The sequence below is a fragment of the Malus domestica genome, chromosome 08 (assembly GCF_042453785.1).
Source record: "Malus domestica chromosome 08, GDT2T_hap1".
NCBI lineage: Eukaryota > Viridiplantae > Streptophyta > Magnoliopsida > Rosales > Rosaceae > Malus > Malus domestica.
In genome coordinates this window covers 31,087,300-31,147,005 of record NC_091668.1, presented here as the reverse complement: position 1 = coordinate 31,147,005, position 59,706 = coordinate 31,087,300, and the positions used below count along the sequence as shown (strand labels likewise).

At 39.5% G+C, this 59,706-nt stretch overlaps 4 protein-coding genes across 16 annotated transcripts; 1 reads left to right on the top strand and 3 right to left on the bottom strand.

The window, feature by feature from the left end:
* Positions 1 to 10,790: 10,790 nt before the first annotated feature.
* LOC103442015 (glutathione S-transferase zeta class-like) lies at positions 10,791 to 16,648 on the top strand. Of its 11 annotated transcripts, none has more exons than XM_008380753.4 (11): positions 10,791 to 10,928; positions 11,029 to 11,149; positions 11,253 to 11,303; positions 11,405 to 11,490; positions 11,622 to 11,693; positions 12,330 to 12,383; positions 12,480 to 12,555; positions 14,056 to 14,117; positions 15,193 to 15,252; positions 16,042 to 16,161; positions 16,364 to 16,648. In XM_008380753.4, exons 2-10 carry the CDS (start codon positions 11,029 to 11,031, stop codon positions 16,138 to 16,140), a joined length of 681 nt encoding a protein of 226 aa, XP_008378975.3. In that variant the 5' UTR covers positions 10,791 to 10,928; the 3' UTR covers positions 16,141 to 16,161; positions 16,364 to 16,648. The 11 variants fall into 11 exon arrangements, with proteins under 11 accessions (XP_008378975.3, XP_008378977.3, XP_008378978.3 ...); XM_008380755.4 differs by having other exon boundaries at positions 16,308 to 16,648; XM_008380758.4 differs by having other exon boundaries at positions 10,815 to 10,928; positions 11,041 to 11,149.
* Positions 16,649 to 17,589: 941 nt separating this feature from the next.
* LOC103442013 (uncharacterized) lies at positions 17,590 to 19,872 on the bottom strand. 2 transcript variants are annotated; one of them, XM_008380749.4, is made up of 3 exons: positions 18,652 to 19,872; positions 17,974 to 18,529; positions 17,590 to 17,877 (listed from the first exon to the last, which is right to left on the bottom strand). In XM_008380749.4, exons 1-3 carry the CDS (start codon positions 18,711 to 18,713, stop codon positions 17,800 to 17,802), a joined length of 696 nt encoding a protein of 231 aa, XP_008378971.3. In that variant the 5' UTR covers positions 18,714 to 19,872; the 3' UTR covers positions 17,590 to 17,799. The 2 variants fall into 2 exon arrangements, with proteins under 2 accessions (XP_008378971.3, XP_008378970.3); XM_008380748.4 differs by having other exon boundaries at positions 17,590 to 17,846.
* Positions 19,631 to 22,058, bottom strand: LOC103442014 (cinnamoyl-CoA reductase 1). 2 transcript variants are annotated; one of them, XM_029107479.2, is made up of 4 exons: positions 21,892 to 22,058; positions 21,067 to 21,727; positions 20,530 to 20,879; positions 19,631 to 19,935 (listed from the first exon to the last, which is right to left on the bottom strand). In XM_029107479.2, exons 2-4 carry the CDS (start codon positions 21,544 to 21,546, stop codon positions 19,764 to 19,766), a joined length of 1,002 nt encoding a protein of 333 aa, XP_028963312.2. In that variant the 5' UTR covers positions 21,547 to 21,727; positions 21,892 to 22,058; the 3' UTR covers positions 19,631 to 19,763. The 2 variants fall into 2 exon arrangements, with proteins under 2 accessions (XP_028963312.2, XP_028963313.2); XM_029107480.2 differs by lacking the exon at positions 21,892 to 22,058 and having other exon boundaries at positions 19,631 to 19,940; positions 21,067 to 21,819.
* A 147-nt stretch (positions 22,059 to 22,205) lies between these two features.
* LOC103411096 (small GTPase LIP1-like) lies at positions 22,206 to 34,528 on the bottom strand. Its single transcript, XM_029107478.2, has 7 exons — positions 33,947 to 34,528; positions 33,009 to 33,100; positions 32,775 to 32,916; positions 32,074 to 32,375; positions 23,189 to 23,242; positions 22,980 to 23,110; positions 22,206 to 22,602 (listed from the first exon to the last, which is right to left on the bottom strand). Exons 1-7 carry the CDS (start codon positions 34,047 to 34,049, stop codon positions 22,407 to 22,409), a joined length of 1,020 nt encoding a protein of 339 aa, XP_028963311.2. The 5' UTR covers positions 34,050 to 34,528; the 3' UTR covers positions 22,206 to 22,406.
* Positions 34,529 to 59,706: the final 25,178 nt, after the last annotated feature.

The window sequence follows — 59,706 nt, the reverse complement described above, 5'->3', positions numbered from 1 at the left end:
CATTTCCCGTTCCACAATGGAAATGGGAAAATATTACTATGGATTTTGTGTACAAGCTCATTCGTACACAGAATGGTTATGACGACATTTGGGTGGTAGTTGATCGGCTTAAAAAGTCAGCACATTTTATTCCAGTGAGGGAGAAGTATTCGTTAAACCGATTAGCTAAGTTATTTATATCACAAATTGTGAAGTATCATGGTGTGCCAGTTAATATTATCTCGGATTGGGATCCCATATTTACTTCCAAGTTCTGGATAGCATTCCAGGAAGCTCTTGGTACAAGATTGCTTTATAGTACGGCATATCATCCTCTGACAGATGGACAATCTGAGATGACCATTCAAACATTAGAGGATATGTTGAGATCTTCTGTGCTGCAGTTTGGAGATAGTTAGCATGATTGTTTGGATTTGATGGAGTTCGCCTACAACAACAGTTATCATTCGAGTATTGGTACGGCACCATTTCAGGTACTTTATGGGAAATCTTGTCGTACGCCTCTATGTTGGTCAGAGGTTGGCGAAAGAGTTTTAGTAAGCCCTGAGATTGTGGATGTGACTACTCAAAATTTTCAGGTAATTAAGTCTAACTTGAAAGCGGCCCAAGATCAACAAAAGAGCTTAGCAAACAATCATGCCACTGATCGGAAGTATGATGTAGGTGATTGGGTATTTCTGAAGCTATCACCTTGGTGTTGTACGATTTGGAAAGAAAGGAAAGTTGAGTCCTAGGTTCATTGGACCGTATATGATTACCGAGCGAGTCGGTGAGGTTGCTTACAGGCTTAAGTTGCGTCCAGAGTTATCCAAAGTGCACGATGTATTTCATGTTTCGATGCTTCGACATTATGTTTCAGATCCTTCACATGTGATTCCTCCTCAACCTTTGGAAATTAATCCGGATTTGACTTATGATGAGGAACCAGTGACTCTGTTAGATTGGAAGGACAAGGAACTGAGGAATAAGATCGTGCGCTTAGTGAAAGTACTATGGAGAAATCATTCAGTGGAAGAAGCTACTTGGGAGACAGAGGATCGGATGAGAGAGATGTATCCACACTTGTTTTATGATTACTAGTGGATGTATTTGTTATGTATAATTTCGAGGACGAAAATTTTTAAGGTGAGGAGATTGTCACAGCCCGTCTCAAATATATATTTATCGACGGCGTGAATTGACGAAAATACCTTTGGACGTTAGTTGTGTAATTTGGTTTAAGTGTGGTTTTGGGTCAATATTCTTAAATCCTAATTGTTTAGAACCAATTAGGATTAAGTTATGGTATTTTTGGTGGTTGACCAATCGTAGGCCACACACAGACACTCTCTCTCTTCTCTCTCTCGTACCCTCTCATCTTTCTCGGACTCTCACTCTCACTCTCTCCTTTGAAATCGTACGGACAATCACCCAAAACCCTTGAAACTTCACGGATCGTGGTCAAAGTTGGCACCATTGTGTTCGAAGCTTAGACGAGTAGATTGGTACCCATTTCAGGTAAGGATACCTTCGAAAACCCTAGTTTTTCATAACCCTCGATTTGTGCACTGCTCATGCACACGTAATTATGGATGTTTTTGGGAATTTGAAGCTTGTAGGAAGCTTAGTGGGGTCCTAAGGAAGCTCGGAGTGCTTCGTTTGAAGGTTTTGGACGTCGGGATCGTGTGGACGAAGTTTGGCCGGTTTTTCTTGGAATTTTCCGGTAAGATCCAGTGACTTTTAGAACTTTAAAGTAGTATGATTGTGTTCTACTAGTTAAGAGCTTCATTTTGGTATAAATTGCGTGAAAAATAATGCAAAAATGAGCGAGAAATAGGCAGTTACAGGTCTGCCCAGAATCCGATGCTGGTGGCACTATTCCGGCGTCTGGAGGTTGAAGGTGATGCGCGTGCGGCCATGCCCTCCCCGGCGCGTGAGCCACAGAAAAATTATTCTAAAAATATCACAATGTTCGTGAGGTTGTGTAGGTCACATTGGTATATTCAAATACCAAAATTGAGCTTTGTATGAGAAGTTATTAGCTAGTGTTGTAAATGTGCTTTAAAATAACGTTTTTTATAGTTAATTCGCATATAGGTGAGACTTATCTCGAGGACGAACGTATCCACGGGCGACTCGGGGGTTACTACCCGTCGACATACCAGTGAGTGGGCTTTTGTTTTCTGTATATATTTATATACTTGATATATTACTTGATATATTTCCCAGAAATGCATTTTTAAGGAATGTATGCTTTGAATTAATATGCCAAATGCTTTTATATTCTGAATATGCATTTCGTGGCTGCCTATATATATAAATGTGGTGCTGTGGAGGCACTGGTAAGTTCAGGTAAGTAATGTTGAGCTCATAAAACTGTACCTAGGGTGATTGTGATTTAGCTAGAGATATGAAGTACATGCCTGTTTATTTACGTCACCTCCTGCACTATATGCTCATATTAGATCCAATTTAAGTGCACAGTCTTGTCGTACAGACTTTATTTATGGTTCCGACTCATAGGTGACTAGCGATTCATCGCCCGACTATTATGAGAGAATAGAATTGAGCATAACTATATTACACCCAATCTTGTCGTACAAACCCCTTTTTAGTCGTTCGACTTATGTGCAGTATATTGCTTGCTGTATAGGACATTATTGTGACTCCGGCTAGATTGACTTTTGAGCTATGAATTCAGCCGTACAGACTACCACAGGGGTTTCGGCTAACATATCATATTTCTATGAAATCATTCTTACCTGAATTGTTTACTTTGTTATATTTTGGCATGACATACACATGAATATGATTATGTGAAGCATGAATTGAATTGTTATGATTTCAGATATATATATATATATATATATATATATATATATATATATATATATATATACTTATATCTTGATTTTGGGAAAATTATACATGTTTTACAGCGAGGGGTTAGTATATTGATAAATGAAATGATTTTGTAAAGCATTTGTTTTTGCCCACTCACGTTTTCTGTTTTGCGCCCCTCCATGTTTTAAGTTAGCTTACTGTTGGTGGCTCGAGGACGTCGACTATTCTGACTTGTCTAAATAATAGTAGGACATTCCTGGTACTGTATAACTAGTACTTGTCCTACTGGACTACACCTAGACTTTTATGCTTTGAATAAGAGTGTTTACTGTTGTAACTAACTCTTATCACTTTCTGTTTAGTAGTGCACTCTAGTAATTTGGTTTTTGATTATTCGTATATTTCTTATCTTTTTCGCTTCCGCACTATGCACATGGCTACGTCACTCTCACGTGACGACCAACATGCCTTGATCTCGGTCGGGGTGTGTCAAGGGGTGTCGGAGGAGGCGCGGGGCTGTGGTTTTTGTTGTGAATCAAGGAAAGTGAGGGCGGATGGAGAGGGAAGAACGGTGATGATGGATGGTTTGTTAGGGTGGGTCCCACTCCTCTTTATTTAAATTTTTTGGGCATAAAATTATTTTTTTAAATTGATTTGTTTTATAATTTTTTTTTTATCTACATGGTCTTCCACGTCAGAAAAATATGGACCTTACATTTATCACGTCATTACTTAACAGTCAATTTGATAGATTAAATAATAATGGTCTGACATTACAACGAATTCATAAATTAAGGTATGACATTGCAATGTTTAAAACATGAGCTATAAAATTATGATGCGATCCATAATTAAAGTAATTTTGTATAATTTACAAGGTTCTAAAAAACGCTAGGCTCTAGTCGATCGGTGGGCTGGCGCCTAGCGCCTAGGCGGATTTAGGTAAATTTTTTGTATATCTTGTAAATAAGTGCAAAATTATACTTGTATGAAATCCATGGATAAGATAATAAAAAAATGATAAAATGCAAAAAGAGTATCCAACAATTGCAAAATTTAAAAACACATTAAGCATATATGCAATATAACCATAGTGAGAAGTATTGTAGGATAACAAATGTACAACAAGTTCACAATTGTAAACCACTTAGATTTTTTATTTTATTTTTTAATTTCATTAAAAAAAATTAAAAAAAAACCGCCTAACCCCGCCTAGAGCCCATCCGATTTTTCCAACCAATTTGCAAGAAAACGCATCGGCTCACCACCGCCTAAGTCGTTTTTTAGAACATTGATAATTTACCCTAACATCAGTGGCATCCCTCGTCCAAGCTTCTTTTTTTTTTTGCTGATATGAATCGCGAGTAGACCCCAATAATTCAATTACTTTGTGCCAGTGGATTATATAGGGAAAAAAACACTTTTTATAATGAGTTTTTTTTTTATTATTATTATTAGCATCCCCTACATATTGTTGAAAAAACCTCATTTGCTTAAAACACCCCACACCAACTTTTTAAATTAAAAGTAATCTAAATACCCCCCCCCACTTGCTTACCAAAACAACCCTTATACATCACTCTACACACACCTTAGGCCATCTCCAACCGAAGGTTTCATAAAGCTAGAGGCCGAAAATAGCCCGAAAACCGTCTCCAATGGATAGGCCAGAAGGCTCATGGAATCTGAGAGGGCCTCACAGAATCTGAAAGGGCCAAAGGGCTGGCTGCATGCAACCAGCCAGCTCGGGGCTAGCTAGAAAAAACACCAATCCTGTCGGTTATAACCGACAGACATACATGTATTCCTGTTGGTTATAAATGTATTCATGTTGGTTATAACCGACAGGAATGCTTAAACTAAAATTTGAATGAAACGGTTAGCTGGCGCCAGTTACCATTGGATTCAATTTTGTTTTTTAGGTTTTTTGGGCCTTTTTTTTTTAATTCTTAAAAATTCTAATTTTTTTTCCTATAAATATCAAAACCATTCATTCACCAGTCCTTTAAATTTAATTTGTAGTTTTTAAATTTAATTCGTCATTTTAAATATAAGTTGTAGTTTTTAAATTTAAGTTGTTGTTGGATTTGAATTTAAGATGTTGTAGTTTTTAAATTTAAATAATAAATTATGTTTGGACCTTTGGCCCTCGGTTGGAGAAGGTTTTTTGTGACAGGGCTAAAACGAGCTCTCTAACCCTTTGTCCCTCAATTGGAGACGGAGGCAAATATGACCCTGTACTGTTCATTAAAATATTAATATCTTGGAGGGCCAGAGGGCTAAAATGAGCTATCTAGCCAGCCATCAATTGGAGATGGCCTTCCACGCCAAACCAATCTCAAGTTTTCCTGTGGTCCGAAAAAATTCCAAACCTTTGTCTTTACCACAAAAACACCGTGCATAATTCTGCATGCCACTTCATATGTTGTCTAGTTGTGTAGAATTTTTCAAAAATTTTAACACTATGTTTGGACAAGAGAAATAAACTTGAAATTTTGACAAAAGTCAGAATTTATAAATTGATATAAACCAATTCCCTTATTTAGATTCATAAACATAGAAACTTAGAACTTGTGCGTGGAAAAAAAAAACTTGAAATTTGGGACCTCCAATTCCAAGTTTAAATTCCATGTAAATAGGTGTCATTTCTCAATTTCTAGGAGCAAAAGTTTTAAAATAACAAATTCCGTATCCAATTCCATTGTTCTTTTAGATTAACCAAACAAGAAACTTAACAAATTTTACAAAATAAATTTCTGTCATTTCAATTTCCCTCATTTTATAATTCCTTAGTAAAATTAAATTTCTTCATCCAAACAAAATGTAAGTAAAGTTTGAAATTGCGTTTGCTTCAAGGTTGAAAATTTGTCCTACATCAAGATTCATTTTATGTTTTTTTGGAGTTCTTGTGGAATTTTTGTATCGGCTCTTCAAAAGGAACCCTAAAAAATTAGTTATCTTTATTTTGTCATTCGATTTCATGGTCTGAGTAAAGGTTACCCGGGAAATAATCATAATTCATGATGTTTGGGATAAAACTTGAACTTTGGGTTAAGAAGAGGTTAGCCCAAAAGAAAGCCCAAAAGGAGGTTCAGAAGAAGGAAAAGTCCAAGGCCCAGTCGAAGCCCAAAAGCAAGAAGGGGTTTGTTTCCTGACCAAGTGCAGATCATTCAAACCACCTGCTCACCTACCTAGAGGTCAAGTGGTGTAGACCAGCCAGCTAATCAGCTCAAAAGTACTTTACAATGGCAGTACAAGTAAAAAGTTGACGAGTCACTGCCTTTCAGATGCATTCGGGCAAAATCAACAATGCAGGCAGCCAAGCCAAATCGTCTATAAAAGGAGGAAGAAAAATCAGAGACAAGGACACTCAACAAACAAACAAATACAAGCACAAACTTTGCTCAAACTAGATTTGCCTTCACGAAGCTGTAGTCAACCCCTAGTCTTCATTCTTTTCGGGATCAACCTTCATTGGAGATCCTTTGTAAAAGCTCTGCTACCTTGTTTAAATCTTGATGTAGTATCGATCACCTCATATAAACTCATCTTCCAATCTCCCCTTCTAGTATTCGAACACTCTGTAAATCACAAAGAGAAGAAGTTGCAAGACGATCAGCCTTGCATGACAAGGTGAAACCTTGCCCGACCTCTTTTGTTGTTGTCTTTTATTCATATATCTAGTAATGTGATGTATGTTTCCATCTGCATCCAAGTTAGTGCTAGCCAGTTTATGATTAAAAGACTTCGAAGTTCTAACCATTCGAGCAGACAAGATTGATCAATTAAAAGTCCTTGGTCTCAAGGCATAAAAAGAACTTTATGTGAACTTAACCCATCCACGACAATCATTGATAACCAGAAGTCCGAAGTTACTTGGGGTGCAAGTAATTGGCTTATTCTTTAGTTTTACTTTTGATATATCATAATTCCCACAGAACGCTTGAGTATAGAATCAACTCTGATAGGAAGCCTCAAGGCCTATACCTAAGGCCTAACAAAGGCACCTATTTGGATTCATTCTGCTCTGCGGGCTTGGGCAATTAAAGTATAACGGGGGTGATACTTATGCAACAATGAAACAACCAAGATGTGTTCAAGTATTTGGTTAGTTTTGACGGGAAGTCTCAAGACCTACACCTAAGGCCCCACAAAGGCACCTTTCATAACTAACTGGGTCTCTCAGGCATATATATATATATATATATATATATACACAATAAAACTTAACATCGGTTTTACATCTGTCATGCTAAAGATGGCAGTGGCACGCCTGGATACTTAAAGTTAATTTTGATTGTGAGTCTCAATGCCTACACCTAAGGCCCCACAAAGGCACTTTTCAGAATTAACTCTGTCCTTCTCATACAGCCTGCCAATAAGCAGAAGCCCGACATACGATATCAATCGGCGCCAACCTCTCGGGGAGTTGTGTGCTCGTTGTTCAGGGAACATCCTCACTGGATATTCCTCAAGACGAACACATGATAGGGCAACAATTTAACGATTACAAAGCAGATGAGTCTGCTGGTTGAATGTGCCCTTCCAGCTTCTCATTTCTGCAATCTTATATGCTTGAATGAAATTCCACCCTAGTACTCATCATAAGAAACAAAATAGAAACGTTCTAAATATTTTTTTACAAAACAAAAGAAAACACTACTACTACTACACCATCTAAAAAACATTTGACTATTTAGATTACCTTTGGTATGCTGCATAATATTTCACATTTGAGGAAAAATATAATGATCGTGAAAATGTGATAAAATGGTTTTTATCATAATTGGTCTTTGAAATTTATCCACCTCATTCTTGATATTGAAAATTGATTAATGTAATCTATTTGCAAATCAATGTAGTCATTCTATCATAATTTATAAAAAAAATCCGTTATGTGCTAATGTAGCACATAATTAGGTCCTATAAATAAGAATAAAAATATTTAAATAAAAAAAATAAATTACACAAAACTACCTTAACTATGAGTACAATCTCATATCTTATATTTAAAAATTATAATAGCCTTATCTTACGAAATTGTTGAATGTTAGACATCCGTTAAAACATCTGTTAGCTGCTGACGTGGCAGGCAGATAACCACTCTCTTGCCCAACTGATCGGTAAGTGCAACAGCGGGGAGAACCCGACGACGTCTTACTCTTCGATGTGAGGAAGCCATCCAGCTCGGAGTAGGAGTAGCCCTTCTGGACAGAGAGCAACCGCTCTCTCCTGCTGGAAATTGGATTTGAAAGAACCCAATGTTGCTGCCATTTTTGTACGAAGAGGGAAAGTGGAAAACAGAAGGAATGAAAAATCTTTGGAAGAAGAAATAAAAGTTATATAAAATAAGAAAAGTTAATTCAGGTTTTTGGCAGAATTTGAATAATGGCCTTCGCATCGGTTTTTTTTTTTTTTTTCGTCTGGAATATCTGAAAGTGGAGATTTCCGCCATTGTTGTCGAGGCAGTCGAGCTGCAGAGTTCCCAGTTCATCATTATATATATTTTTTAAGTTTTTAATTATATAAAAATAAAAGATTTTTTATTATTTATAAGTTAAAAGTTGTGAGACCTAATTATGTGTCACATCAGCATATAAAAGAAATATTTACAAAATTCTTACGGAAGTACTAAATTGATTTGCAAGGCATATTTTTAGAGACTACATTGATCAATTTTTAATTTTATTGAATCATCTTGATATGGTAGGTCAATTTCAAGAACTTTGTGATAAGGTAAAAACTAAAATTTTTAAATCAAACCTTCAAACTAAATAATACGGTTGTAGATAATTGGATTATTAATTAAGTATTGATTAATGTGTTTATTTTTTTTATGATGGCACATAATTTGATTTATAAATTTAGTTTAAAAATTAGTCTCCCTAGCATTATTCATTGAACAATATGTGGAGTGTCAATAAAATAATCATTTTTAATTGCGTAGAATGTTCAAACTTGAAACCCTGTCGTGACTCGCGTTTTTATAAATAGGAGCGTGCTATCCACACATTCAAGGTATATGTAAGAAGTAAAAATGAGTGTGCGAGTAGCCCGTCCATAAATAAACAGAAAAAGAATTGCGCAAACGGCAAGAAACCAATGTAAGTCAAACAAAGTAGAATTATTTGTCAAAACCAAGGTATGAAATGCCGATATTATCGGCGATATTTCGCCGATAATATCAGTTTTTTGAGTTATCGATATTTTAATACTTATCAACTGAGTTTTCGTCAAAATATCACGATATTATCGATAATATCGACAATATTGTGATATTACCGATAATATCGCGATATTTTGGAGATGTGCGAATCGGAGAAGAACGCCGGAGCTTCTACAGCTCCGGGCGACTGTAAAAGAGCACCCTAGACTCCGATCTAGGTATCAAAATGAAATACAAGACGAGAGGAATGTTTTTATAACTTCCGTTTGCCGTGAAACAGTCGGAGGTGTTCGGAAAGTTCGTCGACACCCACGGCCTCGCCGGAGATGGGTGTTCCTATTCCCGAGCCGATTTCGTCCCAAAAACCTTGCAAAAACACGAGATAGAACTTAAATTTCACATCTAAGCTTCAATCTAGAACATAATGAGGTAAACCCGAAGCTTACCTAACCGGAGAAATTCAAGAAACTCGCCGGAGGGCTCCTGCGTCGCCGAGTTGCAGAGACGAGAAGGAAAGGGAGAAAGACGAGGTTGCTGATGACGATGGGTGTCTTCCTCAAGCAGGTGCGATGGTGTGCGTGTGTGTATGTGGGTCTCGGTGCAAAGAGAAAGGAAAGAGATGCGAGTTTCGAGAGAGAGACGGCGCCGACGAGAGCTATTTGTTTTTTTTTTTTTTTTTTATCTTAAAGGGAGAGAGGTCTGAGATAAATGGGAAGAGAGGGCTGAGTGAAATGAAAGGAGGTCCTTGAATTATTGAGAGATATCTCTGCAAGAGGCTTAGGATTTCTAAAAGGTAATCATAAATGGGAAAAATGGGGCACAACTTAGCCTTTATTTTGGAATCCTAAGAAGTTCACCACATGGATGCATGACATGTGTGCATGCCATGTCTGTTGAATGGGAAAAGTCTGACACGGAAAGAAAAAGAGCTGTTTGGGGCTCTGGGCTTGAGGCAAGACAGAAAGTGCTAAGGTTTTTTTTTTTGAAATGAACATAAGCTGCTAAATTCACATATATTATAGTTGTTGCTAAAGATTGACACTAGTGTGGACTTGGACGTATTGGTCAACATGTCCTCACAATCCCCAAGTTCTCCAGTTTGAACCCTTGCACCCATCAAAATTTTCTTTCTTTTTGATGCGCTTTTCCCATGGCTCTAGGTCTTGATTTCGAATCCAGGTGAGCCCTTTCTTTTTTTTTTTTTTTTTTTTTGTTTTATTATTTGTTTATTTTAATTTATTTGTTTATTTTATGTTTTTCCTTTCTTTTAGTTTCTTTGTCTTAGGCGTTCGTTTTTATTAAAGTAGGATGTAAAATCAATTATCTCAAAATTATGTGTTTTTAAATTTTGGACTTCTTTGTTGGATACTTTTTTTGCATTTTATCATTCTTTTATTATGAAAATATGCTAAAATATCACTTATGTTTTTGTGAAAATATGCTAAAATATTTATATATATGGTTTTGTTTTGAATTTTTTTTGTACTAATTCATTATATATAAATGATTATGATGTGTTTAAACTTTTTTCATTAATTACTATATATTTTCTATACTCACAATGTTTGCGAGCTCGTTATATAATCAACTTAAATCAGTTAAATCCATCATGCAATGCATTTTCTTCCAATTTTTTGTGATAAACTAATAGATAATTGATTAAATAAACATCTTACAAAGTTTCAATAAAAATTTCCAAGTTTTTCTTACAATTTCCGTGGTTTCCATATTATTTTTATCAATATCGATAATATCCTGATATTTCTATCGATATTTCCATATTTTTGAACTACCGAAATTTCCGATATTATCGATATTTTATACCTTAGTCAAAACTCAAAACTCAGTAATCGAATAATCTGTCTGTCAAACATCAAAAGTTGAAAACTGAGGGCTGGCCGAGGCTGATGCTGCTCTGCTGCGTTTAAGTAATTAAACGGTGACTGAATTTCTTTTCTGTGTTCGATTAATATTCGGTTGATTGATTTGTTTGATTTGATAGATAACAATAACCCTAACAAACGATAACAAATGATAAGATGGAAGCACAGGAGGTGGAGGCGCAGGCGGCGACTGGAAGTGGCCAACAACAACTCAAGCTTTATTCCTACTGGATGAGCTCTTGCTCCTTCCGTGTCCGCATTGCTCTCAACTTGAAAGGTCAATTTTCCTTTCTTTTTTTCTTTCTAAAAAAGTAAATATTCGTTCATTTGTTGGTTCATTCATGTAATAATTTAATATGTATTGAATTAAAAATAATTAGGGCTGAAATACGAGTACAAAGCTCTGGCAAAGGGAGAGCAATTCAGTCCCGGTTAGTTTAGTCTAGTCCCTCCCTCCATTGACAATTGACAAACAACTAACTCATTTATTGTAATTTTGTTTATATTTGTTTTTGTAATTTGGATAAAGCAGAGTTCAGAAAGCTGAATCCGATGGGGTATGTGCCTGTGCTTGTGGATGGGGACACCGTTGTTGCTGACTCATTTGCCATCATATTGGTAATTGGTACCCTCTTCTTTCTACTTTCTCCTCTATCTTCTTATTACACTTGTTGATTGCTTCTCCTCCATCCAAATACCTAATAATTAATATTCCATTGCATTGCATTAATCTTCTTCTTTATGTCTAGTATTTAGAAGAAAAGTACCCGCAGCATCCATTGTTACCACCAGATCTTCAGAAAAAGGCTATCAATTACCAGGTCAGGTCTAACTGCTTCTTTCTCTCTTCTCTTTTTAATTATTCATTCCTTTTCTCAACTATTAGTATTACTGATGCAACAGAGAAAGAAACCAAAAATGCAACAGAGAAAGAAACCAAAGTTACCAAACAAAAAAAGATGTATGCGTATAGTCCTTGAAAACTCCCCTCCCGTTATATTGTGTTTTCCCATTTAGAACTAATTGAGCGGATCATGCACTCAATGCCTTCAAAATTGGTGAAGTGACTCAATTTCTTGGTGCAATACAAGTAATTGTGCTGCAAAACATGAGCAACTTACCCAGAACTCAATTGATGTGTATGTTATGGCCTACACACATGATGTGGATCAGTTGCTTTATCGTGATTATGAGGAATGGAAAATTAGTTTCACCTGTATTGGTGCTTACTATATTGTGTTTAAAACGCTGAGTGATGCTAATTCAACCAAGGAAAAAAGTATGATATAGTATTAGTAGTTTAAGTTTCCAAGTGTAACTGTGGAACATGTTCTGATCCGTTCTGACCAAAAACAAAAAAGAAAAGTATTTGTAAATTTATCTAAAATATGTAAGATTTTAAATGTATGTTCAAAATTCTTATGCTATTAGCTTGTCCCTCCTCATCTGATATGCAGGCTGCAAATATTGTTTCCTCAAGCATACAACCTCTACAGAATATTACTGTACTGGTAATTAGCTGGATATAATATTGACTTTACTTCTCATGATACTATTATATAACCTAAATGATATGGATCTTGTTTTGCTGCTTTTCCAATTTACAGAAGTACATTGAAGAAAAGGTTAGGCCCGTTGAGAAACTTGAATGGGTTCAATTTCATATTGGAAAAGGCTTTTTAGGTAAGATTTACAAAGCTAATGATCCATCCCTCCCCTGAAAAAGAGAATCTCAAGAAAGCATTAAAAGTTAAATAAGGATTTTTCGCAGATGATGCCACACTTTTAAAAATAACGACACCTTTTTCATTTTAAAGTTTTTATACTCTACAACAACAACAAACAACAACAAAGCTTTATCCCACTAAGTGAAGTTGGCTGCGTGAATCCTAGAACGCTACTGTGCTCAGTTTTGCGCGAAGTCTTCCATTAGCTCTTAGTACTTCATGTCTTTTCTTAGAGTTTCTTTCTAGGTCTTCCTCTATCCCTTTTGCCCTGACCATGTCTCATAATTGCATCTTCTAACTGGAGCATATGTAGGTCTTGGGTTCATACATCTAAACCACCTTAACCAATTTTCTCTCATCTTATCTTCAATTGCAACCCCTCCTACTTTACCTTGGATATCCTCATTCTTAATCATGTCATTTCTTGTGTTGCCACACATCCAACGAAGCATTCTTATCTCCTTTACACTCATTTTTTGCACGTTTGCTTGACCGTCCTGCTCTTATTGCCGTCTTATAAAACTTTTCCTTAAGCTTTAGTGGCATAAGATGGTCACACTATTTCACTTCATCCATCCAATTCTCCGTTCTTTTTCAAGATAGATCCAAGATAATGAAAGCGTTCACTCTTTGGTACTTCCTAATCTTCAATCCTCACTCCTATCTCATTTGGACCCCCATTCCCACTAAACTTGCACTCTATATGCTTTGTCTTTTGACCTACTTAGTCGAAGACCTTTAGATTCTAACACTTCCCGCAAACATTAAGCTTCGCATATACTCCCTCTTGCATTTCATCTATCAACACTATATTTTCCGTAAAAAACATACACCGATAGATATCATCTTAAATATGTCTCGTTAACTCATCCATCACCAATGCAAATAGGTAAGGATTTAAAGCTGAGCCTTGCTGTAATCCTATGGTTATGGGAAAGCTTTCAATTTGTCTTTCATGAGTTCTTACTGGAGTCTTTGCTCCTTCACACATATCCTTTATTGCTTGGATATACGCTACTCGTACTCCTTTCTTCTCTAGAATCCTCCAAATAATTTCTCTTGGGACCCTATCAGACACTTTTTCCATATCTATAAAGACCATGCGCAAATCCTTTTGCATATCTCTATGTCGTTCAAACGATCTCCGTAAGCGATAAATTGCCTCTGTAGTCGAGCGCCCTGACATAAACCCAAATTTATTGTCTAAGACCCGTGTCTCTTGCCTCAGTCTATGCTCTTACTCTCGCCCAAAGTTTCTATACCCTAGAAAAGATATAATGATATTTCCACCTCAAACTTGCGTCTCTATCCCTCAACTCATCCCAAATGTGTGATTTGTCAAACCACAATTTTATTTTCTGTGGAAAATCCTACAATATATGAAACTCCTGTCTACAGTTGTTCTTTTCTATGGATGGTTTTAGGCTTAATTATCTGCTATTTTCATGTCTTTCAGCACTTGAAGAACTGCTGAACAACCATGCAGGAAAATATGCAACTGGAGATGAAGTTTACATGGTCTGTTTGCTCATTTTGTCCTCTTTTTTTATTCTCCCTTTTCAGAAAAAAAAAAAGAAAAAAAGACTCGCAATCCTTTTCTATGTTGGAAAATAAGAACACTTTTAGAAACTTTTTGAAATAATATGACCCAAAAACTAGAGTCAATAACCAGAAAAGAAGCCATTTATGAGGCAGGTTTAAGGTTACTGGATTTCTTGATTATGGTATGTTATGGATTGACGGAAATTTGGGGATATAGAAAGTTTTAAGGGAAATGAATGCTTTGGGTTTCTATAATTTTAGAGAAATAAAGAATAATAGGAGGTTAGGTTCGAATCTCGTGGATGGTAAATTCGATACCAAATTAGATTGCCCATTGTGTAGCTTAGCCGAACTCCCCCTCCCCTTAGTGTAAAAATATCAATATACTAAAAAAAAAAAAGAAAAAGAATAATAGGAGTGAAGAGAGAAGAAAGGACATACCGAGGCACCAATAGATATACATATTTATAGGCTTCTAATAGGACTAGAGGTGGCAAATTAACCTATTGGGTTGTTAATGGGGTATCCGTGAAGACCCATTTAATTTGATATCACCATAATATAAGGATGAGATTGGTAGTGATGATGATGACGTAAGGTAAAATCAAACTAAATGAGTCATAATGGGTACCCATTAACAATCCAATGGGTTGATTTGCCAACTCTAAATAGGACTGCCAAACACTCCTAGAAGTACGAAGAGTCTCATTAAGTATGAGATTATATGGAAATTGATGGATTTTACAAAAAAGTTGGTGGAGTTAAGAAGTTTAGTTGTATATATGATGTAGACTATTGAAGAGTCAGTAGTTTTGTGGTATTCAATTATAATTTCTAGAATTTTTAGAGATTCCATACAAGTCTTGTGGTATTCAATCAAGATTTTTGGAAAATCTGTGGAAGTTTTGTGATTTAGATTTTCATAAAGTCCTTACATGAACCCTAAAATTTGAGTAGCATGTTTGCACGGCATTGTCACTTCATAATGTTCCACAGAATAGGTGTTAGTGTGAAATTTCTTTATCTCTGACATTTTGACAAATATTTGCAGGCAGATTTGTTTCTGGCACCACAGCTTTATGCAGCCATTACAAGGTTCCAGCTAGACATGGTACTTATCATTCGATTCTTGTGCAAGTTACAACTTTAGCAAATGAACATTTATTCACTTGATTGTGTAATGTTAAATTTATCTGATTTGTATCATAACAATTTTTTATTTTTTTTCCTTTCGCGTGATGATGGAAACTAATCCAATTTTGTGGTGTTGTAATGCTTCCATCACATGATCAAGTTGTTGTCCTTTTTAGGTCAGAAATCAAGTTCCTATCTGATTCAACTTTCAGGAGCAACCTGTCTCTTTTATTCTAGCTATATTTTTTATCATAAGAATCAGTCACTGCTCGTTTTTGATCTGCACATCTGTTCTTGTGATATGAATGGTAGCTTTTCACATTGATGTGGAAATTATATTGGTCATTAATTAGGGGTTTATATCATGGTAGGTTTACCATAAATAAGGTACTTACAGGGACTTGGTTAAGAAAAGATATATGCAGACAGTGCACCAAAATCTCTTTCCTTCATAATAAAACTTTCTTTTCCCTCGAAATGTAAACTTAGAATAACCACATCTCTTCCTGATATGGGACTTTGTATCATTTCCTAGTTATTTTGGAGGTGGGGTGGTGCGAAGAACTCAATTGTACTAGTTCAAGGCCTAGGTTGACATTTGAAGTCTATTCAATGTGTTCAGTGTGTAGTGAACCTCTGTTCATCTCTTACTGAGCTTGTTAGAGCTAAGGGTTTTCAGTTTTTTAAGGATTTATGGTCTAACTTTCAAGTGGCTTTCTCCATCTGTATCTTCTGATTAATCTCTTTTCACTCAATGTTTGTGCAGACTCAGTTTCCCCTTTTGGCCAGGTTTCATGAGGCATACAATAAGATACCAGCATTCCTAGATGCTTTACCAGAAAAGCAGCCGGATGCTCCTTCATAGTTAAACAATTGGGTTGAAGAGGTATGAATTAACGTTTCATAAGTTACTCTCTTGGTTAAAGTAAAAGCATAATCTAATGTTCTGGTTGAATCTGGCATTTGACAAATATGTGAGGCACCATACGAAAGAAATGCCTATTGTTGCTTTTGTGTTGATTGGTGCTTCAGGGACCCTATTTGAATTCGTCAGTTCCATTCTTCTGAAACTCCCTTTTTTAATTCAGATGAAGCGTATCCATCCCAAAGTGCAAAATCAAGGGTCGACAATTATGGTATGAGTTGAAGCATTTGAAATGTTGTAAAGCCCTCAGGTGTTGGTCTGTCCAAATAAGGGTTATCCCATGATGGAATAATGATGAATCTGTAGAATGTTGTGGTTGAATTGTTGAGTGATGTATGTAATGGTTTGGAATGTCTGTCAAAATAGTCATTTGAAGTACACATCCTGTGTACTTGGAGGATACAGCTTCCTGTATTGTCGATACAATGACTTATCAGTTGTCTAGCAATCGGTTTATTACACACACACACACACACACACACACACACACACATATGTTGGCTATACGATTTTGTGTGTGTATTCTTAACAAGAGAAGAATTCCCAACTACACGAATCCAACCCAGGATGAAATGGAGTTTTTCCAATTTGTCCCTTCACTCAGGGTGTTCTGGAGTGTGGTGAGAACTCATTGGTACTTGAATTATATTTCAGTTTGTGTCGTAGTGTGCCATGGGGGGGATACTGTTGCCAATGCCGTTGTTCAGTATTGTGTAGTGATAGAGCTCTGGACAACGATTGAGTGGTGTTCTCTAATCTCTAACAAGATGAAAATTATCTCAAGTTTAATAGAGGAGAAAAATGAGTGATGGAAATACCTTCAGAAAGTAGGCAGGCCGCACGTTAGATCAATCTTCATAAAAGTTAAGCTAAGCTAAAATTCAAATTATTAGTTAATGAAAGCAATGTGGAACACGCGTAACTGAAGCTCTAGAGTGTAGGAACGTTGATGACGGGGGAGAAGGGAATGAGTGAATGAGGTGGGCAGACGGAAGCCATGGCACATTGGAGAGGGTCGAAGTGGTGATGGAAGACTAAGTTACCAAAACACGAAAGACGGTGATCACTGGATTTCTTTGAACGGCCAGGATTAAAAGTCCGGTATAGATCGGTACATAAGAAATCTGGTGGATGGGGAGGGGTTGCGGTGCTGCAACTATCACTTCCGGCAAGAAGAGAGAAGATGGGTTGGGTAGGAGTAGAGAGAGTATGCAAGGCATCAGTGTGATACAAGCAGAGAAACCTTGGACGCCTAAACATTAATCCTCTCTTAAGAGTTAAGAAACAAGGGAGAAAAAGAAGAGAGGTCGACTGTTTTCTCTCTTTCCTTTTCCCCCTTCAAATGAAACTTTAATTGAGAGAGAGAGAGAGAGAGAGAGAGAGAGAGAATGGATCAGAGAATTGGCATCGTCATAATTATTAACTAGGATAATTAGGGTATGCCAAAAAATAAAGGATAACTAGGGGAGATTAAGTTTCTCCTCCACTTTGTAGTTTGTACAATGTAGGTAGTAGTGATCTCAGGATGTTTGGGCATCAGTAGGAGGAGAGGCTTGTGCCAGTTTCTTTAGATTTTCAATGATCATAACGAGTCTGTTGTTATGTCGATTGACAAAGCACCTCGGCATCCATCCGGCAGGATCTAACTGCATTTTCATTCAACAATGACAAGAAAACCTGTTACAGTTATATGACTAACAATTGATCAAGGTTTTCACAACATTCATTCATACTCTGCAAACCGCAAATTCAAAAGGAAAATAGGGAGGCAACCTGAACAACATAGGTAACCATGCAGGAGTGACCTTGAAGCTTATCAACAACCCATCCTGATTGCAGCAGCAGGCCCCTGATGGCGTTATTTTGCTTTGGTTCCAATCCGGCAGCTATCTCCTTTGGAAGTGAAGCAACTGCTACCACCAGTGTGCCATCTTCCATGGTTTCACGTCGCTCGTAGACTACGAATTCTCTGTTTCGAAAGAGGGGCTTTGAATGATCTCCAAACCTGAGACGGATGATGCTGAGGTTATCTCCAAGATCTTTTATGTACCTTGCTTCTACAAGATGAGGATCCCATTGCTTGGCAGCATCAATGGCGTTTGCAACGGTAATGAATTGCTGGGGTGACAGAGAAGTGAGGAGGCAGCGGCTGCGGAAGGTGTGAAAGGATCCAGACCTGCGTTTGGAGATCTCAACTCCGTTGCCAAGAGTAAGGAGGGGTTTCCAGCCGTCGTTGGGTCTGTTGGAGTCGGAAGCAGACAGTAATTCTTGAATGCAGCTTTCGCTTGCAAACTGCACATACCTTTTAAGCGAGTCCTCACTTATGGACCTATCAATTACAAAAATGGAAATGGATCGAGTGAGATAGGTATCATGTGAGTGAGTAGGAACTAGCTAGAAACATAGTCATGGGATATTATAAAACAGTAAGTAATAATGTAGTCGCCACACCAGGAACGGCTGGTGGTGGTGGTGCTGCTGCTGCTGCAAGGTGCTGGACTAGTAGTGGTCATCGATCTCGTGTCTTTGGTGGTTGTGGACGGGGGCTTTTTTTCTCACATTAATTCAAGCTTAAACAGCTTAACTTAAAGGAGAAACATGGAATGGAATGAAATGCAGTGGAAGAAAGTTGGCAAGTGGGCCTTTTGGTTAGGGGCACATGCAAATGCCAGAGGAGAGGAACCAACCGAGACCTCCACCATGACATGATTGAACTGCACCTGCACCTGCACGTCTCTATCTCTCCCCTAAAAAATCAGAAAAAGAAATAGAAAAATACAAGAATATATAGCAGATGGATTGATTCCTTTGTTATGAAAAAAGGAGTCACTGTCAGAACAACAAGGATAGAGGGGTAGTGGGTGAAGGGTAGTGGGTGAAGGGTAGGGAGGATGATGCACATGGAGTGTTGGGTGGTCACTTTTATCAAACAATAATAATACATAAAAATGCATAATTCATTGCAAGAGGAGACAGGTAGGCTTAACACTAAACTAAAGGCCAGAGCGCCAGGCAATCCAAATCAAATACAAATATACAACACAATACAATACAATGCAATACAATCTGCTTTGCCTGGTTACAGGCGACAAAGACTGATACCCACCTAAACAACCTCTCTTATTATTCATTAGTACGGCATTAGAACGGATCCCAATCCACTTGACGTGCGGCAACATCGTCCTTCTACTTGGGGCTCGACGGACGTTAGCTGTGGGACGGTAGCTGTTGTACTCTCATTGTCCTGCTATTTATTCATTCTCATTCATCTGCAATTGTATTGTATTTGTAGGTGGCCATTGGCCAATGCCATGCTCTCTACATCATCAGTGTTGTTTTAGCAATCAAATTGCCAATGGGCAATGGCTACTCATCTCATTCACTAAACAAAAACAAACCATAATCATATTTACAACCAACTCAACTGACCTGACCCTCATCAATACTTTTAAATATATTAATAATCACAATTATCAAACAAAACATAAACCAATCATAAAAAGTCATAACTAGAGGGAAATAGTACTAAATTATTATTATTATTATTATGTTCGCTGCCATCTCTATTTTGAGTTTGATGGTGATATTTCCGGTTTCAAAAAGCCTTTCGCTTTGAGGCTCTCCACTGTGTCCTGCACAGCATCTTCAACTGGTTTGAACACCAACCCCAGCTCAATTAATCGCTTTGCAGCATCCTTGCATTCCTTTAGCCCTGGCTGGGTTTCCCCGCTAAACCTGTACTGATTTCGTTCAAGTCAAACATTACCATCTACTTCTACTTCTACTTCTCTAAGGAACAAGCCAACCAGACAGACAGGAAAACAATAACAATACTAATAATTCAACCGACACGAATAAACATTATCTTAATCAGTACATGTCTATATTGTTCACAAACTCAAACTGTACTCAGGCAAGTCCAAATTGATTGATGATCTCAATGATAACTTTAGTTTTGTTTATATTTGATTTCATGGATCTCTGGGCGTTCACTTAAAATTTGATTTGTAAAAAGGAGAGAAAAGAATAACCAAGCAATCATAAACTACATGAGGCAACAAGTTAAAATTACAGGTATCGAAAGTGTTTGATTATCTTCTATGAGTTGCGCCACAGTGAATGAGGTCATTGCCTTCGCATGTATATGGTAATAGTTCAAAGTGCTAGCAAAATAATACTTCCATAAAATATAACACAATCACATTTATGATTATGAGTCCCATTTCCTTCCACAAAAATTCTTTTGTGTTCCTTTTGGCATCCAAAAAGAAAGTCTACGAAAAAGAGATAAAATGTAGCAAATAAATAAACTAGAAGCAGCAAACCTACCTGTGAATGGGAAAGTGAGGGAAGAGTTTGGAGACAGTGAGGGCAAAGTTAGCGAATTGGAAGATGCCATTGGTGCAGAGGTACCTGCCAGAAGCAGCACGAGATTCAAAGAGCAAAACTTGTGCCTTGACGACATCTTGGACATGGACAGCCCCCAACCAGTGATGCTCTTGGGTATCGTTGGATCCAAGGAGCAAGTTGAGCAAAACAGCAGAGCTTGCATTGAGGCTAGGCTGCAGGAGAGGCCCAAGACATGTGGCCGGATGGATGGCTACCACATCCAGTCCATGCTTCTCTGCAAACTCCCAAGCTGCTTTCTCTGCCTCTGTCTTCGACACCGGATACCATTTCTGTCCAAGATTAATAGATTATTACTGTTAATTATTATTATGGATAAAATGTGGATGCTCATTGTTCATCTTCTCTTCTTACGAATAAGTAATTATATATGATGATGATAATGAATGATATCGTCATCAAGTAAAGTAACTTAATTAGGGTTAGGGATGATGAATAAATTAGGGGCACAGTTACTGCCTGGCGGGCTTTGCAGTAGTCGAGGTCGGTCCAAGAGGACTCGTCGAAGGGCTTGTGAGGAGGCCAAGAAGGGTTGGGGACCATGGCAGAGATTGAGGAGGTGAGGACGACGCGCCTCACTCCGAACTTCGAGGCGGCTTGGAGCACATTGAGGGTGCCCTGCACGGCAGGCAACACCAGCTCAGCCTGGGGGTCGGTGGGGTCGTCGAGGGTGCAGGGGGAAGCCACGTGGAAGACACCCTGGCAGTGCTGGACGGCCCTGGCGACTGCGTCGGCGTCGAGGAGGTCGGCCTCAAAGACCGTGATAGTGTGGCGGTCGGCGCCGGGGAGGGAGAAGAGGTGGGAGGGATCGGAGGCAGGGAAGATGGAGGCGTGGATGCGGGTGTAGCCCTCTTCCAGTAATGTCTTGACCAACCACGACCCTATGAAGCCATTGGCTCCAGTCACGCACACCGCCTCCTCGTTTTTCTTTTCATCCATTAATTGTTTCTTGTACGAGACTATGAAGCTTCCTTCCACCAGCAACTCAGAACGCTCACTCCGATTTATTATTAATGGATGGACTGGAACCCATTCGATTCATTCGATTCGAGGGTTCGGATTATCCACAACGGCAACAACCCCTCTACGTAATCTACAGAGTATAAATACTCATCTGAATCTGAACAATTAAAATTGTTTGGATCATTTGTCCTTGCACCTTAAATGAATTTCAGTTCTCTAGTATCGATGAAATAATAATAAGCTCAGGTTAAGAAAACAGAAGGGATGCCTTAGTACTTATTAAGATTTTTCAATACAAGCGATACTACTATTTTAATTTACCTTTGTTGCCTTGTACTTGCAGTTCAGTCAAGTGGTAATTGCTCAAGACTCGAGCAGGGTTGTGATGGCAAGGCGCTTGTGGTCCAATGAAGCAACGCGTAAAACTTTCATGACATGAATGAACTATTTTTTGAGTGATATATGATAAATCTGGACTTTTGTAGAATTGGATGACATAAGTGTGATGCGTACAAAATATACGTGACATGTTTTATTGTATCTTACCAGCCAGTTAAAGAGAATTTCGAATAGAAAAGATGACAAAAATGTTTTCAACACTAAATAATTGACAAGAATTTGCAAACAAAGAGAAGTTGATGAAAGAATTGCCTGTACTTCTCAGGTCGATGAATCAATCAATATATACTTAACCTAAAACAAAAGCCACTTACAATGATAACCTATAGAGAAAAATAATCAATGGAGTTACAGGTGAAACAAAATGGTATGAACTTTGACCGCATACACTAGCATTCATTCATGCAAACAATCACAATAACCAGAGGCAATGACAATTACACATTAATATCGGAGCGCTTTGATCTAGCTGCACTGCTGATTTCTGAGTAACTATTATGGGAAAACCTAGGAAGGCTGTAGTTTTCAGAAACCGAAACTGGTTGCTGAGGATAAAGTGTGGGAGGTGGTGTCAGATTGCGTTGCGCTGGAAGAGGAGGGAGCATGTTGTACTTGTAAGGATCAGCACGCAAGCTGCCAACAAAGAAAAAGAAACATCACTCGTCCAGACATAGTAAAACAGCCTATTGTGAGGAGAGAGATGATGGTGAATAAACACCCATGGGTTAGTATTCAAAACATCATGACGTGGGTTGGCATATAACTGGCATGCCCATGGTTACTTATATATTAGCATTCGAAACAGTTATAGATGAAATGATGAATAAACAGTTATAGAGTAGGACCTGCAACACTTACGCATCTGAACACCAAAATGCAATGAATCGCCAATTTGCATTTTATCACACGAAGACCATTAAACTTGTGAGCCAGCATACCCACCATAAATTATTTATTGATGGTGATAAATATAACAAGTTAAGGAGAACAATGTAACTAGCTGAACCTACCTGGCATTCCTGTAGGAATGATCCTCGTCACTCCAATTTTCATCTACAGTTTGTGCAGGTCTTTGTACTGGAGAACTAGACCATGGATTCTGTGCAGGTAAATCATCGGAAAAATATCTTCTTTTGATCAACTGAAACAACCAAGACAAAAGTCGGATATTTTTTGTAGGCAAAAAGAAAAAGCTAACAACAAGAGCATGAATACAGACCGTACGGAAAAATTTCATCACAGCTTCCTTGTCATATCTTGCTTCTTTGGCTGCCTGTCAATGTTTAATAGACCAACATATATTAGAATGTAGAGTAACTACAGCTGTAATAAATTGATCAACAATCATATGTAATTCCACATTACCAATGATTCCTCAACATGACAATCATATTCTCCGACAGAGAAATTAAATCATTTCTTTTTTGTACACAGAAAAGGACGACTTTATTGATCAAAGTGAAAAGTTTGAAAAACTTTTGCCTTGGCCATGACAGCAGATCCACAATCTAGTCAAACTAAATTTAGCCTATTACATCCAGGAATTGAACTTCTCTCTAATCACAGAGCACCAAACTTAAGACCAATTTATTAGATACGAATATAATGCAAAGATTCTGTGGGATTATGACACCAATTTCGAATAACATAAGCAACCTCATTCCCGAGTAAATGACATGTAAATGGGACAGAAAACAATAAGAACCTATTCTGACCTTGCAACCCAAGCATCTAAACAAAGAGTTACGGTTGTGAACTTATGAAAATACTTATTCAAGTACCAGTACCTACCCGCTTCCATATTTAATATCCTCTTCTCTTATTTATTAAATAAAATAGCAATAATTAACATCTACCAAATGTCATGGATACAACTAAATACGAAAATTCTTTGCATGTCTACAACACCAACTAACAACAAAAAAATGAATTCTTAGTGATCACATGTGCAGAAAATGAATTCTAAGTCTACCAAATGCATGGCTGAACCTACGGTGTTCTCTCACCAGACTTATGTGGTGAATTTGGATGCACGAAAGTATTGATTTGAGCAATTACCCAGATTCACAATCTAAAAAGATAATCAGCCAGCTTAGAAAGATAACACTTTCCCCGTATATATACGAATAAAAGAAATAAATAAACCAAGTAGCAGGCAGAAACCTTAAAGCTTAAAAAATAAGGGCATCCCAGTAACAACCAGAATATAAGAGCCTTTACACTTTTTTGTTGCAATGAATGCAATTCACACATGTACTCTATATGTCATATTAATGATCTTGGATTATCCCTATGTTACATGATCATGTTTAGGATTTAAGTGTGGTAAAATATGTCTTTTACATGTATTTTCAGTGATTCTGTACACATGGTGCTATAAAAAAAAATAATGGCTACTTCAAGCCTTTAACTTTAATATGAAAGGAATCACAGTTCTTGTGATTTCCTGCTCATTTGTGAAGCATGAGTTGACTTGGCTTGTGTGCAAGACACTTTCTTGTGACACCGAAGGCCGGTGCGCCAAAACAGTCTAGCTTTTGTGGAGTTTTTTCAAGAAAACCTCTGTGACACCAAAGTCCGGAGTGAATCTCTCCTCTATTTTACTTTTGTGTCATAGAACTTAATTAAAATCTGTCTACTTAGAGCATCTTCAATCATGCTTTCTATTTTATAGCAAAGTTTTAGCTAAAACTATCAAAAAGTTATTTTAGGAGCCCTCTGTACTCCCTAATTTAGAGAGTCATAATGACCATGCGTCAATAATTAGCCAATAGGAATTAATTATTTATTTGAAATAATATTAAAACAGTTAGCATTAATTCTAGAGAGCCAATAGGAGCTCCTTTCTCCCCCCCTATATTTAGGATCTCCTAGATGAATCCCTATCTTAGGAGGAGGTGGATAGGGAGCATTATTGGAGTTGATTTTTTTAAATCCTCCCTAAATTCTAGTTAGGAACTCATATAGAGAGCCCATTGGAGATGCTCTAAGAATCCAACAGCATTTTGATATACATGTGAAGTTTCCTCCCTTTGTCACTTTCTACGTCAAGTACAAAGTTCCATGGCAGCTCGAAAAATTGCAAACTATCCAAGCCAACAAAAAAGAGAGCATAGTAGCAGCTATTAAAAGAAATCCTTCCCAAATGTGGTTTTCTAAGGTGAGGCATTTTACCCAATGAGACAGCAAAACGAGGTCAGTTGCCTACAAACATGTTTCATGCAACCACAACCACATTCATTTAATGCTAAGTTACAACAACAACAACAACAACAAAGCCTTTTCCCACTAAGTGGGGTCGGCTATATGAATCCTAGAACGCCATTGCGCTCGGTTTTGTGTCATGTCCTCCGTTAGATCCAAGTACTCAAGTCTTTTCCTAGGGTCTATTCCAAAGTTTTCCTAGGTCTTCCTCTACCCCTTCGGCCCTGAACCTCTGTCCCGTAGTCACATTTTCGAACCGGAGCGTCAGTAGACCTTCTTTGCACATGTCCAAACCACCGGAACCGATTTTCTCTCATATTTCCTTCAATTTTGGCTACTCCTACTTTACCTCGGATATCCTCATTCTCAATCTTATCCTTTCTCGTGTGCCCATACCTCCCACGAAGCATCCTCATCTCCGCTACACCCATTTTGTGTACGTGTTGATGCTTCACCGCCCAACATTCTGTGCCATACAACATCGCGGCCTTATTGCCGTCCTATAAAATTTTCCCTTGAGCTTCAGTGGCCTACGACGGTCACACAAACACGCCGGATGCACTCTTACACTTCATCCATCCAGCTTGTATTCTATGGTTGAGATCTCCATCTAAGTCTCCGTTCTCTTGCAAGATAGATCCTAGGTAGCGAAAACGGTCACTTTTTGTGATCTTCGCTAAATTGCTCCGGTCATTAGTGTGGATAAGTATATAAATGGATAGAGATAGGAAAGCAAACACAAGATGTATGTGGTTCACCCAGATTGGCTACGTCCACGGAATAGATGAGTTCTCATTAATTGTGAAGGGTTTACACAAGTACATAGGTTCAAGCTCTCCTTTAGTGAGTACAAGTGAATGATTTAGTACAAATGACATTAGGAAATATTGTGGGAGAATGATCTCGTAACCACGAAACTTCTAAGTACCGGAGTGTGGTATCGTCTTGACTTGCCTTATCTGTCTCATAGATAGATGTGGCATCTTCTCTGGAAGTACTCTTCCTCCATCCAGGGGTGGTATCTGTAACTGGTGGAGATGCACAAGGTAATGTATCAATTTCATTTGAAGCTTACTTGTAGTTTCAGGCTTGGTCAAGCGCGATACAAACCATGTAGTAGGAGTCCCCCAAGTCGCCGAGCTAGGGGATCTGCTGAAAGAGGTGACAGACAAGGTAAGCAATCAGAGCTCCGGCTGATTGTTCACATTCTCCCTATCTTGCAGGCAGCATGAAGGATAAAGAGAAGAAAAATGAGAAGAGATGATATGGGATACTTTTGCTTTTGAAGAAGTAACTTTCCACAGGCTTATTCTTGAACTGGGCTGGAGGGTTTTCTGGTTTCCTCCAGAGTATAAGGCCGATTGAAGAATTTGAGGGTCAAAACAAGTCCATCAAATCTAGAGTACGTTCGACCCTGCTGATATGGGATACTTTTGCTTTTGACAGAGTAGTGAATGTATCGGCACGTGTGCTGTTACGCTTGTCTCCACATGCTTCCTTGTATCCTTCTCACTTGCCCTATCTGTTCCTCAGGCAGATGCGGTATCTTCCCTGGAAGCATAAGATGTTGAAGATGAGTACTCGAGAGCAATGCCAGGTAAGTAATCAGGTAAGGGGTTCCAGGCAGTCAGTTCCTGGTTGGAAGCTTGATTCCAAATGCTGACTGATTGCTCTCATTCTCCTTGTCTTGCAGGTAAGAACAAGGCCAAAGGAAAAGACAGGGAAAAAGCATGATATGGGATACTCTTGCTTTTAACCCTGATGATATGAGATATTCTTGCTCTAGTATAGCTTGTTTACAGAGGTGTTATCAGGGGGAAAGAAAGCTGAATATTTCGAAAGGCTTCGTTGGGAGTGCCCTCTCAGATAAGAGGAAGGGTTGAGCATTTTTGCAGGTCTGCCTGTCCGTTGGGGATGGAGGTCGACATATATAGGAGTCTCCCTAACATCAAGTAATAATGCTATTCCTTTACCCTGCTTGGTCATAGCACGGTAGTGGGAGCTGCCAGCTTCACATGTTTTAACTCTGTCAGAGCACTTTGAAAAAGTGGTCTGTAGTATCTGGAAAGCTGATGTTGCGTGTAAAGATTACAGACAAGCTTTATCCAAGGAGATCCAGCTCTTGAAGTTGGGAAAGTGGTGCCTCTTCGGTTTTTGAACAAGCAATCCTGTCGGGGATCTAGCTCTCGAGATTCGAAGAACGATGCCTCTTCGATTTTTGAGAAAGCAATCTTGCTGGGGGTCTGGCTCTCGAGATTCGGAGAGCGATGTCTCTTCGATTTTTGAGAAAGTAATCATGTTGGGAGTCTGGCTCTCGAGATTCGGAGGGCGGTGCCTCTTCGATTTTGGAGCAAGCAATCTTGTTGGGAGTGTTTTCTCGAATGTGAGTAAAGGTTGGGCATGTTTGCTAGTCTACCTTGCCACGAAGCACAGAGGTTGACACACAGGGACTTTCCAATTATCCAGCAGTGGTACTGTTCCTTTACCCTCTCTTCGATTTTTTAGAAAGTAATCATGTTGGGAGTCTGGCTCTCGAGATTCGGAGGGCGGTGCCTCTTCGATTTTGGAGCAAACAATCTTGTTTGGAGTGTTTTCTCAAATGTGAGTAAAGGTTGGGCATGTTTGCTAGAGGTTGACACACCAGGACTTTCCAATTATCCAGCAGTGGTACTGTTCCTTTACCCTTATGGGTAATAATATGGTAGCTAGACCTTCAAAATTTATGTGTCTAAACTTTGTTAGTGTTGTTTCTTTGCTATTCTTTTACCCTTCTTGGTCAGAGCGATGTAGTGGGAGCTGCAAGCTTCACGTGTCTCAACTTTGTCAGAGAACTTTGGCAAAGTTATCTGTGGTACCCATGAGCTACTGTTGCGTGTGGGAAGTGGGTGATTGAACAGTACGATTCATATGCTTTCTACTTCGCCAGAAATCTTCGACAGAATGCCCATAATTTCCGCAAAGCTGAGTGTGCGTGTGACAGGTGCTGACAAGGCTGGAAAAGTAGGTGCCTCTTCGATTTCTGAGATTGGCCCTCGTGGTCTCTGAGCAGCCCAGCTTTTGAGAAAGCAAGCCTCTTCGATTTCTGAGATCGGCCTTCGTGGTCTTTGAGCAGCTCAGCTTTTGAGAAAGCAAACGCCTCTTCGATTTCTGAGATCGACCCTCGTGGTCTCTGAGCAGCCCAGCTTTTGAGAAAGCAAACGCCTCTTCAATTTCTGAGCAGGCGCCTCTTCGATTTCTGAAGCTTCGTCGAGTGCAGATTTTTATAGGGGCTGACATTAAGTTCCAAAGCACACTTGAATATCCACCAGTAGAAGCTCCATTCTTGCACTTCTAAGATCTTGATTTGTCCGACCTCTTCTCTCTTCAACACCTTTGAAAATGTCTGGCCCCTCCGACCGTCGTTTTGACTTGAACCTTGTTGAAGAGGCAGCCTCGCCTTCTCCAGACAACATATGGCGCCCATCCTTCGTCTCCCCTACTGGTCCTCTTACCGTTGGGGATTCCGTGATGAAGAATGATATGACCGCTGCGGTAGTGGCCAGGAACCTTCTCACTCCCAAAGATAACAGACTACTTTCCAAACGGTCTGATGAGTTGGCTGTTAAGGATTCTCTGGCTCTCAGTGTTCAGTGTGCAGGTTCTGTGTCTAATATGGCCCAACGCCTATTTGCTCGAACCCGCCAAGTTGAATCATTGGCGGCTGAAGTGATGAGTCTCAAACAGGAGATTAGAGGGCTCAAGCATGAGAATAAACAGTTGCACCGGCTCGCACATGACTATGCTACAAACATGAAGAGGAAGCTTGACCAGATGAAGGAATCTGATGGTCAGGTTTTACTTGATCATCAGAGATTTGTGGGTTTGTTCCAAAGGCATTTATTGCCTTCGTCTTCTGGGGCTGTACCGCTTAATGAAGCTCCAAATGATCAACCTCTGATGCCTCCTCCTTCTAGGGTTCTGTCCAGTACTGAGGCTCCGAATGATCCCCCTCCGGTGCCTTCTCTTTCTGGGGCTCTACCGACTGCTGAGACTTCTCCTAAGCAACCTTTGTGAAGGCTCCCTCTTGTTTGTTTATTTTGACTCAAGTATATGTACATATTTGTAACTTATCGGGGATATCAATAAATAAGTTTTTCTTCATTTCAACGTATTGTGTTAAATACACCAAAACCTTCTTCGCTAAGTTCTTTGAATTTTCTTTTGTTGAAGCTTGTATGTTGAAGCTTTGTGAGTGGAGCATGTAGGTTGAGGTAGTGTTTCCTTAATTTCCCGAGTGAGGAAAACTTCTTGGTTGGAGACTTGGAAAATCCAAGTCACTGAGTGGGATCGGCTATATGAATCTTAGAACGCCATTGTGTTCTGTCCTGTGTCATGTCCTCCGTTAGATCCAAGTACTCTAAGTCTTTTCTTAGGGTCTCTTCCAAAGTTTTCCTAGGTCTGCCTCTACCCCTTCGGCCCTGAACCTCTGTCCCATAGTCGCATCTTCTAATCGGAGCGTCAGTAGGCCTTCTTTGCACATGTCCAAACCACCGTAACCGATTTTCTCTCATCTTTCCTTCAATTTCGGCTACTCCTACTTTACCCCGGATATCCTCATTCCTAATCTTATCATTTCTCGTGTGCCCACACATCCAACGAAGCATCCTCATCTCCGCTACACCCATTTTGTGTACGTGTTGATGCTTCACCGCCCAACATTCTGTGCCATACAGCATCGCCGGCCTTATTGCCGTCCTATAGAATTTTCCCTTGAGCTTTAGTGGCATACGGCGGTCACACAACACGCCTGATGCACTCTTCCACTTCATCCATCCAGCTTGTATTCTATGGTTGAGATCTCCATCTAATTCTCCGTTCTTTTGCAAGATAGATCCTAGGTAACGAAAACGGTCGCTCTTTGTTATTTCTTGATCTCCGATCCTCACCCCTAACTCGTTTTGGCCTCCATTTGCACTGAACTTGCACTCCATATATTCTGTCTTTGATCGGCTTAGGCGAAGACCTTTAGATTCCAACACTTCTCTCCAAAGGTTAAGCTTTGCATTTACCCCTTCCTAAGTTTCATCTATCAACACTATATCGTCTGCGAAAAGCATACACCAAGGAATATCATCTTGAATATGTCCTGTTAACTCATCCATTACCAACGCAAAAAGGTAAGGACTTAAGGATGAACCTTGATGTAATCCTACAGTTATGGGAAAGCTTTCGGTTTGTCCTTCATGAGTTCTTACGGCAGTCTTTGCTCCTTCATACATATCTTGTATAGCTTGGATATATGCTACTCGTACTCCTTTCTTCTCTAAAATCCTCCAAAGAATGTCTCTTGGGACCCTATCATACGCTTTTTCCAAATCTATAAAGACCATGTGTAAATCCTTTTTCCCATCTCTATATCGTTCCATCAATCTTCGTAAGAGATAGATTGCCTCCATGGTTGAGCGCCCTGACATGAACCCGAATTGGTTGTCCGAAACCCGTGTCTCTTGCCTCAATCTATGCTCAATGACTCTCTCCCAGAGCTTCATTGTATGACTCATTAGCTTAATACCCCTATAGTTCATGCAATTTTGTACATCGCCCTTATTCTTGTAGATAGGCACCAAAGTGCTCGTTCGCCACTCATTTGGCATCTTCTTCGTTTTCAGAATCCTATTGAAAAGGTCAGTGAGCCATGTTATACCTGTCTCTCCCAAAACTTTCCACACTTCGATTGGTATATCGTCTGGGCCTACTGCTTTTCTATGCTTCATCTTCTTCAAAGCTACAACCACTTCTTCCTTCCGAATTCTACGATAAAAAGAGTAGTTTCTACACTCTTCTGAGTTACTCAACTCCCCTAAAGAAGCACTCATTTCATGTCCTTCATTGAAAAGATTATAAAAATAACATTTCCATCTGTCTTTAACCGCGTTCTCTGTAGCAAGAACCTTTCCATCCTCATCCTTGATGCACCTCACTTGGTTTAGGTCCCTTGTCTTCTTTTCCCTTGCTCTAGCTAGTTTATAGATATCCAACTCTCCTTCTTTGGTATCTAGTCGCTTATACATATCGTCATAAGCCGCTAACTTAGCTTCTCTCACAGCTTTCTTCGCCTCTTGCTTCGCTTTTCTATACCTTTCACCATTTTCATCGGTCCTATCCTTGTATAAGGCTTTACAACATTCCTTCTTAGCCTTCACCTTTGTTTGTACCTCCTCATTCCACCACCAAGATTCCTTTTGGTGTGGGGCAAAGCCCTTGGACTCTCCTAATACCTCTTTTGCTACTTTTCGGATACAACTAACCATGGAATCCCACATTTGGTTAGCTTCCCCCTCTTTATCCCACACACACTGGGTGATTACTTTCTCTTTGAAAATGGCTTGTTTTTCTTCTTTTAGATTCCACCATCTAGTCCTTGGGCACTTCCAAGTCTTGTTCTTTTTTCTCACTCTTTTGATATGTACATCCATCACCAACAAGCGATGTTGATTAGCCACGCTCTCTCCTGGTATAACTTTGCAATCCTTACAAGTTATACGATCCCTTTTCCTCATTAGAAGAAAATCTATTTGTGTTTTTGACGACCCACTCTTGTAGGTGATCACATGTTCTTCTCTCTTCTTAAAGAAGGTATTGGCTAAGAAGAGATCATATGCCATTGCAAAATCCAAGATAGCTTCCCCATCCTCGTTTCTCTCCCCAAAACCATGGCCACCATGAAAACCTCCATAGTTGTCTGTCTCCCTGCCCACGTGTCCATTTAAATCTCCTCCTATAAATAACTTCTCCGTCTGAGCAATTCCTTGCACCAAGTCTCCAAGGTCTTCCCAAAATTTCTCCTTTCAATGTCTACAGCATCAATAGAGAAGGGAAAAAGGGTAGCAAGAAAAACAAGAATAAAAACCTGCTGCTTACCGCAATAAGGCCTCCAGCACCAGGGAAACCCTCAGTCAGTGGAAGTTCCTCACTGGATGGAAGCAAACCTTGCTTCTCAACCCACTGTCGAGCTACATCAACAAGATTGCCACTGCTTCCCCTTGTACCCTCTTCAGCAATATCAGCTTTGTTACCTATAACAATATACGGGACAGGAAGGCCACCAGGACCTCCAGATCCTAGAGGAGCCGAAAATGTCCCAGTTGCAGCAATCTCAGCTGCCCACTTCTGTAAGCCAGTTTTTGTCCTCCTCTGGGAGAGATCATGAACAAAGATTACACCTGCATATGAATGTCAAAGTGTATCATGTGCTGAAAAATCTAAATCTGGCTGCAACATGCTGGTTCCATGGTTTTTATAGGAAATAAATTGTGTACAATCGTATTGATCATAACTGAATACCACCATGACCTACCACTAAAATTTTGTCAACACCTATCATGCTTTTTTTTTCATCATTATTATAGAACATGGATGCAACAAGAGATGCAAAAATGGTTAAATTTAAGCACTTACAAGCCCAAGAAGACTGTTGGTTTCTAAGTTAACGGTAAATACTCAATTAAATTGTCCCTTAGACTTTCTTTACTTCACCGCCTTTGTCTCTACCTTGTATTAACATGCATACTATTTACCAGGAGAATAAAATGTTTATAGAGGGAGAGAGGTCCCAAACTTGCCATTAATTTGGGAATAAAAAAGAGACCGGCATTCTTTGTATCTATCATGTCCAGACACATCCCAGAGTTCAATAAAGAAATCTCTCTCAGCGTCACCTTTAATACTGCTTGACGAGCTACCAGAGTTTCCATAAGTAGTATGCTGGATAGAAAAACGGTAAACAATTATTGAGACTTGAAGTTCAGAAATAGTTCCCAATATCCCATCAGAATCAAAGTACTGGTAATTCTCACCTTTACACCTACTGTACACCCTACTGTCTGAGGAGGACGCGTGATGGAAGAACCTTTGACCATCAGATGAACAAGAGCAGTTTTTCCAACACCTACGAATACATCACAATATAACGATGAAGTTTGATAATAAAACTGAAGTTACGAGATGTAATGTACAACAAAAGAGATTGGATAAGTAAAATACTCCCTAATGCATTAAACAATTGTTTTTCGCGCACATGTGCGGATGTCAAATTACAGGTTTAGAGGATTCCAAATCTGCCTACCAAAAATTAATTTGAGCAATGCATTATCATAAACATTAAAGCCATTACACTTGTAGCAGGCTTAGATAATATATTTTAACAATCAAGCACGTCAGTAATTGAACTTGACACAACTACTTGAAACTAACATGTATAGAACCACTCCATGATTGAGTAAGCATCACAACATTACCTACTGGTTCAAGATCAAAACAGGCAAAGGTTTCATTAAACCTGGCCAACCTATTTCCAAAATATAAAGATGCACAGACCTTTCTCAAGCCAGGATGTACAAATGAAATGTGCAGATATCTCCTAATCAAGTTCCGAAAATTCCATGACAAAGTCACTCTCACGTGTCACTTAAGCCTCCGAGTTCAAATTGCTTCAGTACACCGCTATAAGAAACTTTTAATCGAATAATTCTGTAACGAACTAATTGAAGAGCAGCAACCACTGTGGTCAGAACTGTCCTGTCTCCAAACTCATATCTACAACAATTTGGTACCGAAGTTGTAAAGAAACTTTATTGTCACTATCCATATTCCTCCTAATTACAAACATCATGACACTGATAGGATACGAGCACATACAGCACGATCAAGGAGAAAGCAATCAAATAAAATTTAGGAAAACCAAAACACAAAAGAAATTAAAAGAAAATCAAAAGTTAGAAAAAGAAAAAGATACCAGAGTCGCCAACAACCAGCACCCGAACCTGGCCACAAGGCGGACCGCCGCCACCGTTTTGGTCTTTGTTGTCCCTCTCACGGTCACGGTCCCTCCAGAACATGTTGTCCTCCGACTCGGAGCCTTTGGAACCAAAATAATCACCTCACCACACCTCACCTCAGAATCAAATCTCAAGTCCCATCAAAATCAAACACGCACAAAATCCAACAATTTCTCCTAATCTCTACTTCAAATCTAAATTCCATCTTTCTTGCATCACCACCAACACAACAAGCCCAGCTCTAAACATGTCCCGAAGCCAAAACCTAGTTTCAAGTTTCACCCACAGATCCAATTCTCTATGAAATGGAAGTAGCAACTGGATTTGGCGTAGAGTTGAAGCAGTGAATGGATACAGCAAGATCTGAATTTCTGAAATCTATGCCGATTGATGCGAGAGTGAAAGGTTAATTAATGGAACGTAATCATCCTTTTGTTTTCTTTGCTTGTATCGTGTTTTCTCTCTTTTGGGATTTTGATTGAAAATAGGCCTAATTTGGTATTCTCTGCTTTTTGAAAAAATTGTTTTTGATGTGCAATAAACAGCTTCCTCTGTTGGAGGTATAATTTATTAAACAATTATAGAAACCTTAGAGAGAGGGATGCGGCAATAGGTAGAGAGAATTAGATAAATGTGTAATTGTGGATGTGTGTTATTTCATCCCATTGCGCCTTTATTTATATTAGTAGGGAAAATTAATTTTTTACCCTTTAGGATTACAACATTTGATAGGTAATGTACTCATAATAGGAATATAAGAGATATTTCAATATATACTAGGATTTACACAATTACATTACTAATCTAATAAGACCGCAACACTCTCCCTTGAGTGTGTAAATACTCAAGTAAATGGCGCATCAAGTCTTTAGTGATGAAGCAAGTACAATTGATGAAGTTGTCAGCACAATGAGCGAATGCGAGTCTCAAATCAACGGAAGAATGCGTAAAAAGTAAAATTCACAAAACTTCGCTATGGTAAAACCTAAGGTGGGAGAAAACCCATAGACTAAGGAGAAAAATGAGAAGTTGCATTAAGTCAAAATTATACGTCTTTTGGACGCAAGTAGAAGAGCTCACAAGGGTATGATCAGCCCAAGATGGGTGCCTCGTTAAAACCTAGTTAGGTAGCAAAAACCCAGTGAGAAAAAATGCTCCTAATCATAGGGAAAAAGAGTACATTAAAATCAAGTGAGTACACTTCTGGATACTCCCTCTGAGTTTGACATAACTTCTAAATGAGAATTACAAGCATTGCATATGAATAGTTAGACATACCAATTCCTCGGACAAGCTTTTGGAAGGTTGACTTCAGCAGTGGTGTAGTGTAGAGGTCGGCAAGGTTGTCTGGGATCGTCTTGCATGACTTCAATATCCTTATGCTTTGCTGATGTCAATGTGGACGTAATATGTCTTAGTGTTGACTTCGTTAATGTATCATAGCTTGGTCGGGTTGATACATATGGCATAATCTTCATAGATCATTGTTGGGACTCAATGATGGATGAAAACACAACAAGTACTTCGAATATGCTTAACAAGAACTCCTAACCACGTCTCACTTGTGGTGTAGTGAAGTGAGGTGAGTCTTGGAACGTTTCGAAGATTTTGCAACGAATGTCATATTATGGATATCCAAGAAATTGCAATATCCCTAATGGTAAAGACATAACCATTTGGGGATTTTTCCTTGTGCGGGTTTGCTAAGTAACCTGCGTTAACATAATAAACAAGGCAAGCATCTTTCTGAGGATCAGGAGGGTTGGATCCGTTTGAGATGTTTTGGGATTTGCCCATGTAGTACCTTTAGGGTACGTCTTTAATACCAATTCAGTGGTTGCGTGTAGGCGCGATGTTGCATCTTTGCCAAGATCAACAACGAAGGAGATGTCCTGTCTAAATACAATGAGCTAAGTACAACGAAGCGCAAAATTGAACTTTAAATATGGAATTTTGGATTCCATAACCTCTTCAAGTGTCTCATTTGCATATAACGTATGGACGATCAAATGTATACTCAAAGGTGACACATTCGGGGTGTAGTTCGACTGTTAGACTAAAATACCGTCAAAAAAACGCTTGAACTTCAGGTCAAGGCATAAACGAGTTTTCCTAAGATCATTCATCTCAAATTCCATCTTCAGGTGCAAGGCAGTTTTCTCAAGCTCTTCCGGAATCTTAGTGAGATTCGTGTCAACAACATAAACTGTAACTCTAGTAATTTGAAATAAGACTTCATAGTTTAACACGCAAAGGCATAATTCATCCCTGACTGATTGAATAATCACGTAGACGGGTATACCACATCCGTCTGATTTTTCAATCTATAAGTGAACGCCTCAAAACGAGTTAAGAGGGTGTTCCGTGGTTTGGAACTATTTGAACCAATCCATGTAATTCTTAAGGAACTTACATGTAAATCTCCATATCTATATCCACATGGAGAAACACTAACCACATTTCATAATGTTGCTATCAATCATAGGACGTTTGAAAGAAACCTTGTGTCATAAGGCGTGCATCATATCGCACTATTTCATTCATCTCATAACGCTTCCTTTCCCATTTGTAACACAATAGGGTTACCTTGGCCAGTGTAGGAACGACAGGTCCAAAACACACTTTGGTAAGGAATTTGACCTAGATTGTAACTTTAGTTGTCTAATCAGTTCTACATTGTCACTTAATCAACAAAACATGGTTCGATATCGTCGCTTTTCATTTATGTTGGTAGCTATCATATAAGTGAAAACATCATCGATAATAATCTCATTTCAATTCTATTTAGCTCATCCAAACTAGTATACTGGACTAAAAACTTTAAGTCTCGGGAGAGATCCGGATTAATCTCATGAGATGAAAATGATTTGAGATAGCGATCGAGTTTAGATTTATTTTTATGTTGTGTCTTCCTCTTCAAGGGAAGTGAATCCTACAAACCGAATGATCTGTCGTGCTCCAGGCCAAGACAAATTGATTGGCTATTAGCCGGTGTACCAGACTGTTCAACAAGGGCATCCAAACCGTCTAACAGGGGCGGCACACCCTCCAGGGATGTTGACTCGACGTCCGTTAAGTATGTCTATCCTTACAGGCATATGATCTCGTCACTTTAGCTAGATCAGATGAATGCTTATGGAGCAACATTCTGAAATCTAGAATTTATCGCACTTACTTATCACATGTGTGCGGTATGGGGATCGAGATGAGACATAGTGGGCAACGTCCACGCAAATTCGGGTCGTTCTACAGGAATGTTGACGTTCTTATTTCCTCCTAACGGCGGGAAGATTGTCTCATTAAAATGACAAGCCCCAAATGAGCGGTAAAGAGATCGTGTGCAAGGGCTCTAAGAGAGCTAGTGTGAAGGAGAATCATTATCGACAAAAGATACACATCCTTCGTTGAGGACCCATGGTGGTACATTACGGCGGCGCAACTTGGCACATGGAATGCGCACCCAAATGCGTAAATACGAAAATCCTCAAGTTCGTACCTAGTGACCAATTGTAACGTCATATAGGTTGGGTGGCAATGGGCCTCAAGGCAGACCAACATAACTGCGTACAAGGATTGCATAGCCCTAGGCAGGAACCGAAAACTTGGTATGTTTACCAAAATTCGGGCGATTATTTAAATTGCGCTTTATGATCGCTAGGCGAGACTCTTTGGGGTGAACATGAGAATTTAATGTTCAATTATAAACCCAAAATACTACAATACTTTATCAAAAACCGTCGATATAAACTTTCCAGCATTATCCAGTCTCCCGGACCTTAAGGAATAAGTAGGGTGGTGAACCCTAAATCGGCCAAGAGGTTTAGCAGTGTGTGGACCAACATGTGACCAATTTGTTGATTCATCAACCAAAACCATAAGTATTTATATGGTCTGTGTTTGGGTTGGATTAGTCCACATATATTCCCTTAAATCCACTCATGAAAAATGATGATTTTGTATCTTTGAGAGGGATGATTTAGAAAATCAATTCCCTAATGAGCATGCTTGGCAAAGTGTGCTTGTAGGCACAAGATCTTTACTTCGGGTAAAGAGATGTGTTGTAGCATCATTGTTCGACCTAAGTGTCCCAAAAGGTCATGCCAAAGTAAGTAAACTGCTTAATCACCCGACTATAGGCCAGCCACATGTGGCGTGTTTCCAATTAGGAGACAACCCATTGGCCCCAAATCAAAGCTTCAAGCTTATTTTTGGAGGTGGTGCAAAGATATTCACTCTATTTTCTTCAGTGGTTTCATTTATGATCATTGTCATCTCGAATATCCTTTGTTGATACACAAAATCAGCGAGGACTTTGGTACAACAAAAAGTGTTAAGTTTGTGACCTTCGCTAGATTGCTCCGGTCACTAGTGTGGATAATTATGTAAATTGATAGAGACAGGGAAGCAAACACAAGATGTACGTGGTTCACCCAGATTGGTTACATTCACGGAGTAGAGGAGTTCTCATTAATTGTGAAGGGTTTACACAAGTACATAGGTTCAAGCTCTTCTTTAGTGAGTACAAGTGAATGCTTTAGTACAAATGACATTCGGAAATATTGTGAGAGAATGATCTCTATTTATAGAAGAGAGTTTCTAGTTTCATTCTAACATTGACACGTGTCGTGTTGTGATTGGTTTCTGATATTGACACGTGTCACGCTATGATTGGCTTCTGATGTCGACACGTGTGAAGGAAATTTTGTGAAAAACATGTTCATTTGAGCAACATCTATGGCATGCAATTAACATTTAAAGACGGAATCATGCTTGTATGCACTCAAAAACAAAACATTACCCATGAAATTCAAAGCCTAGTAGTTATGTGAACCAAGACTCAACTCAAGAACAAAGTGAGTTGAGAAATTTTATACCTTTATTGATTCCTCTTTGCATAAGCAAAGGCTAATCACCCAAGGAGAGGGCTTTCATTCCTTGCTTCTTAGCTCCATGAATTTCTTGGATGATGATGGTTGAAAGGATTCTCCAAGTTCTCAAAGTTGAGAACCTCTAAGTCTCCACACCAAGGTAGGACTTGAAGAAGAGATGAGTGACCTAGAGGAAGTAAGATTGCTAGCTAAAATCCTCTAGAGTGGCCGGCCTCTTAGAGAGAAAATGGAGCTTGTGTTCTCATCTTTTCTCCAAAAAAAACTTTAATGAAGAAAAGGCTATAAAGTCACATTTGTACCTACCTTCATTAGAGTGACAAACTTGTAATAAGTCCAAAACCACTACCCCTTTCTATATGACCGGTTTTCCTAAGCCTTTGGGCTGTTTTGGGCTTCTTGAATTTTGTTTGTTAAGTTATCATACAACTTAAGCTAATGGGCTTGACGATTCGAAGCCCAATTTGGGCTTTAAGGCCCAAAACTAACTCAAGGTTTAAAACGAACTTATTCGTTTGATTAATTAACATATTAATTAATTCTTGCCATAAACAATTAAACTATTTAATTGTCCTTACTCATCTCCGTCAAATCCTTCAAGCATTACCTTACACGGTGTGCGATTCATTAGGTTCCTTTTAGCGAGGCAGTGGGCAATTAGAACTCTTTCAAATCGATTGTGAATTGAAACTTACTTTCAATTCTCCCTTTAGTGATTATACACATTTAGGGCTTCCACAAACCATGAATGATACCTAGCAGTATGTCATGGTTACCCAAGCTAATCAGAAGAGGTGGAGAACCTATTCAATTTAGGATTACAATGCAATATGGTCTTTCTCTAATACAATACTCTTGACCACATTGTTTGGTTTGATAGTTTATTCATGTCTACTATCCAATGTAATTCATTTACTTATATGATTAACTTGAATGTGATTTGGAACAACTTCCTAAATCTCATTCATACTTTGGCCAGAGATTCTTAATCATATCATAGAGTATTCTCCCTCAAACAGTTTGAAGGTTAGAGATCCCTTGTTGCGCACTTGCCTCCATGGCTAAGTGGCTTAACCTCAACTATGACGTGGACACCCTCGGATGGAGTGACTTTGACATAGTCAAAGATCAACGACCTAACCACAAGATAACTGTGACATGAGTATGAGAACTCCTTGTTGATCGCGTTTAGTGAACTCATTCTCTATTGAGCACCTACGTACTTGTCATGGTGTCAGTCACACAATGACTCGAGACCAGTCACTCTCCCTAAGAGAAGACGTAGCACGTACTGATCTTAACGGACTGTCAATGCCCAATTGGCAATCCTATGATCAGGAACGTTTAGGATATGTATACGAAAGAGAATGGTCTCATGAATCTAACTTCTTTAGATCGCATTCTCCCAATTACAAATTCGTTGGACTTATCGTTTAAGCGTATAACATTTATATGAGACGACTTCAAACAATAATCTTTGCCCTTTAAATTAAACTATATTAGTTTAACATGTGAAATGTCCGTAAAATATCATCGTATGATTGGTTTTAGGGCATATTTCCAACAACGTGTCGTGTTGTGATTGGCCTCCTGGTTGGAGGGAAACTTTTCTGGATCCTTGACGGTATAACGTTGACTGGTGCTCAGTAGTTTCGGGATTGGTCAAGTATGGTACAAACAGTGTTCCCCTAAGTTCCCGAGTGAAAGAAGCTCATCGGTTGGGGACTTACAAGATCCAAGCCATTAAGTAATCACGAAACTTCTAAGTACCAAAGTGTGGTATCATTTTCAATTGTCTTATCTGTCTCATATGTATATGTGGCATCTTCTCTAGACTGGAAGTACTTTTCCTCCATCCAGGTGTGGTATCTTTAACTGATGAAGATGCACAAGGTAATGTATCAATTTCACTTGAAGCTTACTTGTAGTTTCGGGCTTGGTCAAGTGCGATACAAACCCTATAGTAGGAGTCCCCCAAGTCGCCGAGCTAGGAGATTTGCTGAATGAGGTAACAGACAAGGTAAGCAATCAGACTTCCAAGCAAGTAACCTGGATCGGAGGTTCGACTTTGGCTTCCGGTTGATTGTTCTCATTCTCCTTGTGTCGTAAATAGCAACAAGGATAAGGAGAAGCAAATGGAGAAGAGATGATATGAGATACTTTTGCTTTTGAATAAGTAACTTTCCACAAGCTTATTCTTGAACTAGGCTGGGGGGTTTTCTGGTTTCCTCCAGAGTATAAAGCCGACTCAAGAATTTGAGGGTCAAAACGAGTCCATCAAATCTAGAGTACGTTCGACCCTGATGATATAGGATATTTTTACCGTTGACAAAGTAGTGGATGTATCGGCACGTGTTCTGTTACGCTTGTCTCCACATGCTTCTTTGTATCCTTCTTACTTGCCCTATTTGTTCTTCAGGCAAATGTGGTATCTTCTCTGGAAGTATAAGATGTTGAAGATGAGTACTTGAGAGCAATGCTAGGTAAGTAATCAGGCAAGGGGTTTCAGGCAGTCAGTTCCTGATTGGAAGATTGATTCCAAGTGTTGACTGATTGCTCTCTTTCTCCTTGTCTTGCAAGTAAGAACAAGGCCAAAGGAAAAAACAGGGAAAAAACATGATATGGGATACTCTTGCTTTTAACCCTGATGATATGAGATACTCTTGCTTTGGTGTGGCTTGTTTGTAGAGATATTATCGGGGGGAAAATAAGCTGAGTATTTCGAAAGACTCTGCTGAGAGTGCCCTCTCGGATGTGAAGAAAAGTTGAGCATTTTTTTTATTTGCAGGACTGCCTGGCTGTGGAGGATGAAGGTCGACATATATAATAATTATCCCAACAGCGAATGGTAACGATGTTCCTTTACCCTTCTCGGTCATAGCAATGTAGTGGGAGTTGCAAGATTCACGTGTTTTAACTTTGTCAGAGCACTTTGAAAAAATGGTTTATGGTATCTGGAAAACTGATGTTGCGTGTGAAGATTACAGACAAGCTTTATCCAAGGAAATCTAGCTCTCGAAGTTCGAAGAGCGGTGCCTCTTCGATTTTCGAACAAGCAATCCTGTCGGGGATCCGACTCTCGAGATTCGGAGAGCGGTGCCTCTTCGATTTTTGAGAAAGCAATCTTGTTAGAAGTCTGGCTCTTGAGATTTGGAGGACGGTGCCTCTTCAATTTTTGAGTAAGTAATCATGTTGAGAGTCTGGCTCTCGAGATTCGGAGAACGGTGCCTCTTCGATTTTTGAGAAAACAATCAAGTTGGGAGTCTAGCTCTCGAGATTCGAAGGGCGGTGACTCTTCGATTTTTGATCAAGTAATCCTGTTAGGAGTCTGGCTCTCGAGATTCGGAGAGTGGTGCCTTTCGATTTTTGAGCAAGAAATCTTATTGGGAGTGTTTTCTCGAATGTGAATAAAGGTTGGACATTTTTGCTAGTCTGCCTTGCCACGAAGCACGAAGGTTGACACACATAGGGACTTTCTAGTTATCAAGTAGTGGTGATGTTCCTTTACCCTTGTGGGTAATAGTAGGGTAGCTGGACCTTGAAAATTTATGTGTCTAAACTTTGTCAGAGATCTTTGGCAACGTTATCTGTGGTACCCAAGGAGTAGATGTTGCATGTGGAAAGTGGTGCATTTTCAAAATCCGGAGAGTGGTGACTCTTCGATTTTTGAACCAACGACCATGTTGCCATTTCTTTTATAAGGGCACCAATTGTGCGCAAGAAATACATTCAGAGAGTTATTGCTTATAGGAATTTTCCCTTTACTTCAGAGATTTATTGCACCTCATTTCTCCTTCATCATTTTTAAGAATGTCTGGCCTATCCGATTGTCGTTTTGACTTGAACTTTGGTAAAGAGGCAGCCATGCCTTTTCAAGACAACATGTGGCGCCCATCATTCTTATCCCCTACTGGTTTTCTTACCGTTGGAGACTCTGTGATGAAGAATGATATAACCGCTGCGGTGGTGGCCAGGAACCTTCTCATTCCTAAAGATAACAGACTACTTTCCAAATGGTCTGATGAGTTGGCTGCTAAGGATTCTCTGGCTCTCAGTGTTCAATGTGCAGGTTCTGTGTCTAATATGGCCCAATGCCTATTTGCTTGAACCCGCCAAGTTGAATCATTGGCAGTTGAAGTGATAAGTCTCAAACAGAAGATCAGAGGGCTCAATCATGAGAATAAACAGTTGCACAGGCTCGCACATGACTATGCTACAAACATGAAGAGGAAGCTCGACCAACTGTAGGAATCTGATGGTCAGATTTTACTTGATCATCAGAGGTTTGTGGGTTTGTTCCAAAGGCATTTATTACCTTCGTCTTCTAGGGCTGTACCGCGTAATGAAGCTTCAAATGATCAACTTTCAGTGCCTCCTCTTTCTGGGGTTCTGCCTAGTACTGAGACTCCAAATAATCACCCTTTGGTGCCTCATCTTTCTGGAACTCTGCCGACTGCTAAGACTTCTCCTGAGCAACCTTTGTGAAGGCTCCCTCTTGTTTGTTTATTTTGGTTCATGTATATGTACATATTTGTAACTTATCGGAGATATCAATAAACAAGCTTGGCTTCATTTCAACGTATTGTGTTAAATACACCAAGGCCTTCTTCACTAAGTTCTTTGAATTTTTCCTTTTGTTGAAGCTTGTATGTTGAAGTTTTGTGAGTGAAACATGTAGGTTGAGGTAGTGCTCCCTTAATTTCCTGAGTGAGCAAAACTTCTCATTTGGAGACTTGAAAAATCCAAGTCACTGAGTGGTCGCGAGACTTCCGAGTATCAAGGTGCAGTAGCATATGGTAGGAGTCCCCCAAGTCTCTGGTCGAGGGAGTTGACGAATGAGGCATTTCCTTTCTAAGTGGTAGCCTAAAACTCCTTCTTCATATATATTTGTTATGAAAGTTGTTAGGCCCAAAGAAGAGGAGTCCTAGGTAATTTTTTTTTTCGATTTTTTGAATTTCCGAATTTTTGAATTTTCGAATTTTCGAAAAAAATAAATATATATATATTTTTTTAAAGCTTTGTAGGTGAAATTATGGTGTTAAAGCTTTGTAGGTGAAGCTTTGAGGTTGAAGTTTTGTTGGGTACCATGAATTGATTTTGCTTCACACTATCTTGATCAAGATAGTGTGAAGTTTTTGTAGATGAAGCTTTTGTGTTGAAGCTTTGTAGGTGAAGCTTTTGTGGTGGGGGAAGCTTTTGTGGGTGAAGCTTTTGTTGGTAAAACTTTTAAGGGTGAAGCTTTTGTGGTGGGTGAAGTTTTTGTGGGTGAAGCTTTTGTGGTGGGTGAAGCTTTTGTTGGTGAAGCTTTTATAGGTGAAGTTTTTGTAGGTGAAGTTATTGTGGGTGAAGCTTTTGTAGGTGAAGCTTTGGAGTTGAAGCTTTGTAGTGAAGCTTTGGAGTTGAAGCTTTTGTGGTGGGTGAAGCTTTTATTGGGTACCATGAATTGATTTTGCTTCACACTATCTTGATCAAGATAGTGTGAAGCTTTTGAGAATTTGTAGTTGTCCTCCATTGATGAAGCTTTTGTTGGTGAAGCTTTGGAGTTGAAGCTTTTGTTGGTGAAGCTTTGGAGTTGAAGCTTTTGTTGGTGAAGCTTTTGTTGGGTACCATGAATTGATTTTGCTTCACACTATCTTGATCAAGATAGTGTGAAGCTTTTGAGAATTTGTAGTTGTCCTCCATTGATGAAGCTTTGTTGAATTTCCCAATTTTTTTTTTTTTTGGGAAACTAGAAATTTGAAAATGTGGGAGAGACAACATATACAAATTTTGCTTCCACACTGTTGAATAAGAGATTGTGATGCAAGCCACACCTTGTAGTAGTCGAAGGTTTGGATGAACCATATAAATTGAATTTGCTTCGAACAGTCTTGAATTTGCGTCGAAGGTTTGAGAATTGTAGTTGCCCTCCATTGATGAAGGTTTTGTTGGCACCATAAATTGGTTTTGCTTCACACTGTCTTGATCAAGAGTGTGTAAAGCTTTTGAGAATTGTGGTTGAACTCCTTTGATGAAGCTTTTGTTGGCACCATAAATTGGTTTTACTTCACATTGTCTTGATCAAGAGTGTGTGAAGCTTTTGAGAATTGTGGTTGCCCTCCATTGATGAAGCTCTTGTTGGCACCATAAATTGGTTTTGCTTCACAATATCTTGATCAAGAGTGTGTGAAGCTTTTGAGAATTGTGGTTGAACTCCTTTGATGAAGCTCTTGTTGGCACCATAAATTGGTTTTGCTTCACACTGTCTTGATCAAGAGTGTGTGAAGCTTTTGAGAAATGTGGTTGAACTTCTTTGATGAAGCTCTTGTTGGCACAATAAATTGGTTTTGCTTCACACTGTCTTGATCAAGAGTGTGTGAAGCTTTCTACAAGTTGTAGTGTTTGCATTGTTACAGAGGGGAAACGTTTGAAGCAAATGCAAGAGGGCTGAATAACTTGATCTTCGTATGCCATGCACTGAAGTTGTTGTTGGCTTGTAATAACACTTTGTTGGTGATTATAACTCTTGTTGGGCATAAGTGCTCTCTTAGTTGAGTTGTCAAGCTTGAGGGTTTTTAATTATTTGTGAATGCTAGGAGTTCACATGTACAAGTTGTACCACTCATCTTCTGGTAGGTGGAATGAATGGTCAGTTGCTTTCATCACTTGGTTGGTGGTACGAAAGTGAGTTCCTTCATCACCTTTCATCACATTTCATCACCTGGTTGGTGGCACGAGGATAAGTTCTTTCTTCCCCTGGTTGGTGGCATGAATGGCAAATTGCCAAATGATATTAGAGTATGGATTGTACATTTCATCACTTGGTTGGTGGCATGAAGGAGAGTACAGGTTGTACATTTCATCACCTGGTTGGTGGCATGAAGATGAGATCCTTCTTCACCTGGTTGGTGGCATGAGTGGCAAGTTGCCAAATGATATTAGAGTACGGGTTGTACATTTCATCACCTAGTTGGTCGCATGAAAGAGAGTACGGGTTGTACATTTCATCACCTGGTTAGTGGCATGAATGGTAAGTTGCCAAATGATATCAAAGTACGGGTTGTACATTTTATCACCTGGTGGTGGCATGAAGGAGAGTACAGGTTGTACATTTCATCACTTGGTTGGTGGCATGAAGATAAGTTCCTTCTTCACCTGGTTGGTGGCATGAGTGGCAAGTTGCCAAATGATATTAGAGTACAAGTTGTACATTTCATCACCTAGTTATTAGTATGAAGGAGAGTACGTGTTGTATATTTTATCACCTGGTTGGTGGCATGAAGATGAGTTCATTCTTCACATTTCATCACCTGGTTGGTAAGAATAAGGGCAAGGTGTCTAGGCACATTGTAGCAAGTGTCGAATGACACAAAGTATGTTGAACCCTTTCAAAGCACAGTTGGCTTATGTATGAATGTGTTGGAATGTATGATTGAACGAATATACTGTGAAGCTGTTCATTTATTTGTATAGTCTTGTTGACATATACTTAGACTTTGTTTCATGTTGGAAGCATTCATATTGAAGCTTTGAACCCAAGTGTTTCATTGCTAGGAATGTAAAAAGATTAGGACCGAGTTGTCTAAATCACCTCTTTATTGAATTCATGACAAATAGTCTTCATTACATAGGATGCCGAATGGCTGAAGCTTAACACTTGTACAATGTGAGTTTACTTGTAATAGTACTTCAAGTGATCAGCGTTTCATGGATGACCAAGGATCTTGCCATCGAAGCTTCTAAGCTTGTAGGAGCCAGGACGACTGATGCCAACAACTTCAAACGGTCCATCCCAGTTTGAACTAAATGTTCCTTCACTCGGGACTCTGTCGCAGAGTAATCTTTTCTTTAATACCTAGTCCCCCACTTTGAAAGAACGAGGTTTGACCCTTGAGTCACAGTAGTTGGATATGCGCTGCTTGTAAGCGACATTCCTCAAGTGAGTCTGGTTTCTGTGTTCCTTGACTAGATCTAAGTTGAGGGTAAGTTGTTTATCATTTTCGCTTTGTACGTAGTTCTGGACTCAAAACGTTGCTTGCTCGAGCTCAACTGGGACAACAACCTCTGTACCAAAGGTAAGTGAGAATGAGATTTCTCCTGTTGATGTCCGATACGAAGTGCGGTATGACCAAAGAACTTGGGATACAATTTCTGGCCAACAACCTTAAGCTTGTCCAAGCTGGTTTTCAAAGTTCGCTTGATTATTTTGTTGATGGCTTCAACTTGTCCATTAGACTGTGGATGAGCTGAGGAGGCAAAACATAAGTTGATGTTGAACTTAGAGCAGAACATCCTGAACTTATTGTTGTCGAACTGTCGCCCGTTGTTAATGATTATCGCATTAGGAATGTCGAATCTGCAAAGGATGTTCTTCCATACGAAGTCTTCTATTTTTACCTCAGTAATGGTTGCCAAGGGTTCTACTTCGGCCCACTTTGTGAGGTAGTCAATTGCAACGATTGCATAGCAAACCTGGCCCTTCCCTGCATGCATTGGGCCGATTAAATCAAGTCCCCATTGGGCCAAGGGCCAAGGGCTGATCATAGGAGTGAGCAGCTCGGGAGGGGAGTGACGAATAGTTGCGTAACGTTGACACTTATCATATAAGCGGGATATTCTGATAGCATCTTAGTGGAGTGTTGTCCAGTAATATCCTTGGTGAAAAGCCTTGTATGCTAGGGATCGAGATCCAGCATGATCTCCGCAGATTCCTTCATGTATTTCCCGAAAGACAGTTTACGCCTATGCGGGTGTAAGGCATCTTAGGTATGGTATGTTAAAACCCTGTTTGTAGAGTTAGTCATTAATGATCAAGTAACGGGTAGCCTTGTATCGAATCTGCTTAGCTTGAACGTTGTCATTTGGAAGGGTGTCATGAGCAAGGAATCTATAAATCGGGGTAATCCAACTATCTTCCTGTTGTAAGTTGCACACTTCCACAGCCATGGTGCTTGGTGCTGCCAACAATTCGACATGAATTTTTCTCCCAATCTTGTCTTCCACCGTTGAGGCGAGGCGAGCCAAAGCATCTGCATGACTGTTTGCCGCTCGAGGAATTTGGGTGATCTGGTAGTGGAAGTGCTTGAGCAACAATTATGTTTGTGCCATATATGCTACCATGAAGCTATCATTAGCGTCAAAGTTATTGGTGACCTGGTTAACCACCAATTAGGAGTCCCTGAAGATATCAATTCGTTTAACCCTAAGGTGTTTGGCCAAACGTAAGCCTGCTATGAGGGCTTCAATTCGGCCTCATTGTTCGACACCTTGAATTTGAAACGAAGAGCATACTCCATCGCCACTTTGTCAGGGGTCGTAAGGACTAGTTCTACTCCACAACCCTGTTAGTTGGACGAGCCATCAACATATAGACACCATGTTGGGGCTGTTGGTTCTATTTTTTTAGCTTCCGAGGGTAATGAAACCACTTCTTTAGGCGTAGAAACAATGTCAACAGGATATGTGAAGTCAGCGATGAAGTCTACCACTGCTTGACCCTTCTCAGCTGGCTTTGGTTGGTATGAGATGTCAAACTCACCCAATGCTATCGCCCATTTGACCATTCGCCCGAAAATGTCAGGACTTTGGAGTATCTATTGAAGATGATGGTTGGTAAGCACAATGATGGAGTATACTTAGAAGTAAGGGCGAAGTTTTCGAGCAGACATGACCAATGCTAGAGCCAATTTCTCAATGTTGGAGTATCGTGTCTCCGCATCTTGTAAGGCCTTGCTAGTGTAGTAGACATGTCGTTCGACATTACCATCCTTTCGAATGAGAATGGAACTTACTGCTGAAGCCGATACCGATAGATAGATAATGAGAGTGTCACCAACCTCAGGTTTGGAGAGCATATGGGCTTTACTCATGTAGTCTTTGAGGTTATTGAATGCCTCAGCATATTCATCAGTCCATGTAATGTACTTCTTACTTCCCTTAAGTGCTTTGAAGAAATGAGCACATCTATCTGTGGCCTTAGAGATGAACCTAGTTAAGCTGCCACATTGCCAGTAAGGCTCTGGATCTCTTTTGAAGTTACCGGTTCCTTCATGTTGATGATTGCTTTAATCTTCTCGGGATTAGCCTCAATGCCTCGTTGGCTTATCATGAAGCCTAAGAATTTTCCAGAGCCTACGCCGAAGGCACATTTGTTGAGGTTCAACCTCATTCGATACCTCTTCAGAATGGTGAAGTTTCAAATAGATTGGTGATATGTTGGTCAACATGTTTGCTCTTGACTAGCATATCATCAACGTGAACTTCCATGCTCTTCCCAATTTTTTCACGAAGATTGAATTGACCAATCTCTGGTAAGTCGCTCCTGCATTCTTTAGGCCGAAGGGCATGACTTTATAGCAATATAGTCACTTGTCAGTAGTGAAAGCTGTGTGTTCTTGGTCCGAATGGTTCATGAGGATTTGGTTGTATCTTGAGTAAGCATCCATAAAGCTCAGGAGTTCACACCCTGCCATAGAGTCTATAAGTCTGTCTATGAGGGGAAGAGGAAAGCTATCTTTCGGGCATCATTTGTTTAGGTCGGTGTAATCGACACATATTCTCCACAAGACCTTTTGGAGCAAGAGACTTTCCTTGGTCGAATTCTTCTTAACAAGGACAACATTTGCTACCCACGTTGGATAATTGACTTCACGGATGAAGCCTATGTCTTTGAGTTTTTCAACTTTTACCTTCATTGCCTCGTACCGTTCAATGTCATAAGATCTTCGCTTCTGTCTCACTGGCTTGGTCTTGGGGTCAATACTTAAGCAATGACAGATGATATCGGGAGAGATGCCTGGCATGTCCTCATATGACCAAGCAAAGACCTCAGTGTTCTCTTGCAAAAAAGAGATTAATGCCAACCAAATAGGTGGTGACAAGGTGGTGCTAATCTTCACCATGCGATCCGAATAATCTTTTGAGATAAAGACCTTCTCCAACTCTTCAGCGGGCTGTGCTTGCTGGGTGAAAGAGTCATCTCGAGGATTGTCGAGTTGACTGTTGCCACCGTGAAGATCCAAGTTGGCATCATCTGGGCTGGTCTTTATGACTTGGTCATGTATAGAAAAGGTTTCCTTTGGCACATGCAAGTGTTGTTACTTGATCGAAGTGTTGTAACATGATAGTGCACTAAGTTGATCTCCTCTGATATAACCATTGCCATAGGGGGTTGGAAATTTCATCAACAACATATGTGTGGATACCATGGCCTTGAGATCATTGATGCATGTGCGTCCGAAGATGACATTGTATGCTGTTGGGCAATCAACCACTAGGAAGTTAGTTGTAATGGTAACTGTGTAAGGGCTTGTATCAATGGTGAAAGGTAAGTGTATGCTCCCCAAAGGTTGCACGATATCACCAAAGAAGCTTATCAGAGGGGAAATTGAGCGATCGAGCAAGTGTTCAGCAACATTAAGTGCCCTGAAAGCTTCAACAAACATGATATTGACTGAAGCCCTCGTGTCTACCAGGATTCATCGTACTTCAAAGTTGGCTATGTGAGCTTCTACGATCAGTGGGTCGTTGTGAGGGTAGATGATACCTCTTTCTTCCTCAGGGTAGAAACATATTGGATCCCAGTTAGGGTTTTGATACTTACCTCCCCTGATGTCTTCCACGTAAAACACTTGGTGGCCAGACCTTAAAGCTCGTTCACTATTTTTCATGGCCCTGTTGGAAGATTTAGATATGGGTGTGCCACCACTTATGGAATATATCACATTCACGTGGTGTTAGTTACGGTTACTTCTTAGAGGGTGAATGAGGAATTGATCAATTTTTCCTTCACTTGCCAAAGCTTCAATATGATCACGAAGGGTGATACACTTCTCGCCGTCATGGCCATTATGCTCATGGTAGCAGCAAAACGTGCCCGTGTTCTTCGTGGGCTTGTAATCCGGGTGCCTCGGCTTTGGCTTCGGTATCAGGTGTGCTATGCTAGGGTAAATGGCACGCATGTGGCGTTCAAATGTGTGTATGCCTCATACCTCGGGCTAGGGGCTGTCCTGATGTGTGTTTGACCTACTGTGTTGATTGCCTAGGGTCGGGGATTATCATGGCGATACCTTTGGTTATCGCGGTAATGTCCCTTACTCTTTTTACTAAAATGAGATTGGTGAGGATGGAAATCTTTCCTTTTGCCATGAGATTGATATGTCTATTGATTTGGCAGAGTATTAAGTAAGGCAGTGGGAGGCACCGCTGCCATTTGGAAGGTCGAGGTATTCTCATTTGGTTGGATCTGGCTTCCACTCCCTACTTGCTGATAAGGGGTGGCTGTGGGGGGTTTCCCTTGATATGTCCTTGCCTCGACGAAGGCATGGTTGTAAGCATGTGCCATCACCTCAGAGTAAGTCTTCCAAGTGTTGTCATTGATCATGTACTTGAAGAAACAATCACGTAGGCCTGCCGTGAAGGCCTTGAGGGCGGTCTTGTCATCTGCCTCAGCGCAGCGAGAATACTCGTGGTTGAAGAGGCCAGCATACATACGTAATGACTCATCTAGCTTCTGGTGAATAGTGTACAAGTCATCTGCAGAGTGCAAGCGATCGGTATGGAAAATGTGTTGAGAAACAAACAGTTTCCTCAATTCCTCAAATGAGTCTACTGTCAGGTGAAATACGACAATACCAGTTTAAAGCTCCGCCAAAGAGGGTGGAGGGGAAGAGAAGACATCGTTTTTCGTCGATGTGCATTCGGTATGCCATGGTGGACTCAAAGAGGTTAAAGTGTTCAATCAGGTCATCTTTTCCAGTATAAAGTTGCAAACCAAGCTTCTGCTTTGTCTTTACTTGGAGGGGGGTGTCGAGGATCCTCCTTATAAGAGGATTAGGCCGTGGTTGGTTCCAATCAAGTATCTCAAATTGTCATTCAACCTTCAACTTGTTTACTTCCTTAAGGAGTTGTAGGACAAGAGGGTCCTGAGTGGAGTTATGTACCACTGAAGCTTTCTTTCATAAATCTCCATCTTCTCTTGGAAGTAGGAAGGTTTGATCAAGAGAATGTGATTTTTCCCTGGACTCGCCGTACTGACTTCCAAGGTATGTTTATCGGAACATCTCTGAGTCCCCTATACCTTCGTGTTTCTCTAGGACTTGTTGCCCATTCCTCAAATTGGTAGCTGGCATAGGACATGGGAGGGGACCGAGTCTTTCAAAGATCCTTGGGTCATTGATCTTCAAGCTTACATGGATGGGATTGTCTCGACATTGCTTTAAAAAGTCTCGACAGTCGCAAAAGACGACTTTCGATCCTTCCACTCCTTCTTTAAGGAGGTGTCTTCCTCCACTCCTCCTGCTTCGGGTCAAAGCAGCTGGGTTAAGAGAAGTCTCATGTTGGTCGCCATTTCGATGAGTAGCTTGCTCCTTAACAAGAATACCCATGTCGATGGCAAATGACCTTCTGTGTTGGGGGCATCCAATTGATGGTTGACTTCCACAAGGGTGATGAGTTCGTGTGTTTTAGTATATCTAGCCTGGTGGAGCATCTCGAAGACCTTCTTATACTGCTCTTGGAGGATCTCATTCTTCATCGCTATCTTGTTGTTTTGAGCTTCTAGCTCATCGACTTTAGCTTGAAGAGCAACCCTCTTTCCTTCCTTCTTTTGTTGCTTGGCACTAGGTGCAAGAGGGGTGTCATTCTGTATGCCGTGACTTCCTTCGCTCCCCATGTTGGAAAAGGATGCCTGGTCTAAAGAGAGTGTACGAATGGTGGAAACCAGCTTGGCAAAGCTGAAAAGAGTGGGAATAAGTGTCATTCCCACAGACGGCGCCAAATGTTGATGCACAAAATTAGTGGGGACTTTGGTATAGCAGAAAGTGTTAAGTTTGTGACCTTCGCTAGATTGCTCCGGTCACTAGTGTGGATAAGTATGTAAATTGATAGAGACAGGGAAGCAAACATAAGATGTACGTGGTTCACCCAGATTGGTTACGTACACGGAGTAGAGGAGTTCTCATTGATTATGAAGGGTTTACACAAGTACATAGGTTCAAGCTCTCCTTTAGTGAGTACAAATGAATGTTTTAGTACAAATGACATTCGGAAATATTGTGAAATAATTATCTCTATTTATAGAAGAGAGTTTCTAGTTTCATTCTAACATTGACACGTGTCATGTTGTGATTGGCTTCTGATATTGACACGTGTCACGCTATGATTGGCTTCTGATGTCAACACGTGTCGCGCTGTGATTGGTCTCCTGGTTGGAAGGAAACTCTTCTGAGTCCTTGACGGTATAACGTTGACTGGTGCTCAGTAGTTTCGAGATTGGTTAACTATGGTACAAACATCCTTAAAAACTCAATTTAAGGTCCCTTAAATGGTGATTCAGTACCATTCATACAACGAGGAGCGTGCCAATGCTCTTAATCAGGTTGGATTGACCTGAAGTCATTGTTAGATATGTGATTTAGGTGTAAAGTTAGTGTGTGTAGTACGCATTCATCCAAATAACTAACTTTCCTATATTCCTACCTAATCACTTGTTTAATTGAATCGGTCAAATGTATTAAGAAACTTGATTCAATTAACTCATATTTTAGGACAATATCATTAAGATTATCCATAAGTAAAACATACACCAAACTTGAATCCAAGAACATGGAAAATGTTCACAAAGTAAATGGTTTACTAAGGGGATTCGTCCAACAAGGTTATCCATGTCAAAATTCTGCTTTTCCAATGATGTTTGGTGGAGCAAAATTAGTCTTACATATTGACTACGAGAATGGTACTCCTTAACAACATTGGTAGGGACACAAACAGGTGCATAACCAATGATCTATTCCATCAAGATGGAAGTAGATTCTGCAGGGTTGAGGTTCAGAAATATTATCCCTTATTCTTGAAGTCTTAGGTCTTAGGTGCCAAGGATAATGCTTCGGGTATGATGCCACACCTTGGCATGCCCTGATTCTACCATATGTTTGTGGTAGTAATCAAATATGAGAATTTGGTAAACTTTCCCTATCTATACTGCTGCTTCAGGGGCAAGTTAGAAACAAGGAAGGATGAGAAAAGTATTCTCCAGTCAAAATTCGATCGGATTTATAAACTTCAGAATTGTACTCATTCATGGACGTAATCATTGTGTGCTTCAGGCAATGTCTTTCATGATTAGACGATTTGTAGAAGTGAGCCAAAGAGCCATGGAATCCTTGTTCGAGAGGTATTTCCATCTGTAATGCTTTGGGCATAAGTATTCAAATAAAGATCATGGCGGAGGCTTGTTCAGCTTTTCCTTGCCATTGTTGGCTTCAATGGTTTCTCAGCTTCTTGATAGTCAAGTGGAGATTCATGTCTTTCACCCCACATAAAGTGGTTTCTATTAGAAACATCCAAATCAGGAAAATCGAACTTGTGACGGTTCGACAATCCACTGAATTGAAAGGAACAAGATTGTGATTGGTGTTATAGGAATGAATCATCCATAAACATCAAAGTTAGAACATTCGAGTTCTAAGACATGATTTTCATGAAAAACGTCGGGTTTTCATGGGTGTATTGTTTTATGAAATCTTCGGATTTCAAAGGCACTAAATTTGAAACTATAGGTTCAATTTAGTTTATGAACGTTTAATTCATAAAATAGAGGTTCCTGCAATGAAACACAGAATGCAATATACAACTAAGTGTAGTGGATTTGAGTTTCTTCGGGAACTCAAGTGTGAGTGGTTCGAGACTACGAAAGTAAGTCAACAGTTCAAAGTATAAAAATAAATTATTGAATCATTAATGTCCAAAAGTGATCTTCATATCAATAATTTTGGATTCATTATCAGATTAATAGACTGTAGGTTACTTTTAATTAATTCAATAGATCAGGATCATTTAGGGTCAATCGTAGAAACTAAATAATATTAAAATAATATTATCGGGTTGAAAATAGCATAGCCCAAAAGATAGGGTTGGGTGCCATGAGCAAAAGAGGTGCTCGAGAGTGGGCTGTAAGCCACTGGTCCAAGGGATAAGCCCACCCATGAAGGCTGGCGTGTTGGGTTAGAGAGGGTTACGTACATGAGTAGGTCTAGCAAAATTGCTGGCCTGGTTGTGGCGTAAGGGGACCCAGCCAAATGCTGGTTATAGTATAGGGCCGAGGAAAGGAGCCCAACCGTATGGGCTAGTTGAAAAGCTGCGGGCCAAGGATAATACAAGCCCAGCAAGCATGGTAGCTTGCTGCCGTGGGTCGAGACATAGGATTAGAGCTGCATGCCCGTGCTTGAGAACAAGCCCAACATGCTTCTAGCATGTGTGTTTGGGCTCGGGTAGACCAGGGCTTTTAGGCCCGTGTGACATGTAAGCCAAGTTGGGGCTTGGTTGTGTCCAATGTGGAGCAGCAGGCCCAAAAGGGCTGCGCAAGTGTTCCAATTTGTCGACGCCATCCCACGGTGATATCGTGGCGTTGCCACGGTGATGCCAAAAGATGACCAAAAAAATAAATTTCGAACCTAGGGTTTTAAAAACCCTAATTTGCTTCTAATTTATTTTATATATATTGACTCACATATTCCACATAGCAAATATAATTGTGTAATGCATGAAACAAATATATATATATATATATATATATTGACAAATATATGAACATATACAATATATATATCGGAAGAAAAATATAAACATAGGGGGGTTCATGCATCATGAGGAATGTTTTCATGCGGCAAGGTCGTTTCAAATATCTTACTTTATTTTAAGCGTACCTGATTGGCAGAAAAAGACAAAAGCCTTTGAATTTGTAGAAGATTCTTCGCAGAAAGCCGGAATTGCATCTCCAATGCATTGTATCACGTTCAACACAGAAAAATTAAATTGAATCAATAACATGTAGATCAATTCAATAAAATAAATTAATCATAAAAAGAATGATTAAAACGTAATACTCCCTTGATTGAAGAATAAACTCTCTTTAGCGCAGCGTTAAAAGCGTGCTGATAACGTGTTGTGGGTTTAATATACTGAACAATTATGGAGGCTTTAGAGAGAGGGGTGAGGCAATAGGTAAAGAGAATGAGAGAGATGTGTAATTGTGGGTGTGTTATTCCACTCCATTGTGCCTTTATTTATAGTAGTAGGGAATGTTAATTCCTTACCCTTTATGATTACAACATTTAATAGGTAATCTACTCCTAATAGGAATATAAGAGATATTCTAAGATATACTAGGATTTACACAATCACATTCCTAATCTAATAGGACTGCAATACTTCCAACAATAAAGCTATTGATTGTTTGGTAAAACTTTTTCTTGTAAAAGTATTTTTAACAAAATAAAAAAATAAAAGTGTCTAAATATTTGGTAAATTTTATATAAATCGTTGTAAATATGTTAAATAACAAAAAAAGATATAACATTTAATGTGATATAATAATTGTCAAAGATACTATGTAGGGGAAAAATTATAATTTTGTAAAATAAAAGAGTTATCCTTGTCATTTAGAAAATTTCATTAAATAAGAACTGATTATAAGCATGGTAAACTATAATTCTAGTTTTCTATTATTATTCTTGTGAACATTTGTTGTATAACTATTTTTCTATGATTGCTCAACTTGTAGCCATTATATTTGAGAATTTGAGGGCAAGGAAGTCATTTCAATGTAGAAAAATGGCAAAAAAGTGGCTTAACAAACGAATTGAGGGACATTTTGGTCCGCACACTGCCCTAGAACAGTACCACCCAAGTTTGGGTTTTAGTATATATAAATGTGTCAATCCGACTGCCATAGAACGCAAGAATACCTAAACAAAAGAATTCTAGATTTGGAGTTGCTTTGTACATGGAGCACATTATTTGGAATTGGAGTTGCTTTGTTTTGAAAGATAACAACAGAATTCTGTTAACTTGTTAATCTAATAGTTAAATCACAATGAGCAATATTCATTAACTTAGGAGTTGCATTCAATCGTGATTTTGAAAGTTTGTGAAGTTAGATGGAGTTTTATTTTAACGTTTTAGCATGAAAATGAATTTATTAATAAATTTTTGTTTAAGTGGTAATGTCATATTATACTTGCTGTAAATTATAGGTTAAGATAAAAAAAATAATTGATATTTAAAATTTAAATTGAATGTAAAAAGAAGGTCTACGGGGCTTGACACGTCCCGACCCCGATATTTCCCGAATACCCGGATAGGCACGTGCTGGTCGACACCTGAGGGTGACGAAAGCCATTTGTTGAATACAAGAGTAATGGTTAGGAGGAAAATACACATGAATGATCATTAGAATCTAAAGGTAATAAACAAAGTTTAAGAAAATGTCTATAGTGCACAGAATACGTTCAAATTTAAGATCACAAAAGAAAAGATCATTACAAGATATCACACAAATGAGTAATAGACGGTTACTGGTAGGGGAATGTCTTGTACGTCGTGTCGTAGTTCTTGTTTCTAAGACCTGAATTGGGGTGCAAAACAAAGGTGAGTGGACCAAATTCATAAATACAATAATGATAAAACAATTATCAAGATACTAACCCCCACAGTTTATATAAAGAAAACTACTAGTGTTGATGCACAAAATCAGTGAGGACTTTGGTACAACAGAAAGTGTTAAATTTGTGACCTTCGCTAGATTGCTCCGGTCACTTGTGTGGATGAGTATGTAAATGGATAGGGACAGGGAAGCAAACACAAGATGTACGTGGTTCACCCAGATTGGCTACGTCTACGGAGTAGAGGAGTTCTCATTAATTGTGAAGGGTTTACACAAGTACATAGGTTCAAGCTCTCCTTTAGTGAGTCCTAGTGAATAATTTAGTACAAATGACATTAGGAAATATTGTGAGAGAATGATCTCTATTTATAGAAGAGAGTTTCTAGTTTCATTCTGACATTGACACGTGTCGTGTTGTGATTGGCTTCTGATGTTGACATGTGTCGCGCTATGATTGGCTTCTGATGTCGACACGTGTCGCGCTGTGATTGGCCTCCTGGTTTGAGGGAAACTCTTCTGGGTCATTGACGGTATAATGTTGACTGGTGCTCAGTAGTTTCGGGATTGATCAAGTATGGTACAAACAACTAGCATAATAAGTGATAGTTTTACTGAAAATCTTAGCATGCCAAAAATATCTCAAAAGACATATCGTGGAAAACAAAATATCAAACGTCTCACAGGTCGTCTCGTAGCGTGATGTACTGCTAGTAATATCACTGAATAAATATAACTCCTGGCCCTATGCCAGCACCGTGGTCTCTGAGCCCGTAACCAGAGATTACCAACTCCCGGCCCAATGCTTGCTCCGTGTCCCTCAGCCTGTAGCTAGGGATTATTTCTCCCGGCCTATCTACCAACACCAAATCCTCGCCCCAGGCCAGTCACAGCGCGACATGTGTCGATATCAGAAGCCAATCAACATGTCGACATCAGAAGAGTTTCCAAAACCATGAACTAGTATAGACGATGAATGACTTTATAGTATAGACGATTGATAACTTTATAGTATAGACGATGGATGACTTTTACTGAAATGTTGATTGTCGTCTCGTTATTTTGTAAGAAATTAATTGTTGGCCTATATTGAGCTATATTTTAATATATATTGTATTTTCTATAAAAACCATGAACTAGTAGACTATCTGATGGATGACAATATGATGCTAGAACATGTTTTAGAAACCCTTCTTTATAGTATAGACGATGGATGACTTTATACTACAGGCTAAGGGACACGTGTCGTGCTGTGATAGGCCAACAATTAATTCCTTACAAAATAACGAGACGACAATCAACATTTCAGTAAACATGGTGAACATAAAATCAGTTCATAAACTCGTAAGGCATGCATTTCATTTATGCAAATAAACTATAAAATTATGCAAATTTTAGGAGGGATCCACTCACAGATACTTTGTAGCAGCAGAGTTGTGCGGAAAAGGATTAAAGAAATCCCCAATAGCAACTACACCTAAGCACAAAAATGTACAGTTTATCAAATTACCCAACTATAGAATTTCAAGAAATGGAAATGGGTCTTGGGTTTGGATATGGATTAGGGTTTAGGTTTAGGTTAAATAGGGTTATGACTTATTGGGTTTTGGGGTTTGAATAGTTTAGGAACAAAATGGGTGGTTTGGGCTTGAGCCCAAACCCACACAACACACACACACACGCACACACACACACCCACACACTCGCACGACATAACACACACACCACACATACAATCAGCCCATGCAAGGCACGGCTCGCAGGCCAATTAACCAAGAAAGAAAACTGGGCTGGTCCAAATACAGGCTAAAGCCCGTGGGTGTTCTCAAATGGCCTGATGGCCTGTGGGGTGTCGGGGAAAAACACCGGAGCTGCTACAGCAACTCTGGTAGACGGCGAACATGTAATCCAACACCCAAACCATGTACTAAAATGAAGATAGAAGGAAGTGGAGTATTTTCATACCCTAGCTTCGTCGTGAATGGCCGCGAGTGCTCAGAAAAACCCTCGAAGGTCACGGGTTTTTTTGGAAAAAACGCACAGAGCACCAGCAGAGGTTAGAGCCTCAATTTGACTTTGAAACTTAACCTAAAAATCACATCATAAGTTTTAGATAGCCCACCAGCACACCAAATGGGCGAACTCAAGTTGAACCCATCTCAGATTTTGTTAAACTTCACCGAATTTCTTTGCCAGAGCTGGTACATAGAGCATAAATAGTATAGAGATTACAACCCTTAAATTCGACCTGAATTTTAACATGCAGGGCATGAAAACGTTACCAGAGATTGAATGGAAGGGTTGATAGGTTGAAATAAGGACTGGAACATCAAGTTCCATCCCCAGCTCGCTGGAACCATGGTGTTCTCCATGCAGTATCATCCTAACTCCAAACCCAACATGCAAGACCACC

Coding starts and splice junctions, on each gene's coding strand:
- LOC103442015 (XM_008380753.4), top strand. CDS start 11,029: ATGGAAGCACAGGAGGTGGAGGCGCAGGCGGCGACTGGAAGTGGCCAA. Junction 11,150..11,252: donor CATTGCTCTCAACTTGAAAG/GTCAATTTTCCT, acceptor AAAAATAATTAG/GGCTGAAATACGAGTACAAA. Junction 12,556..14,055: donor TATTGGAAAAGGCTTTTTAG/GTAAGATTTACA, acceptor CATGTCTTTCAG/CACTTGAAGAACTGCTGAAC.
- LOC103442013 (XM_008380748.4), bottom strand. CDS start 18,713: ATGACCACTACTAGTCCAGCACCTTGCAGCAGCAGCAGCACCACCACC. Junction 18,530..18,651: donor ACCACCACCAGCCGTTCCTG/GTGTGGCGACTA, acceptor TGTAATTGATAG/GTCCATAAGTGAGGACTCGC. Junction 17,847..17,973: donor TGGTTACCTATGTTGTTCAG/GTTGCCTCCCTA, acceptor ATGAAAATGCAG/TTAGATCCTGCCGGATGGAT.
- LOC103442014 (XM_029107479.2), bottom strand. CDS start 21,546: ATGGATGAAAAGAAAAACGAGGAGGCGGTGTGCGTGACTGGAGCCAAT. Junction 20,880..21,066: donor ACTACTGCAAAGCCCGCCAG/GCAGTAACTGTG, acceptor AATCTTGGACAG/AAATGGTATCCGGTGTCGAA. Junction 19,936..20,529: donor CCTCACTTTCCCATTCACAG/GTAGGTTTGCTG, acceptor AAATCAGTACAG/GTTTAGCGGGGAAACCCAGC.
- LOC103411096 (XM_029107478.2), bottom strand. CDS start 34,049: ATGTTCTGGAGGGACCGTGACCGTGAGAGGGACAACAAAGACCAAAAC. Junction 32,376..32,774: donor TTTTTATTCCCAAATTAATG/GCAAGTTTGGGA, acceptor ATTCATATGCAG/GTGTAATCTTTGTTCATGAT. Junction 22,603..22,979: donor CATTCCTACAGGAATGCCAG/GTAGGTTCAGCT, acceptor CTTTGTTGGCAG/CTTGCGTGCTGATCCTTACA.